Source organism: Elephas maximus, chromosome 11 (assembly GCF_024166365.1).
Source record: "Elephas maximus indicus isolate mEleMax1 chromosome 11, mEleMax1 primary haplotype, whole genome shotgun sequence".
NCBI classification, from domain to species: Eukaryota; Metazoa; Chordata; class Mammalia; order Proboscidea; family Elephantidae; genus Elephas; species Elephas maximus.
Genome location: NC_064829.1, coordinates 25,880,275 through 25,941,222, shown reverse-complemented (window position 1 = coordinate 25,941,222; position 60,948 = coordinate 25,880,275). Strand labels below are relative to the sequence as shown.

Sequence of the window (60,948 nt, the reverse complement as noted above, 5' to 3'; positions counted from 1 at the left end):
TCTTGGGAACAGCAATAGTACTTGAGAGGATGATCTTATTTAATTGTCCTAAAGAATGTAAATTAAACAGACACTTTTTTTTTTTTACTTAAATTTCAAGCTTCCTAATGCCCTAGGCATATTAGCATAAAAAAACCCAAACCCATTGCTGTGGAGTAGATCCTGACTCATAGTGACCCTATAGGACAGAGCAGAACTGTCCCACAGAGTTTCCAAGGAGCGCTTGGTGGATTCGAACTGCCAACCTTTTGATTAGCAGCCGTAACACTTAACAACTGTGCCACGAGGGTTTTAGCATAAGTTGTCTGAAGTCATAAAGAAAAATGCTTTGCAGCTCCATGTGTTTGCCATTGGTGCTGGCAGAAAATAACATAAGGGAGGGCATTTGATGAGGTTTATTTTTCCTTTGCAGAAACAGCGGGAACATGAAGTCACCACTCTGGGTGTTTATTATGTATCTGCTGTGGTTGAAAGATTGTCATTGTGCACCTACTTGGAAGGACAAAACTGCTATCGGTGGAAACCAGAAGAGTATGTTTGCTTTCTTTATCTGGGCTGTGTCCTGTTTGTATGCTCTGTTGGCATTTACAGTGATTTACGGTTGAGAGAGAAGTGTGTTCATGACAGCCCTTGAATTTCACGGCAAAATGTTCTCTAGGCACTTAAACCAAGTATACGTGACGCCAAACATCTGCGTAAAAATAGAAAATTCCAATCAAATATCTGAGAACCTTCACATATCCAGATGTTTGCTATCATGCAGATAAAACCTGCCAACTTTTTGACTGCTTTTTTTTTTTTGGTATCATCCAGATGTTTGGTTTCGTCTAAGCACTATTGTAATGAACAGTGAAATACTTTTCTAACATTTAGAAAATGTAAACAATTAAAGTAATCTGTGCAATTATTCTTAAATAGTGAAAGAATGGATTATAATTACATTAAATCTGGTTGCTCTGTGATCATTAACTGGTGACCTTTGCTTGATGACATATATACTTTGGGTACTAAACACTTAAAAATAAATGAGCTAAAATGTAGCTGGCTGTTGTTTGCCATTGAGTCGATCCCAGCTCATGACGAGACCCCATGTGTGCAGAGTAGAATGGCTGTGTAGGGCTTTCAAGACTTTTGGAAGTAGATCATCAGGCCTGTCTTCTGAGGCACCTCTAGGTGGATTCAAATTGCCAAACTTTTGGTTAGCAGCCAAGTGCTTAGCCATTTGCGCAACCCAGTGACCCCTTGTAGCTGATAGTTGTTGTTCGGTGCTGTCGAGTTGATTCCGTCTCATAGATACCCCATGTGACAGAGTAGAACTGTCCCATAGGATTTTCTTGGTTGTATTCTTTATGGAAGCAGATTGTCAGGTCTTTCTCCCATGGAGCCACTGGGTGGGTTCAAACCTCCAACCTTTCGGTTAACAGCTGAGCACTTAACTGTTTGTGCCACCAGGGCTCCTTTGCAGGTGATTGTTGTTAAGTGCCATCGAGTTGGTTCAGACTCATAGCGACCCTACAGCACAGAGCAGAAACTGCCCCGTAAGATTTCCAAGGAGCAGCTGGTGGATTCAAACTGCTGACCTTTTGGTTAGCAGCTGTAGCTCTTAACCACTGTGCCAATTTATTTATTTAACCAAATAAATAAATAAACCAAACCCATTGCCATCAAGTCGATTCCGACTCATAGTGACCGTATATGACAGAATAGAATTGCACCATACGGTTTCCAAGGAGCACCTGGTGGATTTGAACTGCCAACCTTTTGGTAAGCAGCCATAGCTCCTAACCATTATACCCCCAGGGTTTCCAGGAGCTGGTTAGGAATGTGTAATTAAATTTGGAGGCAAAAATAAGCTCCTTAGAAAGCCACATCAGCTATTGTGAGGAGAGCACGACAATGAGTTCATTCCCACTAAATGCTTATTGGAGACCGTGGGTGGTGCAAATGGCAAAGCACTGGACTACTAACAGAAAAGCTGGTGATTCAAACCCACCCAGAGGCACTGTGGAAGTAAGGCCTGGCGGTCTGCTTCCAAAAGATCACAGCCTGCATACAGGGAGTTGCCATGAGCTGGAATTGACAGCAGCTAACGACAACAGCAACAAATGCTTATTGAAATCCCTGGGTGGTGTGAACGGTTAATGCTTTCAGCTGCCAGCTGAAAGGATGAAGGTTTGAGTCCAGCCAGAAGCTCCTTGGAAAAAAGGCCTGGCAACCTACTTTCAAAAAATCAGCCATTGAAAACCCTACGAAGCACAGTTCTACTCTGAAACCCATGGGGTCGCCATGAGTTGGGGCCTACTCCGTAGTAACTGGTTTAAAGGCTTAGGAGAGGTGCATATGAGATGTCTGACAGGTTATTAAGGAATCCTGCGTTGTCTGAGGATACTTTTTGAGTTTAATGCCTCCTTGGAAGGTAACTGAAGCTAAAAGCAAGGGTAATTTTTCACCGTTTAGGGTCCCCAATTGAGCATATAATATAAATGTTTCTGAAGGAAATTCTAAATTATCTCTAATATAAACACATTTTGAGTCTTAAGTGAAAGAAAAAAAAAATAGATAAATTAAAACAGGCCCTAAGGAAAATGACAAGAATGAGGTTGAATTAACTCTGCCTTGTTCCGGGGCTCAGAACTGAGAAACAGAAGGCCCCATCCATATGACAGCTGGACCCATGTGGCAGTTAACAGGCAATTCATTATCAGAGTTTGATGCCATAAAAGAACAATTAAGCCTCTATTTAGGGGACATGAAAAATTGGTGAACTCTTTGCTTTGTAATCTGATCAGCTATCAAAGACAAAACTGCAACATGTATTTTAGGTTTTTCTGAGTCCGGGGAGATGGAGGTAGATGAAGAGGTGAAGGCTTTGATTGGTATGAAGCAGATGAAAATCATGATGGAAAGAAGAGAGGAAGAATATACGAAGCTAACGGAAACTCTGAAGAAATGCAGAGCAGAAAAACAGGTACCGCTATTGCATATTTTATCTCTTCCTAAACATATGTGGGCCAAATATTGCACTTGTTAGCGCAATCGATGAATTACTTATTTTCCCAGATAATAATTTTTCTGGACAGCAACCTTTATTGGAGGAAAAGTTTGAAGAAAATTTCAAATGTCCTCAAAGAATATATTCCTTGTAGAACCAGGTTCCGTAGGGTCTGGACTGGACCCAAAATCCAGGAAATTGGGGGTTCATCTCTGGGGAGTGCTGCTTTCTCAAAATGCTTCATTATACTTAGTCTCCTCTGAGTTAAGATATTGAGGCAAAAGTGTTTGGGGAAGATGTGGCTAGCTCAGTGATCTCCAAAGTTTTTTGATCTCACATCCCTATTACTAAAAAAATCATTAGCAATCACTCCTAAATATATGCATATTAATTTATTTATCGATTATTATATGAATTGCTATCATTATCATTAGGATAGCTATAAATTCCTATTTCAAATAATCTTCTAGATATTTTGAAATTTTTAGCCAACTTTTGCCAGATCTGATTAGATCATCATGTTTTTACTTTGTCCTGTGGCCAGTAAAGAGCTCATCAGGAAGATGTGTCAGCTGCTGTTTGCTTTCTGTCCATTTGAACTTAAATTATTTGTATTTTTTAAATCTGACAGGGTTTTTGCAAGAACTTTTTAAGCCTCCTGTCTATTTTGTGATGGTTAGCGTGGTAAAAGAGGGCTGTGGCGATTCAGTGGTAGAATCCTTATCTCCCATGCAGAAGACCCAGGTTTGATTCCCGGCCAATGTGCCTCATGCGTAGCCACCACCTGTCTGTCAGCGGAGGCTTGCGTGTTGCTCTGATGATGAACAGGTTTCAGCGGAGCTTCCAGACTAAGATGGAGTAGAAAGAAAAGCCTAACAATCTACTTCCAAAAAATCAGCCACTGAAAACCTTGTGGAGCACAGTTCTATTCTGACACAGATGGGGTTGCCATGAGTCAGGGGCCGACTTGATGGCAGCTAATGACAATAACAGTTTAGTGAAAACCGGATACTAAATTTCATCGAATCCACCTGAGTCCCCTTAGCCTGCAGTTGACTGCAATCACTGCAAGGGAACAAAGACCGCCAGTGCTTCTGGGATGTGGAGGGCCTGCTCTTCCCCAGGGTTCATGTGGACAGTTGGCCACATGCAACTGTCTGGCATAAACACCTCAAGAGAGCACCAGTATTTTAAGTAATACAGTAGCCTCATCTATTTTTTAATTTAAAAAAAACACGAGGAGAAGCTCTAATACTCCCTTCAAAAAAAAAAAATTTTTTTTATGCCCCAGGGTGTGCACCCCAGTTGAGGGTTACTGTGCTCTAAAAAGCTGCTTGAATTCTCCTCCCTTCAGAGCATCGTGGTCTTTGGGAATCCATGAAGCGTTGGGGTGGGACTGTCTGACAGGCTGACCCAAGCTGCATGCTGGCGTGTCAGCAAGCAGACTGGCTGAGGTTGCTGCCACTGTCACACCTACCACCCTGAGGTCAGGCAGGGCTCCTGGTGAGGAAAGGAGGTTGCCTGACCAGCAGTTGCAAGCCCTTCTCCTTTTCGCCTTCCCTAAAGTTACTTTAAGCCTAGAATAAAGGACAGTTTAGATAAATGATAAACTGGCAAATGTGGTGCTGGTGCCCCCAGTCTTCCAACACTGAGCAAGCCGTCTTCAGGTGACCCTGTGTCATCACCTCCTTCCGTTTAATATTTAGTGAGAGCCTCTGAAACTTACTCTTCATGAAGTGGAAACCCTAGAGCAGCTTGAAGAGTTTCATTTGGTCTTTTGATAAGCTTCCAACTATAGGGACAGAGCTCTAAGCATGAGATCTGTCAAAGCTGGGATATTTAGAGAGAAGTCGAACGACTAATTAGGACATTCCTAAACCAGAGACCTACTTCATCCATAGCAACATTTCAGGACCAAAACTTGGGACCTACATAAGTGGTTTCTGTCTTGCTCCTGGGGAGGAGTGAAAGGAAGTCTGAGAGAGAACAATGAAGTGCTAGGTGCCTGCTTGCTTACCTCACTTCACACAAAAACTGAAGGGGTAGATTCTCTTGCTATTCCTATTTGCTTAAGACTGAGGCTTAGAGATGTTAAATCATTAGCCCAACCGTACATTGTGAGTGTAATTTGGAGTTGGAAACGTTGAGATTTCTGGTTATGGTGACAATGAGCAGAGTATTTACAGTTTGACTGAGAAAATCTGGATGGTATTGGCGAAACAATCTTTCTGGAAAAGATGTAGGATTCCAAAATTGCTCTACAAAGCCCAAAAAGACAAGAAAATCCTGTCTGGGTCAAAGTGTACATGGGGCAGGCTGATGCCTTGCCAACTTTCTCACGCAGGCCACAGCGAATGCCACCTGGCTTAGCACCAGGACCCTGTGCAATGAGGTCAACTGAAAAATCTGAGCGGAGGGAGGAGAAGCGGAGGATTGTCAGTGTGGGGCGATTCTTGGGGCTTAATATGCCTGGAAAGGGTGATTTTTCTTTCTTTTTTGTTAGATGAAAATGCACAATAAATTGGTTTTAAGTACAGAGATTTTTCTTCCTAATGCGATTTTCTTATAAGGGACTCGGATTTAGCCCTGAGGCTATCTTCTTATGGGTGGGTCCATTACGCTCCTTATTCGGGGCAACTGGAGATTCTTTCAGTGCAAAAAGATTAACACATTTGGATGCTAACTAACCCAAAGGTTGGACATTGAAGTCCACCCTGAGGCTACTCTGAAGGAAGGCCTGGCGATCTACTTCCAAAAAAATCAGCCATGGAAAACCCTATGCAGCACAGTTCTACTCTGACACACATGGGGTCACCATTGGTTGGAATCGACTGGACAGCAAATGGTTTCCCCTTAACTACCCTCAGGTAGGGAGAGAGCCTGCCTCTGGACTAGCAGGGAAGCTGGGTGTCTAGGCAGAGGCAGAAAAAGGAGTCTGTTCTGCCCCCGATGGGGCCTGGTAGGGCGGAGGAGAGGGCAGGCTGTGGTTTTCAGAGGAAGGGGTTTGCTTGTGCTGGGCTCCTGACCACCCAGGGCAGCGGTTGGCAAAACAAACACGGCACCACAAGGGGGCGAGCTCGGAATACAGACAAGAAAAATAAAGATGCTAAGAACAAAGCGTCTTTGCGGTTAGAATGTAACTCAGGGTGCTGGAACCACCCAAAACCAAACCCACTGCCGTCGAGTCAATTCCAACTCCTAGAGACCCTATAGGACAGAGCAGATCTGCCCAATAGAGTTTCCAAGGAGCACAGGGCAAATTCAAACTGTCAACCTCTTGGTTAGAGCCTAGCACTTAACTACTATGCCACCAGGGCCCTCCTGCTAGAGTGGATGTGAAAGCAGACAATTAAACAAATGGCAGGCGTTCCCCCAGAGCAGGGACCACGTCTTCACTGAGGATTCACCCACATCTAGAGCAATGCCTGTCACATAGCAAGCGCGCAGTGAACTCTTGTGGAATGAAAAAATGAGCACATGAATAAGATTTGCACATCCGTCAGTGCAGCTAGTCACACAGAGAGCGTTAGAGTAGATCTGTCAGCTACTGAAGGAGAAAGATTGAAGAAAACCTTTAGAATCTGCACAATTTTAAAAAGGGAAATCAACTAAGAGACCCATAGAATCATGAAATAGAAACAGAATGTTTGTTTCTGCTTCGTAATTAGGAGGCCCTGAAACTCATGAATGAAGTTCAAGGACATCTGGAAGAGGAAGACAGGCTATGCCAGCTGTCTTTGACAGATTCATGGGATGAGTGCAAGTCTTGCCTGGGAAGTAACTGCATGAGATATTATACAACCTGCCCACCTATTTGGTCCTCGGCAAAAAATACAGTAAGAGAGAAATAGAGCTCCAAATTTCTGAGTTCTTAAGGAACCTCACTCAGTTTATGTATTTGTTGTTCGTTTATATTAATATTTGGAATAAAGATGCCTGGTTTGATATTGGCCTTTTGCAATCTAGAATTTAATATTCATACTATTACCTTTGTATACACAATGTGCAAGTTAGAACACCCATTCAGTGTTTATCCTTCCTTTTAATGACACTCCATGTATTTTTCTGAGAAATACCCTGAGTTTTTTGCCTTACATTTGTTATTTGTAAACACACTCCCACAAGATTGTAAGCTCTGAGAGCAGGGACCACATTTTATTTGTCTTTGAGCAATAAAAGTGTTCAATAAATGTTTCTTAAATTGCATTCTGTTGTTGTTAGGTACTGTTGGGTCGATTCCGACTCCTAGCAACCCTACAGGACAAAGTAGAACTACCCTATAGGGTTTTCAAGGAGTGGCTGGTGAATTTGAACTGCCTACTTTTTGGTCAGCAGTGGAGCTCTTAATCAGTATGCCACGAGGGCTGAATAATAGTACTATAGTCTCTGATTTCAACCTGCTTTAATATTTTTCCCTGGAGCGCAAACATTTGAAGGCGTTCTCTGCCTCCTTTATCTCTCCTTCAGTGCATTTGACATCTTATATGCCGTACATGTGTACGTACACACATCACCTTGAACCCTATGCATCTATGTAATATAGGACTAGCCTGGCTTCTTTTTTGCCCCCTTCTAGCTAGCTGAATAAGGAATCACAAAGGGTGGTGACCTGCACAGGCTGAGCTCTGCTCCATAAACGACTCCTATGCTATTGGCCTGGATTTCCCTTCCCCTTCAAGAAGTGAGCTGAATATGCAACTGAGTGAAATTTCACTCTCCATGTCAGAGCATGCACTGATTAGAGTATGCTCCTGGCTTACAAAGCCAAGTCCAATTACAAAGGAAGCGACCCACAGGATAATTAATATGCCAAGTTAATTTGCTTCCACTGATAATTACATCTGCTCTATTTTTATAGCCCTTTCTCACTCTCTAATACACCAGGATATGGTGGAATACCACTGGCTGGAAGTCAGGAGATTTGGGGGCCATTCCTAGCTGTGCCAAATTGTGTGACTGATTTTATGAACATTCCTTAGGATTTTAAAGTTTTGTTTTTGCGGACAAGGGCAAGTAAACAGAAGGTGGCAGAGGGAGAGGTACTCAATTCTCCCAGATCTTTTTTTGTGTGTGTGTGTGCTTTAAGTGTACGTTTACAGATCAGGTCAGTCTCTCACTCAAAAACTTATATACACCTTGCTACATGCTCCCAGTTGCTCTCCCCAGAATGATACAGCCCGCTCCCTCCCTCCACTCCCTCTTTTCGTGTCCATTCTGCCAGCTTCTAACCCCTTCTACCCTCTCATCTCCCCTCCAGGCAAGAGATGCCAACATAGTCTCAAGTGCCCACCTGATCCAAAAAGCCCACTCCTCACCAGCATCCCTCTCCAACCCACCACCCAGTACAATCTCAGTCTGAAGAGTTGGCTTTGGGAATGGTTCCTGTCCTGGGCCAACAGAAGGTCTGGGGGCCATGACCACTGGGGTCCTTTTGGTCTCAGTCAGACCATTAAGTCTGGTCTTTTTATGAGAATTTGGGGTCTGCATCCCACTGTTCTCCTGCTCCCTCAGGGGTTCTCTGTTGTGTTCCCCTTTCAGGGCAGTCATCGGTTGTGGCTGGGCACCATCTAGTTCTTCTGGTCTCAGGCTTATGTAGTCTCTAGTTTATGTGGCCCTTTCTGTCTCCTGGGCTTGTAATTACCTTGTGTCCTTGGTGTTCTTCATTCTTCTTTGGTCCAGGTGGGTCGTGACCAATTGATGCATCTTAGATGGCCACTTGCTAGCATTTAAGACCCCAGAAGCCACTCTCCGAAGTGGGATGTAGAATGTTTTCTTAATAAATTTTATTATGCCAATTGACTTAGATGTCCCCTGAAACCATGGTCCCCAAACCCCCGCCCCTGCTATGCTGGCCTTCGAAGCATTCAGTTTATTTTGGAAACTTCTTTGCTTTTGATTTAGTCCAGTTGTGCTGACCTCGCCTGTATTGTGTGTTGTCTTTCCCTTCAACTAAAGTAGTTCTTATTTACTATCTAACTCCTTTCCCACCCTCCCTCCCTCCCCCCTCTTGTAACCATCAAAGAATATTTTCTTCTCTGTTTAAACTATTTCTCAAGTTCTTATAATAGTGGTCTTATACAATATTTGTCCTTTTGCAAGTGACCGATTTCACTCAGCATAATGCCTTCCAGATTCCTCCATATTATGAAATGTTTCACAGATTCATCATGATTCTTTATTGATGCGTAGTATTCCATTCTGTGAATATACTGTAATTTATTTATCCATTCATCTGTCGATGGGAACCTTGGTTGCTTCCATCTTTTTGCTATTGTAAACACTGCTGCAATGAACAAGGGTGTTCATATATCTGTTTGTATAAAGGCTCTTATTTCTCTAGGATATATTCCAAGGAGTGGGATTGCTGGGTCGTATGGTAGTTCTATTTCTAGATTTTTAAGGAAGTGCCAAATTGATTTCCAAAGTGGTTGTACCATTTTACATTCCCACCAGCAGTGTTCCTGTCTCTCCACAGCCTCTCCAACATTTATTATTTTGTGTTTTTTGGGTTAATGCCAGCCTTGTTGGAGTGAGATGGAATCTCATTGTAGTTTTGATTTGCATTTCTCTAATGGCTAATGATTGTGAGCATTTCCTCATCTATCTGTTAGCTACCTGAATGTCTTCTTCAGTGAAGTGTCTGTTTATATCTTTCACCTATTTTTAAATTGGGTTATTTGTCTTTTTATAGTTGAGTTTTTGCAGTATCATGTAGATTTTAGAGATCAGGGCTGATTGGAAATGTCAGAGCTAAAAACTTTTTCCTCTTTTGGTGAAGTCTTTGTATGAGCATAGGTGTTTGATTTTTAGGAGCTCCCGGTTATCTAGTTTTTCTTCTGCATTGTTAGTAATGTTTTGTATATTGCTTATGCCATGTATTGGGGCTGCTAATGTTGTCCCTATTTTTTCTTCCATGATCTTTATCGTTTTAGATTTTATATTTAGGTCTTTGATCCATTTTGAGCTCATATTTGTGCATGGAGTGAGGTATGGGTCTTGTTTCATTTTTTTGCAGATGGATATCCAATTATGCCAGCACCATTTGTTAAAAAGACTCTCTTTTCCCCATTTAACTGTTTCGGGGCCTTTTTCAAGTATCAACTGCTCATATGTGGATGGATTTATGTCTGGATTCTGAATTCTGTTCCTTTGGTCTATGTATCTGTTGTTCTACAACTACCAGGCTGTTTTGACTACTGTGGCAGTATAATAGGTTCTAAAATCAGGTAGAGTAAGGCCTCCCACCTTGTTCTTCTTTTTCAGTAATGCTTTACTCATCTGGGGCTTCTTGCCCTTCCGTCTGAAGTTGGTGATGTGTTTCTCCATCTCATTAAAAAATGTCTTTGGAATTTGGATCAGAATTGCATTAAATCTATAGATAGCTTTTGGTAGAATAGACATTTTTATAATGTTAAATCTTCCTAACCATGAGCAAGGTATGTTTTTCCACTTAGGTAAGTCTCTTTTGGTTTCTTGCAGAAGTGTTTTGTAGCTTTCTTTGTATAAGTCTTTTACATCTCTGGTAAGATTTATTCCTAAGTTATTTTATCTTTTTGGGGGCTACCGTAAATGGTATTGATTTGGTGGTTTCCTCCTTGATGTTCTTTTTGTTGGTGTAGAGGAATCCAACTGATTTTTGCATGTTTATCTTACATCCCGATACTCTGCTGAACTCTTCTATTAGTTTCAGTAGTTTTCTGGAGGATTCCTTAGGGCTTTCTGTGTATAAGATCTTGTCAGCTGTGAATAGAGATACTTTTACTCCTTCCTTGCCAATCTGGATGCCCTTTATTTCTTTATCTAGCCTAACTGCTCTGGCTAGGACCTCCAGCACAATGTTGAATAAGAGCGGTGATAAAGGGCATCCTTGTCTGGTTCCTGATCTCAGGGGGAATGCTTTCAGGCTCTCTCCATTTAGGACGATGTTGGCTATCAGCTTTGTATAAATGCCCTCTATTATGTTGAGGAATTTTCCTTCTATTCTTCTTTTACTGAGAGTTTTTATCATGAATGGGTGTTGAACTTTGTCAAATGCCTTTTCTGCATCAATTGATAAAATCATGTGATTCTTGCCTTTTGTTTTATTTATATGATGGATTACATTAATTGTTTTTCTAATGCTGAACCATCCATGCATACCTGGTATGAATCCCACTTGGTCAAAGTGAATAATTTTTTTGATATGTTGTTGAATTCTACTGGCTAGAATTTTGTTGAGGACTTTTGCATCTAAATTCATGAGGGAATTTTCTTTTTTTGTGGTGTCTTTACCTGGTTTTGGTATCAGGGATATGGTGGCTTCATAGAATGAGTTTGGGAGCATTCTGTCCTTCTCTATGCTCTGAAATACCTTTAGTAGTAGTGGTGTTAACTCTTCTCTGAAAGTTTGGTAGAACTCTGGAGTGAAGCCCTCTGGGCCAAGGTTTTTTTTTTGTTGGGAGTTTTTTGATCACCTTTTCAATGTCTTCTTTTGTTATGGGTTTATTTAGTTGTTCTACCTCTGTTTCTGTTAGTTTAGGTAGGTGGTGTGTTTCTAGGAATTATCCATTTCTTCTAGGTTTTCAAATTTGTTAGAGTACAATTTTTGATAGTAATCTGATTCTTTTAAATTCAGTTGGGTCTGTTGTAATATCGCTCATTTCTTGTTCGGGTTATTTGCTTCCTCTCCTGTTTTTCTTTGTCAGTTTGGCCAATGACTTATGAATTTTGTTGATTTTTTTCAAAGAACCAGCTTTTGGTCTTATTAATTCCTTCATTGTTTTTGTGTTTTCTATTTCATTTAGTTCTGCTCTAATTTTTATTATTTCTTTTCTTCTGGTGCCTGAGGGTTTCTTTTGTTGCTCTCTTTTTATTTGTTAAAGTTGTAGGGATAATTCTTTGATTTTGGCCCATTCTTGTTTTTGGATGTGTGCATTTATTGATATAAATTGACCTCTGAGCACTGCTTTCACTGTGTCCCAAAGGTTCTGATAGGAAGTGTTTTCATTCTCATTGGATTCTCTGAATTTCTTTATTCCATCCTTAATGTCTTCTATAATCCGGTCTTTTTTGAGCAGGGTATTGTTCAGTTTCCAAGTGTTTGATTTCTTTTCCCTGCTTTTTCTGTTATTGATTTCCACTTTTATGGCCTTATGGTCAAAGAAGATAGTTTGTAATATTTCAATGTTTTGGATTCTGCTACGGCTTGCTTTATGACCTTATATGTAGTCTGTTGTAGAGAATGTTCCATGTGCACTAGAAAAGAAAGTATAGTTGGTTGGTGTTGGGTGGAGTGTTCTGTATATGTCTATGAGGTTAATTTGGTTGATTGTGGTGTTTAGATCTTCCGTGTCTTTATTGAACTTCTTTCTGGATGCCCTGTCCTTCACTGAAAGTGGTGTGTTGAAGTCTCCTACTATTATTGTGGAGCTGTCTATCTCACTTTTCAGTGCTGTTTGAGTTTGTTTTATGTATCTTGCAGCCCTGTTATTGGATGCATAAATATTCAATATCATTATATCTTCTTGGTATATTGTCCCTTTAATCATTATATAGTGCCCTTCCTTATCCTTTTTGATGGATTTAACTTTAAAGTCTATTTTGTCAGAAATTGATATTGCCACGCCTGCTCTTTTATGATTGTTGCTTGGTTGATTTATTTTTTCCCATCCTTTGAGTTTTAGTTTGTTTGTGTCTCTAAGTCTGAGGTGTGTCTCTTGTAGGCAGCATATAGACCAATCGTGTTTTTTAATCCATTCTGCCACTCTCTGTCTCTTTATTGGTGCATTCAGTCCATTTACATTCACCGTAATTATGGATAGGTATGAATTTAGTGCTATCATTTTGATGTCTTTTTTTGTGTGTTGTTGACAGTTTCTTCCCACTTAATTTTATGTGCTGAGTAGATTATCTTTATATACTGTCCTTTCCTCATATTCGTTGCTGTTGATTTTTTTTCTGCTGAGTCTCTATTTTTTTTCTTGTATTTTATTTTGATGCATAGGATAGTTTGTCTCCTTTGTGGTTACCTTATTATTTACCCCTGTTTTTCTAAATTGAAACCTAACTTTTATTTCTTTGTATTGCCTTATCTTCTTCTCCATATGGAAGATCTATGACTACATTTCTTAGTCCCTCTTTATTGTTTTAATATTGTCTTCTTTTACATAATAACATTGCTGCTAACCCTGTTTTGAGCGTTTTTTAAATCTTGATTTTTTTTTTTTTTGACTCCCCTGTCTGGGTTGACTTCTGATTGCTCTGCCCTGTGTTCTGGTCTTGGGTTGATACCTAATATTACTGATTTCCTAACCAAAGAACTCCCTTTAGCATTTCTTGTGTTTTGGGTTTGTTTTTACGAATTCCCTAAACTTCTATTTATCTGGAAATGTCCTAATTTCACCTTCATATTTGAGAGACAGTTTTGCTGGATACATGATTCTTGACTGGCAATTTTTTTCCTTCAATTTTTTATATAAGTCATCTTATTGCCTTCTTTCCTGCATGGTTTCTGCCGAGTAGTTCAAGCTTATTCTTATTGTATCTCCTTTGTAGGTGACTTTTCGTTTATCCCTAGCTGCTCTTAAAATTCTCTTTATCTTTGGTTTTGGCAAGTTTGATTATAATATGTCTTGGTGACTTTCTTATAACATCTACCTTATGTGGAGTTCGATGCACATCTTGGATAGATATCTTCTCATCTTTCATGGTATCAGGGAAGTTTTCTGCCAACAAATCATCAAAAATTCTCTATGTATTTTCTGTTATCCCTCCCTGTTCTGGTACTCCAATCACTTGTAGGTTATTTCTCGTGATAGAGTCCAACATGATTCTTAACATTTCTTCATTTTTTTTTTGTTGTTTTATCTGATTTTTCTTCAAATATATTAGTGCTAAGTGCTTTATCTTCAAGTTCAGAAATCCTGCTTTCCATTTGCTCAAATCTACTTCTCTGACTTTCTATTGAGTTGTCTAATTCTGTAATTTTATTGTTAATCTTCTGAATTTCTGATTGCTGTCTGTCTATGGATTTTTCCAGCTTATTAAATTTTTCATTGTGTTCCTGAATAATCTTTTTAATTTCTTCAATTGTTCTTTCTGTGTGTTCCTTGGCTTGTTCTGCCTATTGCCTCATTTCCTTCCTGATGTCCTGAAGGGTTCTGTATATTAATCTTTTGTATTCTGTCTCTGGTAATTCCAGGAAGGCAATTTCATCCAGAAGATCCCTTGATTCTTTGTTTTGAGAGCTTGTTGAGGTGATCAGGGTCTGCTTCTTTTTGTGACTTGATATTGACTCTTAACTGTGAGCCATCTATAATTATCGTATTAGTTTATTTTATGTTTGCTTACTGTGTCATAGCTTCTTGCTTTGTTTTGTTTTAATATGCCCAAATGGATTGCTTGAATGAGCTAGCTTGATTTTTTCATGTTTGGACCTCTGACGTTGTGTCCCCAGATGGCTAGAGTTGTTATCAGGTATATCAGTCTAGGAGTCCATTCACCTTTCTTGTATGAATTCAGCTCAGGTGCTCAGGTAGCTGATCAGTGAGTGTGTGGTACAGGCTCTGTCCTACAGTTTTAGAGGGGCAGAGGTGATTGGTGTAGGTTCCAGTATCTGGTTGTGGGGGGCGGTCACACTCTGAACAAGGCAAGGGGCTGAGAATTGTCTCCCAGATGTCTCTGAGGAAAGCACGTCCCTGTTCCTTAGAGCATACAGGTGGGTGGGTTCTGCAAACGGACCATGGGCACCCAGTGTTTTTTGTTGTAAGGACTGGAAGGTACCAGTTATTCTTGGACTCCTATCACGGGTGGCTGGGTGACCTGAGTGGAGCTCCCAGTCCTTAGGCCCCTGATATGGGTAGGTGAGGACCCTGTTTAATAGGTAAAGCAATGTCAAACATGAAACACCTACCTTTCTGCCACACAGCTGAAATGGTTGTAGTCTGCCAACAAGGGCCTATTTTCAGTAAATAGGCCTACACAGATACATGTATAGGGGAAAGTTACTCGAAGGCCAACGGACCCTTTATTCCTGGACAGGAACTGCTTCTGTCCTGAGCTCCCCTGGTTAGTGGAGCTGGCAAATTATCTTTCCCCCCAGTTGCAAATTTATTCCTTCTCCAAGGCCAGGAGGATGGCTCTAGGTGCTCAACAGGCCTATCTCAGGCCCAGGGAACTCAGCTGCTAAAGCTGGCTTGGGAGCATGGGGGCATGGTAAAATATACGCAAGTACTTAGCTTTTGATGAGAGTGCCATTCTTCTCTGGTTCCAGAGGTGTGAATAGTCTGTTTGGCTGGCTGCTTCTCCCTGAGGAAACTGCAGTGAAACACTAGTACCAGCCTGCTGCTGCCATTCCCGGGAATGGTGTCTGAGGGATCTCAGTGATTCAGGTCTGGTAACTCCTCTCCACTCCTGAACTGTCTCTTCCTCCCCCACCCCTCAGTTCATTTTCTAAGCTTGCCTTTCATGTTGAGCGCTCCAAGCTTGTCATAAATATACTCATTTCACTTCTTTTTTCAGGTCTTTGCTGTAAAGAGGGGTGCTGGGAGTGCCTGTCTATTCCGCCATCTTGGTTCCATCTCCCCAGATCGTTTTTTTGAGAACAGCACAGACCTCTAGGAATTCCTGAAGAATTCTCTGACCTGCACTGGGATGCTGTGGCACTGATGCTCTACAGTTGGATGTTGTAGAACACTCAGCATAGCCACATCACTGATGCTTGCAGGCAACTGTTCTGCCTAGACTCAGGGGGACATAGCTGAGTTAGAGCATGGTGTAACTGCCAGTCAGAGCTTCATTCTTTTGACTGCAGCTGAGGAGGGCTGTGATCACTGTTAACATGTACCATTCCTAAAATGGGTAACCTGTTAAAGCTATAGATCAGTGTAAATGTATCCATCTTTCCCTTTTCTGAGACTAATTTATGAAGAGAAAAAAGAGAGTATGAAGATGCTAATGACATTCTACTAAAGGAAAAAGAACTGACAGAGGTGAAAAACAAGAGTCTTCATCACAGTTTTGGGGTACCCTCCACAGTGTCCTGTAGGCCAAGGCATGCCAACTGCCACCAACATGTTAGGCTCTGGCTCATCAATAATCCTGAAAAACTGGCCTTTTTAGGCCATCAGTGTGCAAATGTAAACAAGGAGAAATCTCAGATCCTATTTCCATAGTCAAAATCAAAGCCAGGTATAAGTGTATTGGTAAGTGATTTTAAATTAATCACTTTTTCTTCACTGGCCCAGAATTGTTCTTAATTTAGAATGACTACTGTAAATTGGCTTTAAAATTTGTGATTAAAAAATGGCCCAGAGAGAAAATTAACTTCTTCCATTTCTGCAGATTGAGCATTTTTTCACGGCAGTATATCAGTTTTTCTTTCCTTTCCATGAGGATAACAAAAGCGATCTCCCCATCAGTAAAAACCTCGTTGAGGAAGAAGTAGAAGTGGCCCAAATAGAGGATGTGTTCAGCCAGTTGACTGTGGACGTGGGATCTCTATTTAGCAGAAGTTGTAACGTCTTCACACAGATGCAGCAAGAATTTGACCAGGCTTTTCAATCATATTTCACATCAGATACAGACTTAGTTGAGCCTGAATTTTTTCCAGCTTTATCCAAAAGACCAATGAAGAAAGCAGATCTTTTGCAGAGTTGGTACATTCCCAACTTCTTTCAGCTGTTTCGTAATTTCAGTCTCTCAGTTTATGAAACTGTCCATGAAACCATTGCTGGGGCTCTGAATGTGATGGAGGACTTACCAAAACAAAACCAAGGCAATATTAAGAGATGATTTTGACTTAGAAGTCTATACTAAACTCAAGTTTTGTTTAGCTTAGAAAACGGTAGATGTTTCTGAGTTATCGTACCTTATTTCTTAGACTGACAATTTAAGGTTAATTAAGGTTTCAGAGCCTCTTCAAAGAAGCTTTAAGTCTGCCAAACACTGCGCCTCTTCCATCATTGTTGGGAGCTCTGTAGTCTTGTTTTCTCTTCTAAGAGCAAATTTTCAAAGCTGAAAAAAGAAAATGAAAACAGCAATTGCCTCCTTTGTTTAAGCTGACGTGTAGGAGCTCAGCTGTATTCTGCTAGAACACAATGGAATTCCTTTAAAATCGGTTTAGGACCTTCACCTCCCAGGTTATGAAGAAGCCTTGTCTTATGTGTTCAGTTGCTGTGGAGTTGAGTCTGACTCATGGCAACCCCATGTGTGTCAGAGTAGAACTGAGCCCATAGGTGTTTCAACAGCAGATTATCATAAGTAGGTTGCCAGACCTTTCTTCCAAGGTGCTTCTGTGTGAACTCAAACCTCCTACCTTTATGTGAGCAGCCAAGGCTTACATATAAGTCCAGTCTTACATATAACCAGGTCAAGTTTAGTGTCCTTCACCACCTCCTCTGAATCAACACTGTAATTCCTTAAGTCATGAAAATTTATGCCCCAAATCGTAGAAGATGCTCATAGACAAACCCCAAATTACAGAAATAGGAAGGGCATAAGAATTGCCTTCTACCAATACCGATCGTGCCTTACAATATTCCATGTTAGAAAAACAGTGCTGCTTTATGTTTTAAGGCAGAAGCATGTAAGAAGTTACTTTCTTCAGGCTTCTATGGAGTGGCTAGGACACAGGGTTTCAGAAGTGAGAGCTGTTGTGTGGGCCAGCTATGGACCTGCATTTCCTTGGGCTTCTCTCTTATTGACTAGCAGCCTGATTAAAAGGCTGTTCCCCTCTGAGCTGAAAAGTAAAATGGACCCCTTCTAACTGTTTTCCAATTATATCAGCTTCACTGGCAACTTCTGAATTAAATTTGCAAAATGACCATGACATTGCATAACTGGCCTCTATAGAGGAGGGGCTGCTCTCACAAGCATCTGAAACTGCAGCCAGGAAACAATGCATTGCGTCTTTCCCGTCCCATTGTTACAGAAAACAAGTGTTGTTCCTGGAATGCTGTTGGGTTCTATTGCAGGGTCTTTCTTATAAGTCAGGTCTTTTGTCTGGTATTCAGTTCCGAGGTTCCAAATTCACCATGTATTTAAGAAACGCATCAGGGCAGTAGACACATATTATCAATGTTAAGGTAATATAGAATAATTTTTGCCTGACCTTTTAAATAGGTATCAATTGTCTTGTAATAATATTCAGAATGTGTTCATTAGAACAAAATGGTGCCCCCCTCCTTATCATTTCTCACGTTGTATAGCAATCCTACATATGGGGTATATTCAATTGTGCACAGTATTGGGAATGATTTATACACATTGAAATCTAAGTAATTTCTCAACCACTGAAGCTCTCTCCTACCCCACCCCAGTCTGCCTCAGGTTCCCCCTCATTCCCACACCTCAGGGCTAGCTCCTACTCTCAGTGGGCTCATGTACCTCCTTCCCACCCCACCACACCCCTTCCACCTCAGTTGATAACCTGGATATCCAGAGTTCCCTGTAAATGCAAAAATTAAAAAATAACAAACACTAAAGCCTACGTCAGGGAGCTGTAGGTTATTTGCATGTGGCTTCCATCACTTTTCTGAACAGGTGGCTGGTGAGAAACGAGACTATTTGCCTAGAAAATCTACCTAATGAGTAGATGTTTTCAGCTTTGCCTCTTGTTGAGACAGAATAATGGCTCCCCAAAGACATCCCGCATCCTAATCCTCAGAATCTGTGACTATGGTTGGTTACATGCCAAGGAGGAATTAAGGTTGCTAAGTAGTTGACCTTAAAATAGGAAGATTATTCTGAGTTATCTGGGTGAGCCCAAACCTGTTGCTGCTGAGTCAATTCTGACTCATAGTGACTCAGGACAGAGTAGAACTGCCCTATAGGGTTCCAAGGAGTGGCTAGTGGATTTGAACTGCCGATCTTTTTGGTTAGCAGCTGAACGCTTAACTGATGTTCCACCAGGGTACTCACAAGGTCGTTAAAAGCAGACAATGAAGGCAGAAAAGAACCAGTAGGGATGGCAGCATAAGGATTTGCCCTAATTTGCTGGCTTCAAAGATGGAGGAAGGGGGCCCTGAGCTAAGGAAAGTGGATGGCCTCTAGAAGCTGGAAAAGATTCCTGTAAAGCCTCCAGAAGGAACCAGCCCTGCCAACACTCCATTCAACCAGTGAAACCCATTTCAGGCTTCTGACCTACAGAACTATAAGATGATAACTTTGCGTTGTTTTAAGCCACTAAATCACTAAATCTGTGGTAATTTGTTACAGCAGCAATCGGAAAATAATGCATCCTTCTTGTCAAATACAATGGTCAACATTTACTGAGTGCATACTGTATGTTTGGCAAACTTATTTGTCATTGCTGTCCCAAGAGCCAAAATTAGAAAAATAGCAAAAGCTAAATAATAAAAAATAATAAGCACCGCACCATGAAAAGGAGAAAAATACTAAAAATTGAAAATATCTTGGTACTTAAATATTATTTTTATTTTATTGAATGTTGTTTCATTTTAGTCTCTATATGGAAGAATTTCGTTCCTTCTTTGGTCTTCCTAGACCTCAGTACCTGAATCTGTTGGAAGAGAATAGAATAGCTCTTGCAATCACCCTCAATTGCCTCAGAAATCCCTGGAAAGAATAGATGAGATTGTGTTTAGTAAAACTGTGTGGTGTAGTAGCTTCATACAGCTCTAGGTGCCAGGAGATCTGGGTTATAATCCTGCCTAGAGAGTGTTTATTACCTTAGTTTTCCCATGAATGGAAAACAGAGGCAGGTGGGGAGATTGGGTGACTTATATCTGCGATGGTACTGGAAGTAGCTGCCTAGAAGGGCTCTGAGGCTCTGTTATGATGTGAGGTGATAGATTACTGCCTTGGGGTAGGCTAGGGAGCTGGGATCACATGGGTCTGGAATATGCCATACCTCATCTAGGGACCAGGTACTAATCTAGGTGCTGGGAATAAAACAATGATTATGACACTGCCCCTAACTTCTAAGACGGCAGTCCAGAGAAAGGAAAATAGATCAATGGACATGACTGTTGTTGTTAGCTGTTGTTGAGTCTGTCCTATGCCATCTTCGCAATCATTGATATGTTTGAGTCCATTGTTCCAGCCATTGTATCAACCCATCTCACTGAGAGTTTTCCTTGCCTTCACTGGCCCTCCACTTTACTAAACATAATGTTGTTCTCCTGATGGTGCATCCAAAGTAAGAAAGTCAAAATCTCAGGCAATATTCTATGATCCACAGGGTTTTCAGTGTCTAATTTCGAGACATAGATCACCAGGCCTTTCTCCCCAGTCTGTCTTAGTCTGGAGGCTCTGCTGAAACCTGTCCACCATAGGTGACCCTTCTGGTATTTGAAATACTCGTGGCATAGCTTCCATCATCATAGCAACATGCAAGCCACTACAGTACAACAAATTGACAGATGGGCAGTGGTACATGACCATATGGTAAGTGAAATGACAGAGGAAGGTACAGAAAAATAACAAGACTAAAACAACAAGGCCGAATCCCTTCCCTCAAGGGCTCAGAGTGTAATGGGGATGATAAGAAAATAAACACTCCTTAACACAGGGATAAGTTCTACAGTAGACCTCCTCAAAGGGAGTTCTGCAGGGTGGAGTGAAGGATCCACTAATTCTTCAGAGGAAAGTTCAGGAAGGGAGCTGGGAGAAAATGACTTTCTATTCAGCAAAGGAGATGGTTGCCTTACACACCATAACCAAAACCAAAAACCAAACCCAGTCCCGTCGTGTCGATTCTGACTCATAGCGACCCTATAGAACAGAGTAGAGCTGCCCCATAGAGTTTCCAAGGAGCTTCTGGTGGATTTGAACTGCCAACCCTTTGGTTAGCAGCCATACCACTTAACCACTATGCCAGCAGGGTTTCCTTATACACCATGTGATCGAACAAATGCCTTCATTTTTAAAACAATTGCCTTTACAATTTATCTAAAAAAATTAAATGCTTCTTTTTGAAATGTTGAGGATTTAATATTACAGGAAATTATCACATTATGTATTAATAATAACTTTTTAATAAAGCATAACATTCTATTGGATCGACATTTTTTGTGTGAATTGTTCATTCTTCCGGGGGAAAATAAAAAAGCTTTCTCAGAAGCTGATCTGCTTTAGATGTTTTCCTAAATCTTTGACCCACTGTTCATAGCATTTTATATATATGAAAGATGAAAGACTAGTAATAACATAAATACCTACCACCCAGCTTAAGAAACAGACATTTCCAATATCTTTGGAACTTCAATGTACTTCCCAGTTATAGCTTTAAAAAAGTAATTAGAGTTTTTTTTAATAGAGAGAAGTCCAAAGAAAAAAAGTGGTTCATACTTTCCTATTTAGTTAACCCTATTGACATAAAAAAATAACAAAAATAAGACATACTTTGTTTAAAATAATTCAAATACCCAAAGAAACAAGATAAATGGAAGCCACCCCTTCCCATCCATCTATCCCTCTTCCAGAAATAATTACTATTAGTAATTTCTCATGGTTCCTTCTAGAAAATAAAATTATATGCATCAAAGTATGTGTGTACTAATAGTAAATTTCTAGTGTTGAGATTGCTGGATTAAAAGGTATATGCAATTTTTAATAGATGTCAAATTGTTGGAGCAACTGGTTGCACTGATATGCACTCCTACGTTTGAATACCAGAAAAAAAGTTTTTGCAAGCACAGGTAACACACACAAAAGTGATATTGTATCCACTTCTTTAAAGTGCAAGCCTTAATGACACCAATATGCAAATGTTGTGTTCCCTGCAGATCTCCACCTTGGAGGCTTGATGTCAAAGTTGTTACCTGTGCCCAAGAGAGGGCTGTGTGGACAACTGGGCTGGAATTTGTCGGGATGTTTTAAGTTTCATAAAAGATGCCAAAAATGTCAGGATTACCTGTGGAGAGGTTAAATATTATTTTCTTAGAGTTTTCATAGCATTCTGGCCAGAGGTCAAAAACTCACTTATATAAGCACTGTGCATTCATTTGCTTTCCTTCAAGCGCGTTTATCCATCTGGGGTGCTCCATGTAGGTTTAAAAGCTTTCATTATTCCAAAGTATGGCAACTCGCCTTTTCACTTTCTTCAGTTAATTCTCTTAGGGTTCTTCTGAATTTCTTTCTTTCTTTTATGGTTGAAGGCCAAAAAAAACCTAATATGAACAAAAGAGAAAGATAAAAAGCAAATTAGAAAAACTCATTCTCACTATGAAGAGAGAGAGAAAAAAAAAAACCCCACTAATGAAGCATAACATCCCATTGTGTAAATTAATTCTGAGCCAACTAAGATTTTTTTTCTGAAAGTGGAATTGATTCATTTGAGTTGGTGAATTAACTAATTAGTATTTAAATATGGAAAGTGGCATCTCCTTACTAGCCCCACCCTGCATTTTCCCACCATGACTAGCCTAGAGTGGCTTTTCCCATTCTTACATCAGTGGAGAAAATCTTCTCTCTCCCCCATTCCCTCCCTCCCTGTCTCAGCTCTCTTTCCATCCCCTCACTAAAGTAACTCTGCCCACCTTGCCATGGTCACATCACAAACTTTCTTACAAAAGACAAGAAGAGTTTTTGATTCCCATACTTCTACTTTTGACCTCACTCAAGGCTTGATGAAAGGACATAAATAAAACAGAGCTACCACATGTTATTTCACAAAGCTAGTCGTCAAAAATTTAGAAAAAGATTAAAATTATACAAAGTATTTTCCCTGGCCACAGTGGAACAAGCTAGAAATCAATAATGGAAAAAAAAAAAAACCTGGAAAATATACAAACATACAGAAATTAAACAACACACTATTAAACTATCAATGAGTCAAGGAAGAAATCAAAACAGAAGTTAACAAATTTCCCAAAGTCAAATGAAAATGAAAGCACACCATAGCAAAACCTAGAGGATACAGTGAAGGCAGTACTCAGAAGGAAACTTATAGCAATAAATGCCTACATGAGAAAAGAAGACCTCAAATCTACAGCCTAACTAGACAACTCCAGAAACTGGAAAAAGAAGAGAAAACTAACCCTAAACCTAACAGAAGAAAGGAAATAACAAAGATCAGAGCATAAATAAATAAAATCCAAAATAGAAAAACAATAAGGAGAATCAATAAAACCAAAAGTTGGTTTTTTGAAAGTATCAATAAAATTGACAAACCTTTAGCTTGACTGACAAAGAAAAGATGCAAATAACCGAAATAAAAAATAAAAATAAAAGACATTACAACTTATATATAGAAATAAAGAGAATTATGACAGAATATTATGAACAACTGTAAGGCAACAAATGAGATACCCTAGATGAAATGGGACACAACCTACCCAAACTAGTTCAAGAGGAAATAGAAAGTCTTAAAAGACCTGCAACGAGTGAAGAGATCAAGTCAGTGATCAAAAATTTCCTCAAAAAAAAAAAAAAAGTCCTGGTTGGGATGGCTTCACTGGGGAATTCTGCCAAACATTTAGAGAAGAATTGACAATGACACTGTTTAAATTCCTCCAAAATGTAGAGAAGGAAGGACTACTTCCTAATCAATTCTATGAAGCAAACATATCCCTGATACCAAAACCAGACAAAGACACCACGAGAAGAAAACTACAGGCCAATATCTCTTATGAATACAGGTGCAAAAATCCTCAACCAAATACTAGCAAAACAGAGTCCAACAGCATATTAGGTAAGCCGTACACCATGACCAAGTGGAATTTATTCCAGGAATGTGGGGATGGTTCAACATTAGAAAATCAATCAACTTAATACACCACATCAACAGAACAAAGGAAAATAACCACGTGATCATCTCTAGGGATGCAGAAAAAGAATTTGATAAAGTCCACCACCCTTTCTTGATGAAAACCCTAAAGAAGATTGGAATAGAACGGAAATTCCTCAATAAGATTCAGTGCAACATTACACTTAATGGAGAAATACTGAGAACTTTTCCCTTGAAATAGGGAACAAGAAAAGAGTGCCCACTCTCACCATTTCTATTCAATATCTTATTAGAAGTCCTAACCAGAGCAGTAAGAAAAGAAAAAGAAATAAAAGGTATCAAGATTGGAAAAGAAGAAGTGAAATTATCTCTATTTGAGGATGATATGATCTTATATATAGAAAACCCAAACAGTCTACAAGAAACCTTCTAGAGCTAATAGAGGAATTTAGCAAAGCAGCCAGCTACAAAGTCAACAAACAAAAATCTGTTGGGCTTCTATACGCCAGTAATAGGAAAATCTTAGAGGGAAATTAGGGAAACAATTTCATTTACAAAAGCATCTAAGAGAATAGAATACCTAGGAATAAACGTAACCAGGAATGTGAAGGATCTATACAATGAAAATTATAAAATACTGTTGAAAGAGTTTAAAGAAGACTTTTTTGGGGGGTTTAATAAATGGAAAGATGTTTCATGTTCTTGAGTTTGAAGAATTAATGTTGTTAAGATGATCTATAGATTCAATGTAATCCTGATCAAAATTCCAACAGCCTTCTTTACAGAAATGGAAAAACCAAACCTCAACTTTATGTGGAATGGCAAGAGGCCCCAAATAGCTAAAGCAATGTGGAAAAAGAAGAACTAAGTAGGAGGACTCACACTTCCTGATTTTAAAACATATTATACAGCTATAGTAATCAAACAGCCTGATACTGGTATAACAATAGATACATAGACCAATGGAATAGAATTAAGAATCCAGAAATAAACCCACACAGGGATGCTAAGTCCATTTGATGGGGAAGGAAGAGTCTCCTCAATAATTAGTGTTGGGAAAATTGGATTTCTACAAGCAGAAAAATGAAACAGTCTCCATGCCTCACACCATACATAAAAATGAATTCAAAATGGATTAAGGACCTAAATGTGTGAACTAAAACCATAAAATTCTTACAAGAAAATGCAGGGCCAATGCTATCAGGCCTAACTTTTAACAATGTATTATCTAATATAATAACAAAAGAACAAATAGCAAAAGACAAAATAAATAATTGGGACCTCATAAAAATTAAAAACATTTGTTCACCAAAAGAGTATGCCAAACAAGTGAAAATACAAGCTACCAACTGGGAGAATATCTTCAGAAACTATTTATCTGGTAAGAACCTAATAACCAAAATATATAAAACTTCAACAACCTAACAACAAAAACACAACCCAGTCATAAAATGGGCAAAGGACTTGAATAGATATTTCACCAAAGAGGACATTCAAATGGCCACCAAATACATGAAAAGATGCTCAGTGTCATTGGGCATCAGTGAGATGTAAATCAACCAAAACCACGAGATACCATTTCACTCCCACTGGTTTGGCTAGGATTTTTTTTTTAATTGTGCTTTAGGTGAAAGTTTACAGAGGAAATTAGTTTCTCATTAAACGCATAATACGCATATTTTGTGACATAGGTTGCTAACCCCATGATGGGCTGGTGTGCCCTTTTAGTCTTGTATACATGGTTGAACTGTATGTGTTATTGTTTGTTTTAAAGGCCTGCCTAATCTTTGGCTGAAGGGTAAACCTCAGGAGTGACTTCAGTACTGAGTTAAAAAGGTCTCCGGGGGTCATACTCTGGGGGTTTCTCCAGTCAGTAAGTCTGTTCTTTTTTTGTGAGTTAGAATTTTGTTCTACATTTTTCTCCAGCTCTGTCCAGGACCCTCTATTGTGATCCCTGTCAGACCAGTTGGTGGTGGTAGCTGGGCGCCATCTGGTTGTGCTGGAATCGGTCTGGTGGACGCTGTGGTACTAGTGGTCCATTAGTTCCTTGGACTAATCTTTCCCTTATGTCTTTGGTTCTCTTCATCCTCCCTTGCTCTAGACAGGGTGGGACCAGTAGGCATATCTGAGATGACCACTCACAAGCTTTTAAGATCCCAAACACTACTCACCAAAGTAGGATGTAGAACACTTTCTTTATAAACTATGTTATGCCAATTGGGCTAGATGTCCCCCAAGACCATGCTCCCCAGTCCTCAGCCCAGTAACTCAGGCCCTCAGGGAGTTTGTATGTGTCTATGAAGCTTCTATGACTTTGTCTTGGTCAAGTTGTGCTGACTTCCCCAGTATGGTGTGTTATCTTACCCTTCATCAAAGTTATCACTTATCTATTGTCTAGTTAGTGTTTTTTCCTCCCACCATTCCCCTTCCTTGTAACCATCAAAGATTGCTTCTTTCTGTGTGAACCTTTTCATGAGTTTTTATAATAGTGGTCTCATACAGTATTTGTCCTTTTGGGATTGACTTATTTCACTCAGAATAAGCCCTCCAGATTTATCCATGTTTTTAGATATTTTGCAGACTCATCATTGTTCTTTATCATTGCATTGTAAGAAATGGGGAAATTGGAACCCTTATCCATTGCTGGCGGAAATGCAAAATGGCACAGGTGTTGTGGAAAACAGCACGGTGGTTCCTCAAAACACTAAAATTAGGACTACCAAATGACCCAGCAATTCCACTTCTAGGTATATACCCAAAAGACTTGAAAGCAGAGAGTCAAACTGAGACTTGTACACCCATATTCATTGCAGCACTGTTCACAATAGCAGGGATGGATTACCCAACAAGCAAGATATGCACAGGCTTACTTGCGCTTACTTACTAATCTGTAGTGCACAATTTCACCTGTTTTTCAATTTGTGCACTACAGATTAGTAAGTAAATACAAATAAGCCCATGTGTACCTTGCTTAATGTAAGCCCATGAGTACCTTGCTTACTGGTTAATACACCCCTGCACAATTGGCAAAAGGTGGAAACAACCTAAATGCCCACCAACAGATGAATGGATAAACAAAATGTGGTACATGCACACATACAATGGAATACTACTCAGCCAGTACAAAAAAACAAAGTGTTGATACATGCTACAATATGAATAAAGCTTAAAGACATTTTGCTGAGTGAAATAAGTCAGTCACCACAGGACAAATATTGTATGACCTCACTTATATAAAAAGACATGCAAAGGCAAATGTATAGAGACCAAAGTTTATTAATGGCTAATAAACTTGTAAGGGGCGGGAGGAAGAGGGAAAGGGGAGTTAATGGTGATGGAAAATTTGCATCGATTACCAAAGAGAACCTTCAGCTGGCCAACAAATACACGAAAAGAAGCTCCCAGTCATTAGCCATTACAGAAACGCAAAGCAAAACTACCATGAGATACCATCTCACCTCTGCAAAAATGACAATGATCCAAAAAGCAGGAAAAAAAAAAATGCTGGTGAGGTATGGGGGAACTGGAACTCTTCTATATTTTTGGTGGATTATAAAGTGGTATAACCACTATGGAAAACACTGTGGCTCTTCTTCAAAAAACCAGAAATAGAAATTCCTTATGATCCAGCAATCCTACTCCTAGGTATATATTCTAGAGAAATAAGAGCAGTGACACAAATAGACATATCCACACTTATGTTCATTGCACCATCATTCATAATAGCAAAATGATGGAAACAACCTAAGTGCCCGTCAATGGATGAATGGATAAACAATCTATGGTACATATAAATAATGAATACTGTGCAACAATAAAGAACAATGATGAATCTGCAAAACATCTCCTAACATGGATGAATCTGGAGGACATTATGCTGAGTGAAATAAATCAATCACAAAAGGATAAATAAATATTGTGTGGCATCACTTTTATAAAAAATCAAGAACAGATATACGTAAAGAAAGCAACATTCTTTGGTAGTTACCAGGGATGGGGGGAGAGGGGGAACCACTTTCTAGATAGTAGATACTTGTTATTTTTGGTGATGGGAAAGGCAATACCCAGTATGGTGAAGTCTGGACAACTTGTTCAAGGTAAATGAAGTCACTAAGAAGTACGCAAGAATAAGGGACAATTTCAAAGTAAAAACTATAACAATTTTGCAACAACAATAATAACAACTAATAAAATATATGTGTGATTACATAAGTAGTCACGTATTCATATACAGGTATAGAAACACACATGTGAGTATATGAGCATGCATGTACAGGTGTATCTGCAGGCATATGTATATACATATTTATGTGTGCTGCATATATTTTCATATATATAATACAGCACATAGGAGGCACAGTTAGGAAACTTCCTAGACATATCCAAACATCTTGTGAACTGAGTTACTGGATTTGAAGGCTCAGGACCATAGTCTCAGAGGATATCTAAGACGATTGGCATAACATAGTTCCTAACGATAATGCTCTACATCCTAGGTTGGTGAGTAGCATCTGGGGTCTTTAAAGCTTGCAAGCAGCCATCTAAGATACAACTATGGGTCTCTTCCCATGTGGAGCAAAGGAGAGTGAAGGAAACCAAAGACCCAAGGAAAAAATTAGTCCACAGGACTAGTGGCCCACAAGAACCACAGCCTCTTCTAGTCTGAAACCAGAAGAACTAGATGGTGCATGGCTACCACTACCACCGTTCCGACCAGGGGCACAGTAAAAGGTCCCAGTTAGAATGGGAGAAAAAAGGTAGAAAAAAACTCAAATTCCTAAATAGAGACCAGAAGAACCCCAAGACTATCACCCTAAGATACCCTTTAAACTTGGAACTGACGCCACTCCCAGTGGTCACCTTTCATCAAAATAAAAATTGGCTTTCACTTGTGAATATTGCACTCCCTTGCATTAATCAACCATATGAGACCAAATGGTCAACATTTACCCTAAAACCAAAGATGAGAAGCTAAGGAGAAGCAGGGAAGCTAGCAGAAAAAACAAAAATTATGGAAATAATGAGAATGTTGACACATTATGAAAAAGTAACCAATGTCATGGAACAAGTTGTATAAAAATTGTTAAATGAAAACCTAACTTACCATGTAAACTTTCAACTAAAACACAGTTAAAAAAAAAAAAACCGAATCCTTAATGATGAAACAATATTGGTAGAGATAGAATGATAACAGTGTGACGCAATGTGAAATATATAGCTAATGTTATTGAATTATTCATGTAGAAATTGTGAATGGTTGTATGTTTCATTGTGTATATTGCCACCAAAAAGAAATAAAACATTATTTTTTAAAACCACATTGATTAAGAGTAGGGTTGCACAGCAGGTTATTGCAACTGGTGTTAACAAGTTGTACACCTGTAAAAAGATGAATTGGCAAAAACTGTGTGATAGATATATTTACAAACAAACAGAAAGAGTAGCTGCTGAGGCTGCTTATGTACTACACCTCATGGGATTTGCTTCCTTTGTATGGAGGCTTAGGGTCATGGTTTCATGGGACATCTCACTTAATTGGCCTAATAATGTGTTTAGTGCTTCTATTCTATGTCCTAGTCTGTTGGGTAGTGCCTGGGATGTTAAAAGCTTGCAAGCGGCCATCCAAGTTGTGACATTTGGTCTCTATTTGCCTGGAGCCATAGAGGAAGAAGGAGAGTAGGGAATAGGAGAAAGAAGTGGACTGTGTGGCTAATTGCCTCCATGAACAACTGCCTCCTTTGCCATGAGACCAGAAGAACTGGATCTTGCCTGGCAACCATTCCTGAACATTATGATCAAAGATTCTATAGAAGAATTCTGATCAAAAGGGGAAAAATGCAGAACACAATTTCAAGTTCTCATGGACTCCAGACTTTCTGGAGCCATGGAGGTTGGATGAACCCCTGAAACTATTGCCCTGAGGTAATCTTTAAACCTTAGATCTTAAACCAGAAATATCCCCTGAAGTCTTCTTAAAACCAAACAATAGTTAGCTTAACTAGTAAAGAATGTCTACCTCGAGCCTTATGCTCTTTTAAGAACTATCTATATGGGGTTGAAGGAACAACAGCAACTGGAAAGATTAGATAGGGACCTTACGGGACAGTGACTTTATGTTAATGTGGGAGGAACAACTCAGAAAAGGAGGGTGTGAATGGTCGCACGATGCAAAGAACATAACCGATGTCACTGAATTGTACATGTAGAAACTGTTTAATTAGTGTCTGTTCTGCCATGTGTATTCTCAACAACAACAACAAAATAAAATTTAAAAAGCAGGGTTAACCCCTTGGAATAGGAGCTTGAAAAATACAGTGAGAACAACACAAATTATTATCTTAATAAATTATTCTACCACATGAACTTGTGATTTGGGGACAGTCATTTATAAAACCTGATCATCTCAGTTGAGTAATTTGTAAATTATGGACTAGAGATAATCTTTGAATTCCAACTCCATTATTCCACAAAGCAAGTTTAGAAAAAGTCAGATTATCATGCATAGTTGCAAAATAACAGGACTTCTGCCCTTAACTTCCTTCAAAGCAAAGACCAATGACAGTATTTACATCTACAGAATGAGCAAAGAGAATAGCTGATGGAACCACCTTTATACTCCTGTTTGCTTATGCTCCTCAGCCCTCTAACAACAAGCAATTTGCAACACATTTAGTTGGTCAGAGAAAAGGAAGAACAGAATTTTACATATATATATATATATATATATATATATGTAGGTTATATGATCCAAATCTAATCTAGTTGAGATTCTAGGACCATGGAATCAGTTTCCGAAACAGAGCACCCAAAAGCAACATATGCTGTTAATTAGTCCATTTCATATGAGGGTATATTCATCCAGTAGGGGAGCAAATAATTAGTATTAACTATAGGACTTTTTTTATAGGACTAGTTCCAGTAACTACTCTTGTGGCAGTGGTCGTTAAACAATTGCATGACCTGCTAATTTATGTCCAATCAGCCAATTATAGAAAAGAGTGGTACTATGTCCATTCCCACCTGCCATGCGCCTGTCAAGCACTAACTACATTAGTTTATCCACACCAGGAGAAGTTGAAAATATACATATGCAGACTTACTATCATCTGTTGAGTTTTATCTACTTTTCTGTGTTATGTTTGAAAGAATGAAAACAGGTGTCACCTATATGAGGTTGTCTCTCAAAAAAACTTCTTAATAAAATATTTATATTGATGTTCCTTTTAATTATTATATAGCATTTTATGTATCTTAAAGAGTTATGAAGAACTCACCTTTTTTCCCCAAAACACCTGTGAGGAAGATAATGATTTGACATAAAAATCTTGTTTTTCAATGCTTTGGTAATGTATAGACATCAAGATATCACTGGGACTTAATTTCTGCACATTTCTGAAAAAAAGGCATAATAAAGTAGTAATTAGGAATTTCTCCATACAGTTTCTCATTACATATAACTATGTTTGAATGCAATCAAATTTTAGTCTGATTTACCTCTATTTTAAGGTGAAATTTCTCCCTTGTGATGAAGATTTAAAAGCACATGCATCTGACTTCCTCTGGATTCCACATCTCTAGTCTAGCGCCAGTTGTTTGGTAATAATTGACCCAAAATACATATTTGATTTCATCCTGAAAACCATAGAACTCTAAAATTGGAGTTGTTGTCAAAGAACATTTTCTTTCTACAAAGGTTTTCTTCCCATTCTCTCACCTGTTTTGCAATGCCTTAAAAGAATGTGGCTTTGATGTGGCTCTCAACATTTGTATTAGCTTTCTATTGCTGCTGTAGCTTGTTAGTAGCTTGAAACAACACAAATTTATTGTCGTACAGTTCCATAGGTCCTAAGTCTAACACTGGTCTCACTTGCTAAAACTAAGATGTCAGCAGAATTAAGTTCACTTCTGGAAGCTCTAGGGGAGAATTTGTTTCCTTGCCTCTTCCAGTTTTTAGAGGCTGCTCACGTTCCTTGGCTTGTCATCTCCATCTTCCATCTTCAAAGCCAGCCAAGTTGAGCTGAGTCTTTCTCAAATCGAATTACTCTGACCCCCTCTTCTGCCTCCCTCAACCACTTTAAAGACAATCGTGATTGCATTGGGTTCACCAGATAAACGAGGATAATCTTCGTATTTTATGAGCAGATGATTAGCAACCTCAGCTCTGCCTGCAACTCCCTTTGCCATGTAAAATAACATATTCGAAGTTTCCAGGGATTAGTACATTAGCATTTTGTGGGAGCCTACCACAACATCCGCCACTCATCTGTCAGTTTGTTTTACTGTGGTGGCTTACATGTTGCTGTGATTTTGGAAGCTATGCCACCAGTATTTCAAATGCCAGCAGAGTGTCCCTTGGCGGACAGATTTCAGTGGAACTTCCAGACTAAGACAGATTAGGAAGAAGGAACTGGCCATCTACTTCTAAAAAATTGGCCAGTAAAAACCTTATAAACAGCAGCAGAACACTGTCTGATATACTGCTGGAAGATGAGCCCCTCAGGTTGGAAGACGCTCAAAATATGACTGAGAAGAGCTGCCTCCTCAAAGTAGAGTTGACCTTAATGACGTGTATGGAGTGTAGCTTTCAGGGCACAGCTGAAAATGAACAAAAAAAATAGCTACAAACATTCATTAGAGATCAGAATGTAAAATGTACAAAGAATCTAGAAAAATTGCAAGTTGTCAAAAGTGAAATGGAATGTTTAAAGATAGATACATTAGATATTAGAGAGCTGAAATGGACTGGTATTGGCCATTTTAAATCAGGCAATTATATAGTCTACTATGCCAGGAATGACAAATTGAAGAGGAACAGCAACACATTCATTGTCGAAAAGAACAATTCAAGATCTATCTTGAAGTACAAGGATGTCAGTGATAGGATAATATCCATATACCTAAAAGGAAGAACAGTTAATACAACTATTATTCAAATTTATACACTAACCACTAATGCCAAAGATGAGGAAATTGAAGGTTTTTACCAACTTCTGCAGTCTGAAATTGATCAAACATGCAATCAAGATTCACTGATAGGGGACATCTAGGTCAATTGGCATAACAAAATGAGGTAAGAAAACATTCTGCGTCCCACTTTGGTGAGTGGCATCTGGGGTCTTAAACACAAGCAAGTAGCCATCTAAGATTCATCAGTTGGTCTCAACCCACCTGGAGCAAAGGAGAATGAAGAACACCAAACACATAAGGTAAAGATGAACCCCAGAGACAGAAAGGGCCACATAAACCAGAGACTACATCAGCCTGAGTCAGGAAGAACTAGATGGTGCCTGGCTACCACCGATCACTGCCCTGACAGGAAACACAGCAGAGAATCCCTGATGGAGTGGGAGAACAGTGGGATGCAGATCTCAAATTCTAGTAAAAAGATCAGACTTAGTGGCCTGACTGAGACTGGAGGGACCCAGGAGGTCATGGTCCCTGGACCCTTTGTTAGCCCAAGACTAGAACCATTCCCAAAGTCAACTCTTCAAACAGGGATTGGACTGGACTATAAGACAGAAAATGATACTGGTGATGTGTGAGCTTCTTGGCTCAAGTGGACACATGAGACTATGTGGGCAAGTCCTTTCTGGAGGAAAGATGAGAAGGCAGATGGGGACAGGAGCTGGCTGAATGGACACGGAGAATACACGGTGGAGAGGAGGAGTGTGCTGTCTCATTAGGAGAAGAGCAGCTAGGAGTATAAAACATGGTGTGTATAAGTTTTTGTATGAGAGACTGACTTAATTTGTAAACTTTCACTTAAACCACACACACACAAAAAAAGATGCACTGGTAATTACTGATGATTGGAATGTGAAAGTTGGAAAGAAAAAAGAAGAATCAGTAGTTGGAAAATATGGTCTTAGTGGTAGAAATGATAGTGGAGATTGCGTGATAGAATATTGCAATACCAATAACCTATTCATTGGGAATACTTTTTTCAACAATATGAACAGTGACTATACACATGGACCACATCAGACGGAATATACAGGAATCAAATAGACTACATCTGTGGAAAGAGCTGATGGAGAAGTTCAATATCATCAGTCAGAACAAGGCCAGGCAGCGACAACTGTAGAAAAGACCATCAATTGCTCATACACAAGTTCATGTTGAAGCTGAGGAAATTAAAACAAGTCCACGAAAGCTAACGTACCACTTTAAGCATATCCCACCTGAATTTAGAGACCACATCAAGAATAGATTTGACTCACTGAACGTGAATGACCGAACACCAGACAAGTTGTGGGACGACACCAAGGACATCATAAATGAAGAAAGCAAAAGATCATTAAAAAGACAGGAAAGAAAGACAAGATCAAAATGACGTCAGAAGTGACTCCAAAATTTGCTCTTGAACTTAGGGTAGCTAAAGTGAAAGGACAAAATGATGAAGTCAAAGAGCCGAACAGAAGATTTCAAAGGGCTGTTCAATAAGAAAAAAAAGTATTATAATGAAATGTGCAAAGACCTGGAATTAGAAAGCTAAAAGGGAAGAGCACACTCAGCATTCTGCAAGCTGAAAGAACTGAAGAAAATATTGAAGCCTTGAATTGCAATAATGAAGAACTCTTTGGGCAAAATATTGATCAATGCAGAAAGCATCAAAAGAAGATGGAAGGGATATGCACAGTCACTGTACCAAAAAGAATTGGCCAGTGTTCAACCCTTTCAGAAGGTAGCATATGATCAAGAACCAATGGTATTGAAGGAAGAAGTCCAAGTTGCAGTGAAGGCATTGGTGAAAAACAAGGCTTCCGGAATTGATGGAATATCAATTGAGATGTTTCAACAGAGGAAGCAACACTAGAAGTGCTCACTTGACTATGTCAAGAAATTTGGAAGACAGCTACCTGATTGGAAGAGATCTGTATTTTTGACCATTCCAAAGAAAGGTGATCCAACAGAATGTAGAAATTATTGAACAATATCATTAACATCACACGCAAGTAAATTTTTGCTGAAGGTAATTAAAAAATAATTGCAGAACATCGACAGAGAACTGCCGGAAATTCAAGCCAGATTCAGAAGAAGATGTGGGACTAGGAATATCATTTCTGAAGTCAGATGGATCTTGGCTAAAAGCAGAGGATACCAGAAAGATGTTAACCTGTGTTTATTGTCTGTGCAAAGGCATTCTTCTCTGTGGATCATGACAAATTATGGATAACATTGCAAAGAATGGGAATTCCAGAACGCTTACTTGTGCTCATGAGGAACCTGTACATATACCAAGAGGCAGTTGTTCAAAGAGAACAAGGGGATGCTGTGTGGTTTAAAATCATGAACGATGAGTTTCAGGGTTGTATCCTTTCACCATACTTATTCAATCTGTATGCTAAGCAAATAATTCGAGAAACTGAACTATACGAAGAAGAATGCAGCATCAGGATTAGTTGACGACTCATTAACAACCTGCCACTAGTAGATGACACAACCTGCCTTGTTGAAAGTGAAGAGGACTTGAAGCACTTACTGATGAAGATCAAAGACTATAGCCTTCAGTATGAATTACGCTTCAACATAAAGAAAACAAAAAGCCTCACAAATGACTCAATAAGCAACGCCACGATGAATGGAAAAAAGATTGACCTTATCAAGGATTTCATTTTTCCTTGGATCACAACCAACACCCATGGAAACAGCAGTCAGGAAATCAAAGGAGGTCTGCTGCAAAAGACCTCTTTAAAGTGTTTAAAAAGTAACAATGCCACTTTGAGGACTAAGGTTCACCTGACCCAAGCCATGGTATTTTCAATTGCCTCATATGCATGCAAAAGCTGGACAATGAATATGGAAGACCAAAGAAGAATTGATGCCTTTGGATTATAGTGTTGGTGAAGAATAATGAATATACCATGGACTACCAGAAGAACTAACAAGTCTGTCTTGGAAGAAATACAGCCAGAATTCTCCTTAGAAGTGATATGTCGGGACTTCGTCTTATGAACTTTGGGCATGCTCTCAAGAGGGACCAGTCCCTGGATAAGGACATCAAGTTTGGCAAAGTAGAGGGTAAGCAAAAAAGAGGAAGACCCTCAATGAGATAGACCGACGCAGTGGCTGCAACAACAGTCTCAAACTTAGCAAGCATTGCGAAGATGGTGCAGGAACAGGCAGTGTTTCGCTCTGTTGTACGTAGGGTCACTATAAGTCAGAACCAATTCGACAGCACCTGACAACAACAAACAAAACATCATCGGTTATTAATGAAATAAAAATTTAAACCACATTGAAATAGCACCACGTTCCTTTTTGAATGGTTAAAATTTAAATGGCTGACATGGATTTAGAGGAACTGGAATTCTCATACACTGATGATAGGAAGAAAAACAGTTTGGCACTTTTCTAAAAAGGATAACATGCACCTACCATAAGTTCCAGTTATTCCATCTTTAGCTATTTACACAAAAGAAATGAAAACATGTGTCCACATAAAAACTAGCTCACAAATGTTCCAGCAGTTTTATTTGTAATAACCAAACACCAGAAACAACAAGTGTACATTAACAGGTGACTTAATAAAGAAAATGGGATATATTCATGTAAAGAAATACTACTCCGCTATACAAAGGAAGGATCCCTGGTGGTGCGGTAGTTAAGAGCTTGGCTACTAACCAAAAGGTCAGCCCTTTGAAACCACCGGCCGCTCCTTGGAAGCCCTATGGGGCAGTTCTACTCTGTCCTATAGAGTCATGATGAGTCGGAATCAACTTGAAGGCAATGGGTTTGGTTTTCTGTGGTATACAAAAGGATGGACTACTAATGCATGCCAAAACATGGAAACAGCTGAAAATAATTGTGCCAAACAAAATAATCCAGTCAAAAAAGAAAATATACTATATGTTTCCACTTATAGAAAACTGCAGAAAAGACATACTTATATATAGTAACAGAAAGCGGATGAGAGATTGCCCTAAAATGTGCAAGGGAGGGATTCAAAGAAGGAAGAAGAAACTTTTTGGGGTGATAGATAAGTTCATTTTGATTGTGGTAATGATTTCACAGGCCCATACATAAGCAGCAACTTATCAATGTATACTTTAAATATGTGCAGTTAATACTGTGTCAATCATAAATCCATCAAAGCATTTAAAAAAATACAATTCGGTTCTGATCATTTAAAAATGATAAATGAGGAGGCAGAGCCAAGATGGCAGAATAGACAGATGCTTCCGTCGAGCCCTCTTACAAAAAAGACCCTAAAAAAAAGTGAAATGAGTATATTTATGACAAGCTAGGAGCCCTGAACATCACAGGCTTGCTTAGAAAATGAACTGAGGGGGTAGGGGAAGAAGAGATGGTTCAGAAGCAGAGAGGAGTTACTGGACCTGAATTGCGGGGAGCCCTCAGGCACCATTCCCTGGACCTGTGGCGGTGGGCTGGTACTAGCATTCAGCCGCAGTTTCCTCAGGGAGAAGCAGCCAGCCACACAGACTACTCACACCTCCGGAACCAGAGAAGAACGGCACTCTTGGCAAAAGCTAAGTACTTGCGTATGTTTTATCCGTGCCCCGCTACTCCCAAACCAGCTTCAGCGGCTGATTTCCCCGGGCCAGAGATAGGTCCTGTTGAGCACCTGGAGCCATCCTCCCGGCCTTGGAAAAGGAATAAATTTGCAATTGGGGGAAAAGATAATTTGCCAGCTCCACTAATCAGGGGAGCTCAGGACAGAAGTGGCTCCTCTCTGGGCATAAACAGTCCATGGACTTTGAGAACCTTTCCCCTCTGCATGAGCCTGTGTGGGCCTATTTCAGGAGAATAGGCTCTTGTTGGCAGACTACAACCGTTTCAGCGGTGTGGCAGAGAGGTGCATGCTTGATGTTTGACTTTGCTTTACATGTTAAACAGGGTCCTCACCTACCCACATGAGAAGCCTAAGGACTGGTGGCTCCACTTAGGTCACCCAGCCACCCGTGACAGGGGTCCAAGAATAACTAGTACCTCCCAGTCCGTACAACCAAAAACATTGGGTGCCCACGGTCCACTTGCAGAACCCACCCACCTGTCTGCTCTAAGGAACTGGGACACACTTTCCACAGAGACATGTGGGAGATGATTCTCAGTCCCCTGCCTTATTCAGAGTATGATCTCCTGCTGCAACCAGATACCAGTATCTATACCAATCATCCCTGCACCTCTAAAACTATAGGACAGAGCCTATACCATACACTTGAAGATCAGCTACCTGGACCCCTGAGTTGAATTCATACAAGAAAAGTGAATGGACTTCTAGACTGATATACCTGATAACAACTCTAGCCATCTGGGGAAAGGACGTCAGAGCGCCAAAGGCAAAAATGATCAAGCTAGCTCACCCAAGCAACCCATTTGGGCATATCAAAAAAAAGCAAGAAGCTACGACACAGTAAGCAAACATAAAATAAACTAATACAATAACTTATGGATGGCTCAGAGACACTAGTCAATATCAAGTCACATAAAGAAACAGGCCATGATCACCTCAACATGCTCTCAAAAAAAGGAATCAAGGGATCTTCTAGATGAAAGTGCCTTCCTGGAATTACCAGAGTCAGAATACAAAAGATTAATATACAGGAACCTTCAAGACATGAAGAAGGAAATGAGGCAATACGCAGAACAAGCCAAGGAACACACAGATAAAGCAATTAAAGAAATTAAAAAGATTATTCAGCACAGACGGGCAGCAATCAGAAACTCAGAAGATTAACAATAAAATTACAAAAGTAGACAACTCAATAGAAAGTCAGAGGAGCAGAATGGAGCAAGAGGAAGGCAGAATTTCTGAACTTGAAGATAAAGCACTTGGCACTAATATATTTGAGGAAAAATGAGATAAAAGAATTAAAAAAAATGAAGAAACCTTAAGAGTCATGTGGGACTCTATCAAGAGAAATAACCTACGAGTGATTGGAGTACCAGAACAGGGAGGGGTAACAGAAAATACAGAGAGAATTGTTGAAGATTTGTTGGCAGAAAACTTCCCTGATATCCTGAAAGATGAGAAGATATCTATCGAAGATGCTCATTGAACTCCACATAAGGTCGATGTTATAAGAAAGACACTAAGATATTATAACCAAACTTGCCGAAACCAAAGATAAACAGAGAATTTTAAGAGCAGCTAGGGATAAACGAAAAGTCACCTGCAAAGGAGAGCCAATAAGAATAAGCTCGGACTACTTGGCAAAAACCATGCAGGCAAGAAGACGGTGGGATGACTTATACAAAAAATTGAAGGAAAAAAAATTGCCAGCCAAGAATCATATATCCAGCAAAACTATCTCTTAAATATGAAGGTGAAATTAGGACATTTCCAGATAAACAGAAGTTTAGGGAATTCATAAAAACCAAACCAAAAATACAAGAAATGCTAAAAGGAGTTCTTTGGTTAGAATATCAATAATATTAGGTATTCATCTAAGATTAGGACACTGGGCAGAGCAATCAGAAGTCAACCCAGACAGGAAAATCAAAAAAACAAAGCAAGATAAAAAAAATACTCAAAACAGGGTAACATCAATGTTATTATGTAAAAGAAGACAACATTAAAACAATACAGAGGGACTAAGAAATGTGGTCATAGATCTTCCATATGGAGAGGAAAATAAGGCAATACAAAGATTAAAAGTTAAGTTTCAATTTAGAAAAATAGGGGTAAATAAGGAAACCACAAAGGAGACAAACTGTCCTACACATCAAAATAAAATACAAGAAAAAAATAGAGACTCAGCAGAAACAAAATCAACAACAATGAATATGAGGAAAGGATAATATATAATCTACTCAGTACATAAAATTAAGTGGGAAGAAACTGTCAACAACACACAAAAAAAGACATCAAAATAATAGCACTAAATTCATACCTGTCCATAATTATGCTGAATGTAAATGGGCTAAATGCACCAATAAAGAGACAGAGAGTGGCAGAATGGATTAAAAAACACGATCTGTGTATATGCTGCCTACAAGAGACACACCTCAGACTTAGAGACACAAACAAATTAAAACTCAAAGGATGGAAAAAAAAATATATCAAACAACAATCAAAAAAGAGCAGGAGTGGCAGTATTAATTTCTGACAAAATAGACTTTAAAGTTAAATCCGTCATAAAGGATAAGGAAGGACAATATACCAAGAAGATATAATCATATTATATATTTATGCACCCAATGACAGGGCTGCAAGATACATAAAACAAACTCTATCAGCATTGAAAAGTGAGATAGGCAGCTCCACAATAACAGTAGGAGACTTCAACACACCACTTTTGGTGAAGGACAGGACATCTAGAAAGAAGCTCAATAAAGACACGTAAGAGCTAAATGCAACAATAAGCCAACTTGACCTCATAGATAAATACAGAACACTCTACCCAACAGCAACTACGTATATTTTCTTTTCTAGTGCACATGGAACATTCTCTAGAATAGACCACATATTATGTCATAAGCAAGCCTTAGCAGAATCCAAAACATTGAAACATTACAAAGCATCTTCTCTGACCATAGGGCCATAAAAGTGGAAATCAATAACAGAAAAAGCAGGGAAAAGAAATCAAACACTTGGAAACTGAACAATACCCTGCTCAAAAAACGACTGGGCTGTAGAAGACATTAAGGATGGAATAAAGAAATTCGTAGAATCCAATGAGAATGGAAACATTTCCTATCAGAACCTTTGGGACACAGCGAAAGCGGTGCTCAGAGGTCAATTATAACAATAAACGCACACATCCAAAAAGAAGAAAGGTCCTAAATCCAAGAATTATCCCTACAATTTTAACAAATATAAAGTGAGCAACGAAAGAAACCCTTAGGCACCAGAAGAAAACAAATAATAAAAATTAGAGGTGAGCTAAATGAAATAGAAAAACAATTGAAAGAATTAAGACCAAAAGCTGGTTCTTGGAAAAAGTCAACAAAATTGATAAACCATCGGCCAAACTGATGAAACAAAAACAGGAGAGGAAGCAAATAACCCAAATAAGAAATGAGATGGGCGATATTACAACAGACGCAACTGAAATTAAAAGAATCGTATCAGGCTACTATGAAAAATTGTAATCTAACAAATTTGAAAACCTAGAAGAAATGGTTGAGTTTCTAGAAATACACTGCCTACCTAAACTAACACAAACAGAGGTAGAACAACTAAATAGACCCATAACAAAAGAAGACATTGAAAAGGTAACCAAAAAACCCCCAACAAAAAAAAAGCCCTGGTCTGGACGGCTTCACTGCAGAGTTCTACGAAACTTTCAGAGAAGAGTTAACACCGCTACTACTAAAGGTATTTCAGAGCATAGAAAAGGACAGAATACTACCAAACTCATTCTATGAAGCCACCATGTCCCTCATACCAAAACCAGGTAAAGACACCACTGAAAAAGAAAATTACAGACCTATTTTTTTTTTTTTTATCCCTCGTGAACTTAGATGCAAAAATCCTCAACAAAATTCTAGTCAATAGACTTCAACAACATATGAAAAAAACAATTCACCATGACCAAGTGGGATTCATACCAGGCATGCAGGGATGGTTCAGCATTAGAAAAACAATTAAAGTAATTTTTTTTTATCATGTAAACAAAACAAAAGACAAGAATCACATGATTTTATCAATTGATGCAGAAAAGGCATTTGACAAAGTTCAACACCCATTTCTGATAAAAGCTCTCAGCAGAACAGGAATAGAAGGAAAATTCCTCAACATAATAAAGTGAATTTTACAAAGCCAACAGCCAACGTCACCCTAAATGGAGAGAGCCTGAAAGCATTCCCATTGAGATCGGGAACCAGAAAAGGACGCCCTTTATCACTGCTCTTATTCAACATTGTGTTGGAGGTCCTAGCCGGAGCAATTAGGCAAGATAAAGAAATAAAGGGCATCCAGATTAGCAAGAAAAAAATAAAAGTATCTCTATTTGCAAATGACATGATCTTATACACAGAAAACCCTAAGGAATCTTCAAGAGAACTACTGAAACTAATAGAAGAGTTCAGCAGAGTATTGGGATACAAGATAAACATGCAAAAATCAGTTGGATTCCTCTACACCAACAAAAAGACCAATGAAGAGGAAATCACCAAATCGATACCATTTACAGTAGCCCCCAAGAAGATAAAATACTTAGGAATAAATCTTACCAGATACATAAAAGACTTATACAAAAAAACTACAAAACACTTCTGCAAGACACCAGAGAGACCTACATAAGTGGAAAATCATACCCTGCTCATGGATAGGAAGATTTAACATTATAAAAACGTCTATTCTACCAAAAGGAATCTATAGATTTAGTGCAATTCTGATCCAAATTCCAACGAGATTCTTTAATGAAATGGAGAAACAAATCACCAACTTCATATGGAGGGAAAAGAGGCCCTGGATAAGTAAAGCATTGTTGAAAAAGAAGAACAGAGTGGGAGGCCTCACTCTACCTGATTTTAGAACCTATTATACTGCCACAGTCGTCAAAACAGCCTGGTACAGGTACAACAATAGATACATAGACCAATGAAACAGAATTGAGAATCCAGACATCAATGTATCCATATATGAGCAGTTGATATTTGACAAAGGCCCCAAAACAGTTAAATGGGGAAAAGAGAGTCTTTTTAACAAATGGTGCTGGCATAACTGGATGTCCATCAGCAAAAAAATGAAACAAGACCCATACCTCACTCCATGTACAAAAACAAGCTCAAAATGGGTCAAAGACTGAAATATAAAATCTAAAAGACCATGAAAGAAAAAATAGGGATAGCATTAGGAGCCCTAATACATGGCATAAACAGTATACAAAACATTACTAACAATGCAGAAGAAAAACTAGATAACTGGGAACTCCTCAAAATCAAACACCCATGCTCATCCAAAGACTTCACCAAAAGAGTAAAAAGATTACCTACAGACTGGGAAAAAGTTTTTAGCTATAACATTTCCAATCAGCGTCTGAGCTCTAAAATCTACATGATACTGCAAAAACTCAACTACAAAAAGACAAATAACCCAATTAAAAAATGGGCAAAAGATATGAACAGACACTTCACTAAAGAAGACGTTCAGGTAGCTAACAGATACATGAGGAAATGCTCGTGATCATTAATCATTAGAGAAATGCAAATCAAAACTGCAATGAGATTTCATCTCACTCCAACAAGGCTGGCTTTAATCCAAAAAACACAGAACAATAATTGTTGGAGAAGCTGTGGAGAGACTGGAACTATTATACACTGTTGGTGTGAATGTAAAATGGTACAACCACTTTGGAAATCTGTTTGGAGCTTCCTTGAAAAGTGAGACGTAGAACTACCGTACGATCCAGCAATCCCACTCCTTGGAATATATCCTAGAGAAATAAGAGCCTTTACACAGATATATGCACACCCACGTTCATTGCAGTACTGTTTACAATAGCAAAAAGTGGAAGCAACCAAGGTGCCCATCAACGGATAAATGGATAAATAAATTATAGTATATTCACACAATGGAATACTACACGTCGATAAAGAACAGTGATGAATCTGTGAAACATATAACATGGAGGAATCTGGAAGGCATTATGCTGAGTGAGATTAGTCAGTTGCAAAAGGAAAAATAGTGCATAAGACCACTATTATAAGAACACGAGAAATAGTTGAAAAGGAGAAGAAAATTTTCTTTGATGGTTATGAGAGGGGGGAGGGAGGTAGGGTAGGAGAGGGGTATTCACTAATTAGATAGTAAATAAGAACTACTTTAGGTGACGGGGAAGACAACACACAATACAGGCGAAGTCAGCACAACTGGACTAAACCAAAAGCAAAGAAGTTTCCAGAATAAACTGAATGCTTCGAAGGCCAGCGTAGCAGGGGCAGGCGTCTGGGGACCATGGTTTCAGGGGACATCTAAGTCAATTGGCATAATAAAATCTATTAAGAAAACATTCTGTATCCCACTTTGGAGATTGGCGTCTGGGGTCTTAAATGCTAGCAAGCGGTGGTTTAAGATGCATCAATTGGTCTCAACCCATGTGGATCAAAGGGGAATGAAGAACATCAAGCACACTAGGTAATTATGAGCCCAAGAAGCAGAAAGGGCCACATAAAGCAGAGACTACATTAGCCTGAGACCAGAAGAACTAGATAGTGCCTGGCTACAACCGATGACTGCCCTGATAGGTAACACAACAGAGAACCCCTGAGGCAGCAGGAGAGCAGTGGGAGGCAGAACCCAAATTCTCATAAAAAGACCAGACTTAATGGTCTGACTGAGACTAGAAGGTCCCCGGTGGTCATGGCCCCCAGACCTTCTGCTGGCCCAGGACAGGAACCATTCCAAAAGCCAGCTCGTCAGACGGGGATTGGACTGGACAATGGGTTGGAGGGGGATGCTGGTGGGGAGTGAGCTTCTTGGATCAGGTGGACACTTGAGTCTATGTTGGCATCTCCTCTCTGAAGGGGAGATGAGAGGGTAGAGGGGTTAGAAGCTGGCAGAATGGACAGGAAAAGAGAGTGGAGGGCGGGAGTGGGCTGTGTCATTAGGGGGAGAGCAATCGGGAGTGTGTAAAAAAAAAAGATGTATATAAGTTTTTGCATGAGAGACTGACTTGATTTGTAAACTTTCACTTAAAGCACAATATATATATAAAAAAAAAAGGAAGCTGGCTGTTTTTTAGTAGAAACTGTTTCAGAAGCCCATCGGCAGTCTCCCCTCCTATTTTATGGACTAGAATTAGCCAGAGGAATTAGGTCCACTCTGGAACTGAGTGTAAAGGGAGAGAGTCAGCTTCCTCTGTGGCCTTTGGTGGCCTGCGCGTGGGGGGCAGATCCCTGAATACAATCCAGAATGTGTACGGGAAGGGGCAGCCCTCAAAATACTCTCCGAGGGCAAACTGAGATGTTGCTGTGGAAGATCTCTATGCCAAAGCTGGCAGAATCAGTGGATTTGATCCTTATCCTGTCCTCACTGCCTTTATGAATATCACTGAAAAGACTGGTCAAGACAATTCAGTGAAGAATCAAGATCCCCTGGCATCAAATATTCAGAAGTGTTCAAACAGTTCCTGAACATCACTTTGAGTAGAATCTGCTCTTCACATTCTTTAATCTGCAAGGAGATACCAAGTATTTGGTTTGTGGAGTTGGAGCAGGGATTATTCAATCTGAACCAACATATGCTTTTGCTCTGCTGATGCTATTAGCAAGAACCCAGGGACCTGACTGTACATCATTCCTAACAGGAGTTGGCCTTTATTTTTGGAGACATGCAGCAATGCATCATTTCCTACAGAGAAGTTTTCTTGGGTCTCTGTGAATGGTTATACGTGTTCATCCAAGAGGTTTATTGGAGAAGCATCAGTACTTTATGTTTTTGACAGTTGTTGGCACAGGCTGAAGTACCTGCAACAGAGCATGTTCCTGCAACATGTTCTCACCAAGGCACTGATTCCATTTTTGAAATTTAACTCAGAAAACGTATGGGACTACTGAAAACTGCACCTTCAATACTCCCAGAATTTCCAAGTATGCAAGTCTTAGGTGAAGCTGTGACTAGTAATAGTTTTATTTTGGCAAATTAGACTCCAAAATTGCTAGAAGTGCAGTGTCTTCTAATGTGTATAAAACGTTCTCAGCATGTGAATTCTAGCACCACCCTCCCTAACTGCCAGATTCTAACATTGTAAAGAGCCCTGGTGGCACAATGCTTAATTGGTTCAAACCCACTGGCTGCTCTGTGGAAGAAAAGACTTGGTGATCTGCTCTCATAAAGATTACAGCCTAGTAAACCCTATGAAACAGTTCTACTCTGTCATATAGGGTCCCTATAAGTCAGAATCTACTCAATGGCACCCAGCAACAAGTTTTGTTTGAATATTGGGAGTTGGTAGATTTCCTGGAGCAGCTGGGGTGGTTCCACTTGCTATCAGGAGAGGGCAGCAAAGAGCCACCTGAGGCAGGGCTCTGTGTCGGGTAAAATCAAGAATCAGCTGAGGAGATAAAAGAGCCCAGGAGGAAATCCTTAGGGTCGCTATCAGTCGGAATTGATTCCATGGCAACGGGTTTGGTTTTTTGGTTTAGGAGAAAATCCCAGCCCCAGCTGATATCAGCTGAAAATGGGAAAGATCTAGAGTTGAAGCAGAGAGTCAAATGCGTGTGCTTTGCAACAAAATAGGGGTTAAATGGTGATAGAATTCAGGGGGAATCATCACGTCACCAGAGACTTGTATTTCCAGAACCAAATAGGATGAATAAAGCAAAAGTCAGAAAATTTGAGTAGAACAGGAGTCAGTCATGAGGAATTAGGGCAGATCAGAAGTTAATTATATTGAGGGTCTCCTGAGAGATACGGGTTTTTTATTTTAAAAATAGAATTTATAGTTTATTTACAATTATAAATATAAAACGTATTCATTGTAGAAAATCTGGAAAACAGAAAAACACGCAGAAGAAAATAAAGCTCACTGAAATTGTACTACCCAGAGATAATAATTTTGGCATCTATCCTAACAGTCATATCTCTTTCTCTGTCTACCTATCTATCAATCGCCTATCACTTATCCGGAAACCCTGGTGGCGTAGTGGTTAAGTGGTACCGCTGCTAACCAAAGGGTCAGCAGTTTGAATCCGCCAGGCGCTCCTTGGAAACTCTATGGGGCAGTTCTACTCTGTCCTATAGGGTCGCTAGGAGTCGGAATCAACTCGACGGCACTAGGTATCACTTATCTATCAATCAACCATCCATCTACCTAAACAAAGTGGGTAATATATTTAACCACATGCCACCAAGTGTTTCTCCCTACCATTATACATATTTTTCTAAAACACTTAAAAACCTGTCTGTGTCGACTCATTATATGAATGTACCATTAAGTATTTAGGGTTCATGGCCTAGTCTTAGAGGTCCTGGTGGCTCAGTGGTTAAGCGCTTGGCTGCTAACGGAAAGGTCGGCAGTTCAAATCCACCAGCCACTCCTTGGAAACTGTATGGGGTAGTTCTCTGTCTTACAGGGTCATTATGAGTTGGAATCGACTTGATGGCAATGGGTTTGGCTTGTTTTTTGCCCAGTCTGAAGAAGCCTTGGTGATGCAGTGGTTAAAGCACTCGGCTGCTAACTGAAGGGTAGGTGCTTCGAGCTCACCAGCTACTCCAGTCTGCTTCCCTAAATATTTAAGGCCTTGGAAACCCTATGGGGCTGTTCTACTCTGTCCTATAGGGTTGCTATGAGTCAGAATACACTCCACTGCATTGGGTTTTTTTTTTTTTTTTGACCCAGTCTTAAAAGGTCCAGTGTTCTGGGACTTGATACTGAATGATGTCAGATTTTGTGAGGCTCCAGATCAGGTATTGCAAAATCAATTTTGGAAAAACAAGAAAAAATGAATCATCCCTAAGCCTCGTACCCTAATTTGTTTTTATTTTTGTTTATTCCCTGTTAGTCTTTGTCCAAATACATAAATATTTTAATATGATTATGATCATAATATACATTTGTATCTTACTACTTTCTAAATATCTTTATGTTGCTCAATGATTTTCAATGACTGGGTAATATTCCTCTCAGTGAACATACCGTTATTCATTATTATATTGTCTTTTTTTCCTGTTATGAATAATCCTACAATAAACGTCTTTATGATAATAGTTTGATTCTTCCTTTGAGCTATTTTCTTAAGTAAAGTCTCGTAAGAGTGTAAGAGGGCCTAATTAAACTCTAGCACTGACATAAGTATCAATTGCTTGCCTTGGAGTTTCAGGGTTGATTTGCATTGATTCTGTTGTTCAGTTTTCCTTTTCAATTGAAGCCTGTTCTTAGTAATAGAAAACATGTTGAATTAGATGATAGCACAATTTAGACAAGAAATCAGCAGGTTTTAAATGAGACAGTACTTGGTTTTTGTAGAGGTAGTTTGAATAAAGATTTCTTTCATATCTCAGCAGTGTGCAGCTATAGGAATATAGGGGGGCTTAGTTTTTTTAAGAAGCTTTTTTTTTAAGAAGCAGTCACAAAAAACAGCCAAACCACACACCTGCCAAAGCCTCTTCAAATTACACAACTGTGTAAGTTTTTGAAGACCAGTAACTGTTTTATGTCCATATGTGTTTTTTCTCCTTTTTCACAGATCAGATTATGTGTGACAATGAGGAACTTCAAGAAGTAAATAGAAAGGTGATGAAAATCCTTCTTTAGTTTTTCATACTTCTCTGCTTAGACTAGTCAGAGGCCAATGGTGCAATGAGGCATGATGTAGGGATCTAAAGCTAAGATCCTGTTTTTTTTCCCAGTGAAGATTTGAACAAAAATGGAAGGTGTGATCCTGGAATGCACTAGCAATTTTTTAGCATCTTGCCGTTAGTCAGTATTTTTCACAATAGCAATTATAAAATAGCTCATGGTGGAAACTTTTCAAATTAATAATACAGAGTTTCTAATAAAATATAATAAATAAAAGGAAGCACCAACAAGTAAAACCTTAATGTCAATAATGGCCTTTCTGTGGGTTCTCTGAATCACCCCACACAGTTATATCTCAAGTTTATTAGCAGATATCTAATAAATACTTACTGTGATTGTCAGAGCATTTTAGAGTTTCACTCCCCCCACTGTGGGCATTTATAAGAAATATGTCCTGATAGAATGATTTGTTTTCTTTCTCATCATTTGCCTCCTCTCCATACCTAAAGAAGCTGTTCTGGGAAGGAAGAAAACTGGATGTTAAATCTAACTTAGTATGTCTTATACAGGTAGTCCCCAGCTTACGCCATGTTCGAGTTATGATGAACTGCACTTAGGACCTCTGTTTTTTTTTTGTACATCTTATCACTAGTAATACGTACTACATAAAATGCTGCAATGAGTAATTTGCTGATGTTATCATTCTCAGATGTTCACTCATAGATGTTCAATGTCATGATTTATAAAGATACTGATAATACAAGGCAATAGTAAAAAAAAAATTAAAAATGAGATATTTGACTTATGTCAGAGCTGACTTACATTGGAGTCCTTGGAATGCAACCTCATGTAAGTTGGGGACTACCTGTATTTATTCCTTAAATCATTGATTTTTTAAAATAAAACATATTTAAAAAAATTGTAATTCTTTTGATTGCTCTCTTAAATCTCTTCTTGAAATGAAATGGTTACAATCGGAGTAATATTTATTCTGGTCACATGTGTTTGTTGCACTCAGCTGGACCAGCAGAAGTGGCTCAGAGGGACACAGGTCAGTTTCTGAAAAAACAGGCAGAAAAAGCCAGATTGATCAGATCTAGCTTTTATTTGGGAATTTACAGACAAAGGTCAGTGCCGAGATTCCCATGATTGACAGAGATGTGTTGAGTCACCTGGATAGAGGTCCATGCAGGACAGTGTTGGGGCTGAGTATGTATACCTAGTGCTAGGAAACATGCAGGAGGACCAGGAAAAGAGATGATGGATGCTGTCGCTTTTGTGTTAGTTAATGGGTTCCAACTGACGTTATCATGAAGTCACGTGTTTAGTGTGTTTTTTCTTGGCCCTGGTCACTGGTCAGTCAGACAGTCTGCAGTCTGGTTCTTTCCCAGAGTCTTTTGTCAGCAGGACTCATCTTGTATTGTTCATGGCCCTCACGATCCACCCCTTCCTGCCCAGCTCTTAAAACCTCACAGGCCTGCCTCTTCCTCGGTCTTCCCTGAGCCCAAATGGAAGGGGAATAATGTCAGGTACTTATGTCCCAATTTTGTAAAACATTGTAAGCAACACTCACATTAACAATAAAGGCAAGAACAACAAAATATTCCTAAAAAGTAATTTTTTTTCCATCAGAAAATCACCCCTTGATTTCTGTCATGCAAGTATCATCTCCAAGATGTTCAATTCTATCTAATTGTGTCTGTAAATGTATGAGGAAGTGATTCACTAAGGCCTCATTTTCAGAAATATATAAATATTCAATTTTTATTAAAGCACCAGTGCCTCCTTGCCCCACAGTGATTATGTCCAAAGCCATCCGATTTCTTAACACCACCTTCTCCATTTCTTCATTTAAGGCAACCAGTCTGTGCTCAGTGTCATTCAAGGCTGAATAGACAAATTTCTGCAAAATCTCAATCTAAGACATAAAATAACATTTCCAGTACTATGGGTGAATATCTTTTAGTGGAAAGAAAGAAATTTATTAGGAACAAAATCAGGGCACTCATCCTTTTCTATTAAAATGTGACTAGTATTATTTCCACCTTCTACTACTACTTCTGCAGCTTGTGGGGATCTCCTTGGCTGAGTGCACCCAAGGGGGTCCTGTTTGTCAGTGTTACTTGTCAAGAAGGAGGGTGAGATCCATTGCATTGTTGCAGACAGGTTTTCCTCGTGTAGTAGGTTGACGTCCATCTCATTGCCACCTACTTTCTTCCTGGTGTCCCATTGTCCCATTGAGAAACACAGAGCTAAAGGTAGGGGAGGGTAATCCTCTTGCCTTATTAGCAGTAGGAGTCCTACCCATTCCCTGTCATTGGGTGCCCCAGTGGATTTTCCTCTCTTCAGGGGTGTCATCATTGAATTGCATCCCCCCAAAATATCTGTTGACTTGGCTATGCCATGATTCCCAGTATTGTGTGATTGCCCACCATTTTGTCATCTGATGTGATTTTCCTATGTGTTGTAAATTCTATCACTATGATGTTAATGAGACGGATTAGCGGCAGTTATGTTGATGAGATCTACAAGATTAGATTGTGTCTTGAGCCAATCTCTTTTGAGATATAAAAGAGAAAGGCAAGTAGAGAGACACGGGGGTCTCATACCACCAAGAGAGTAGTGCTGGGAGCAGAGTACACCCTTTGGACCTGGGGTTCCTGCCTGGTGAAGCTTCTAGTCCAGGGAAAGTTTGACGACAAGGATCTTCCTCCAAAGCTGACAGAGAAAGCCTTCCCCTGGAGCTGATGCCCTGAATTTGGGCTTCTAACCTACTAGACTGTGAGAAAAAGAAATTTCTCTTTGTTAAAGCTGTCTACTTGTAGTACTTCTGTTATAGCAGCACTAGATGACTAAAACAGAATTTGATACTGGGAGCGGGGTGCTGCTTTAAGAGATAACTTAAAATGTGGAAGTGGTTTTGAAACTGTGAATGGATAGAGGACTCAGAAGAAAGTGAGGAGAACTACTAACACAGGAGATGACACAGATGGTGACAAGCAGGAGCAGAGAAATGGCAGTGGCAGAGAACTGGCAGCAGCAGAACCAGGAGACCAGCACCAGACAGTGCTGAAGCCAACCCATGGAGCAAGAGAGCTGAGTGCATTTGTGCAGGAGGCTTCCTGATGGAGTGGGGTGCCTCTGGGCACTTATCAGTGGAGCAAGGCCTGCTGACCCAAAGAGCAAGACAGCTGATTGCCTTTCTGCTGAAGTTTACTGGTGGAGTGGGGTGGCTCCAGGCACTTATCAGTGGAGCTACAGAACTTTGGGACACTTGCCCCAGCAGGGCAGATGTGGGCTTGGGGCCAAGGGGCCAATATGCTAAGGAACCAGGAAGCAGAAGCTGAAGAAACCAGGAACACAGAAGCTGAGCTGCCTCAGTATCAAAAGGTATGACCACGACCTCTGGAGTTTCAAAGGTGGAACCATAGCCTCTGGTGTTTCTAAGGGTGGTGGCCACACATATGGACCAGGAGAATGGTGCCCCTAAAGCTGAAGGAATGGAGTTCCTGTTCCAGTGAGCCTGGAAGGCAGAGCTGAAGCCCAGAACTAAGGGGCCTCCATGCAGAATCCAGAGAGTGCAGTCAATACCTAGAGTCTGGAGCGCAGGGCCATTGTGTAAATGGTCTCAGAGAACAAAGGATTATTTTCAAGCCTTGAGGGCTAATGTAATGTGTTCTGCTGACTTGCTTGGTGCCTGTTATGCCTTCTTTCCCTGCAATTTCTTCCATTTGTAATGGAAATGTCTAGCTTATGCCTGTTCCACCATTGTACTCTGAAAGCAGATAACTCATATTCTTGATTTCACAGATGAGGAAGAATTTTTGGATTTTGGACTTGGAGTTGATTTAAGACTTTTGCTATGATATGGTGGGATGAATGTGTTTTACATGTGACAAGGACATGAATTTTGGGGGGCCAAATGGTGGAATGTCATGAATTGAATTGTGTCCCCCCAAAATATCTGTCAAATTTGCTATGCCATGATTCCCAGTATTGCGTAACTGTCCACCATATTGTCATCTGATATGATTTTCCTATATCTTGTGAATCCTATCACTATGAAGTTAATAGATGGATTAACCAGAGTTATGTTGAAGAGATCTACAAGATTAGATTGTGTCTTGAGCCAACCTCTTTTGAGTTATAAAACAGAGAAGTGGAAGTGAGCAGAGAGACATGGGGGGCCTAATACCACCAAGAAAGCAGCACTTGGAGCAGAGCGCATCCTTTAGACCCATGGTTTCTGCATGGAGAAGCTTCTAGTCCAGGGGAAGGTTGATGACAAGGGCCTTCCTCCAGAGCTGACAGAGCCTTCCCCTGGAAATGACTCCCTGAATTTGGACTTGTAGCCTACTAGACTATGAGAAAATAAATTTCCTTTTGTTAAAGCCACCCACTTGTGATATTTCTATTATAGCAGCACTGGATGACTAAGACAAAGTGTGATGCTCACTGGCATCCTGTGTTAGTACATGTCGGGTGGTGACAGGGACGGATTACCCAATAAACAAGGTATGCAAAGATGTGGTTAAATCCATGTGAAATTGTTCACTACAGATTAGTAGGTAAACACAATTATGTCTGTTTGTATTGCTTTCTATAAGTCTAGGAGTACCTTGCTTACTGGTTAATCTGCCCCTGGGTGGCATCCAACTCTGGCATGAATGCTTCCAGTGCTGTCTTCCATATCCTCATAGCTTGACCTGGGGTGGCTCACTACCTAACTGCTGAAATGACAATCACTTTCCTATAGTGGGAACTTTATTTAATGCTTTTAGAGCCTCAGGAAAAATAACAGCACAGTGGCACAAGGTAAGGCAAGACAGTCAATGTTCTTATTTTTTCCCCCAAGGAGGTCATTTTTCCTTTGAATTAATCCTGCAACCTGAGAATTAGAAGGTAGGTGAAAGTGCCAGTCTATGCTTTCTTTCTTGGCCCATGCAGCACAAAAAACAAACAAAAAAACCAAACCTGTTGCCATCGAGTTGATTCTGATTCACAGCGACCCTATAGGGCAGAGTAGAACTGCCCCATAGGGTTTACAAAGAGTGGCTGGTGGATTTGAACTGCCAGCCTTCTGGTTAGCAGCCAAGCTCTTAACAACTGCAGCACAAGGAACTCTGTAAAGCAAGACTCCTGATCACCTTAAGAGTAACATACATGGAGATTAGTTATTCCAAACCTAAAGTGGTGGCAGTCTGATTGGCTCTTGTAGTAGGGAAAGCTTGGAGTAATCCACTGTAGGTGTCCACATGTGTGCCAGTAAATCAATATCCCTTACTTTTAGGGAGGGGGCTGATAAAATCAATTGCCAAATCTTACCTCACCTATTTTAATATGCTGTGTCTTATCCTTGGAGCCCTACTGGCATAGTTGTTAAGAGCTTGGCTGCTAACCAAAAGGCAGGCAATTTGAATCCACCAGCCACTCCTTGGAAACTTTATGAGTTTGAGGGTTTTTTTGGTTTAGTCTTATCCTTAAGTGGGGCGGGGAACTTGGGGCAACATACAGGACACTCCTCAATAGCCCATTCTGCTTCTTTGCTGGTAATGGAGAGTGTGCTCCTTGGGCTAGTTTCCATGTGATTTGAATACCTCAGCACTCCCTTATGCATCTACATGGCTATATATAAATGATCACTGAGGACAATGGTCCTCATTGCAGCTAGGGCATCTGCTTCTATATTGCCCATTGGGAATTCACTGTGTGTGCTGCAACATGGTACAGTCACTTTGGAAAGTTGATAGGTCTCAAATATTTCTGTAACTCTTCGAAGAGCGGGCTAGGGGACCACTTACCATGTTGTTCCAAATAGGCATGCCACCTTACCAACTCTGTGCCACAGCTGACTTCTTGGAAAAGAGGCCCTCTACCCACCCCTTGATAGGGTATGCTGTTTTCACTTCGACTTGTGTTTCTCTAATGTAGGCTTCCATTTGCAATAATGCATTGTACATGGCCAAGAACTGTTTTTCTACCAAAGTGTAGGGTGTCTCCTCATCCTTGCATAACTGTGACCAGAATCCCATAGGCTACTTATGCTTATTCTTTTCTCTATCACAAGGCCCATCCCATGCCATCTTCAGTAACATCTAGTTCAAAAGGCACCCCTCCTTCTATAGCCTCTTGTGTTTGGGCATGTACCGGGGTCTTGTCTTAGGTGAAACAATTTTCTTGTGACTTTCCCCCAGTCCCAGGTAATCCCCTTTTCATTAGTCTATATAGTGATTGAAGGCATTGTATCCAGCGCAGGATAAAGGCTCTTAAATATCGTAATAACCCCACAAAAGCTTGTATTTCTTTAACCATCTGGAGACAGTAAAAGACAGTGATTTTATCTATAACTACTGCAGGCCAATTCAGGTCTTACTTGACCAGATGACTCCAGTGCCTGTATTATTAGTGGATTTATAGCCTATTCTCACTGTTGGAGGTGTTCCACTACTAAGTTAGCTGCCATCTTTGCAAGACTCCAATCACTGGAGAATAACATGATATCATCTACATACTATTTCATATGTACTGCCTAGAAGGTGGATGATACCTAGATTTTGAGCTACCATGCCATGACAAATTGTAGGACTATCCAAATTTCTTTGGGGGTAACACTTGGAAAATCCGTTGTCTCCCTTCCCATATGAAAGCAAACATCTTGAGCAACCTGGCTGAGGAGAACACTGAAAAAAAGCATTGACAAATCTAAAACAGTATGATATTTGTCATGGATTGAATTGTGTCACCCCAAAATATGTGTCAACTTGGTTAGGCCGTGATTCCCAGTACTGTGTGGTTATCCTCCATTTTGTGATTGTAAATTTATGTTAAACAGGACTAAGGTGAGATTGTAACACCCTTACTAAAGTCACTTCCCTGACTCAATATAAAAGTGTGTGGCCTGTACCACCTTTTATCATACAAGAGATAAAGGAAAGGGAAAGGCACTACCTCAAGAAACCAAAAGAGACCTACATAAGTGGAAAAACATACCTTGTTCATGGATAGGAAGACTTTACATTGTAAAAATGTCTATTCTACCAAAAGCCATCTATAGACGCAATGCAATTCCAATCCAAATTCCAATGACATTTTTTAATGAGATGGAGAAACAAATCACCAACTTCATATGGAAGGGGAAGAGGCCTTGGATAAGTAAAGCATTACTGAAAAAGAAGAACAAAGTGGGAGCCCTTGCTCTACCTGATTTTAGAACCTATCATACTGCCACAGTAGTCAAAACAGCCTGGTACTAGTACGACAGCAGATACATAGACCAATGGAACAGAATTCAGAATCCAGACAGAAATCCATCCACATATGAGCAGCTGATATTTGACAAAGGCCCAAAGTCAGTTAAATGGGGAAAAGAGAGTCTTTTTAACAAATGGTGCTAGCATAACTGGATATCCATCTGCAAAAAAACGAAACAAGACCCATACCTCACACTATGCACAAAAACTAACTCAAAATGAATCAAAGACCTAAATATAAAATCTAAAACGATAAAGATCACAGAAGAAAAAATAGGGGCAACACTAGGAGCCCTCATACATGGCATACATGGTATACAAAACATTACTAACAATGCAAAAGAGAAACTAGATACCTGGGAGCACCTAAAAATCAAACACCTATGCTCATCCAAAGATTTCAGTGAAAGAGTAAAAAGATTAACTTCAGACTGGGAAAAAGTTTTTAGCTACGACATTTCCGATCAGCATCTGATCTCTAAAATCTACATGATACTGCAATAACTCAACTACAAAAAGACAACCAAATTAAAAAATGGGCAAAGGATATGAACAAACTCTTCACTAAAGAAGACATTCAGGTAGCTAATAGATACATGAGGAAATGCTCAAGATCATTAGCCATTAGAGAAATGCAAATCAAAACTACAATGAGATTTCATCTCACTCCAAAAAGGCTGGCATTAACCCAAAAAACACAAAATAATAAATGTTGGAGGGGCTGTGGAGAGATTGGAACACTTATACACTACCGGTGGGAATGTAAAATGGTACAACCACTTTGGAAATTGATTTGGCACATCCTTAAAAAGCTAGAAATGGAACTACCAGACGATCCAGCAATCCCACTCTTTGGAATATATGCTAGAGAAATAAGAGGCTTTACATGAACAGATATATGCACACCCATGTTCATTGCAGCAGTGTTTACAATAGAAAAAGGTGGAAGCAACCAAGGTGCCCATCAATGGATAAATGGGTAAACAAATTATGGTATGTGCACACAATGGAATACTACGCATCGATAAAGAACAATGATGAAACTGTGAAACATTTCATAACATGGAGGAATCTGAAAGGCATTTTGCTGAGTGAAATTAGTCAGTTGCAAAAGGACAAATATTGTATGAGACCACTATTATCAGAACTTGAAAAATAGTATAAACAGAGAAGAAAATATTCTTTGATGGTTATGAGAGGAGGGAGGGAGGGAGGGACAAGGGTTTTCACTAATTAGATAGTAGATAAGAACTATTTCAGGTGAAGGGAAAGACAACACACAATACAGGAGAGGTCAGCACAACTGGACTAAACCAAAAGCAAAAAAGTTTCCTGAATAAAATGAATGCTTTGAAGGCCAGCATAACAGGGGCAGGGGCTTGGTGACAATGGTTTTAGGGGACATCTAAGTCAATTGGCATAAAATATATTAAGAAAACATTCTGCACCCCACTTTGGAAAGTGGGGTCTGGGGTCTTAAATGCTAGCAAGTGGCCATCTAAGATGCATCAATTGGTCTCAACCAATATGGAGCAAAGGAGAATGAAGAACACCAAAGACACAAGGTAATTATGAGCCCAAGAGACAGAAAGAGCCACATAAACCAGAGACTACATCAGCCTGAGACCCGAAGAACTAGATGGTGCCTGGCTACAACCAATGACTGCTCTGATGGGGAACACAACAGAGAACCCCTGAGGGGGCACGAGAACAGTGGGATGCAGACATCAAATTCTTGTAAAAAGACCAGACTTAATGGTCCGACTGAGACTAGAAGGACACCAGAGGCCATGGACCCCAGGCCTTCTGTTACCCCAAAACAAGAACCATTCCCAAAGCCAACTCTGCAGGCAGGGATTGGACTGGATTATGGGATAGAAAATGATACTGGCGGAGAGTGAGCTTCTTGGATCAAGTAGACACATGAGACTATGTGGGCAGCTCCTGTCTGGAGAGGAGATGAGAGGGCAGAGGCAGTCAGAAGTTGTCCAAACGGACATGAAAATAGAGAGTGGAGGAAGGGAGTGTGCTGTCTCATTAGAGGGAGAGCAACTAGGAGTTTATAGCAAGTTTTAGTACGAGAGACTGACCTGGTTTGTAAACTTTCACTTAAAGCACAATAAAAATTAAAAAGGAAAAAAAAAAAAGGAAAAGGAAGCAGGTAAAGGGTTGCGACTTAGTACCACCAAGGAAGGGGCACAAGGAGAAGAGTGTGTCCTTTGGACCCGGGGTCCCTGCGCTGAGAAGCTCCTCAACCAGGGGAAGACTGATGACCAGGACCTTCCTCCAGAGCCAATAGAGAGAGAAAGACTTCCCCTGGAGCTGATGCCCTGAGTTTGGACTTGTAGCCTACTAGACTGTGAGAGAATAAATTTCTCTTTGTTAAAGCCATTCACTTGTGGTATTTCTGTTACAGCAACACTAGATGACTGAGACAATATTCCCCAAAATGTAGTCAGCTGCTCCAGAATAGTGGCTATGTTAAGTATAGCCTCATATATGGGTGGGGTACCTTGTTTAATTCTTGGTAATCTACTATCATTTTCCATCTGGTTTAAGAAGAGGCAACACTGGGCTTTGAGCCCATCTAGTAATCCACGTATTTTCCAATTCCTTTATAGTTTGGGGGATTTTTGCTCTTTAGTCCAAACCCAAAGAACTGGTTTTACATTCATAACCTGCAAGTCAAGTTGAACTCCCTGTTGTTTTTAGGGAGGCTCCCAGCAGGATACCAATGTCCAGTATGTTAACCTCCAAATTCATGTGAATTACCATGAATCAAGGATCCCTGGTTGCACAGTGGTTAAGAGCTCAGCTAATAACTGAAACGTTGGTAATTCAAACCCATCAGCTGTTCTGCAGGAGGAAGATGTGGCAGTCTGCTTCCATGAATATTACAGTCTTGGAAACCCTGTGGAACAGTTCTACTCTGTCATATAGGGTCGCTATGAGTTGGAATCAACTTGACAGCAATTTTTTAAAAATAATATTTTATTGTGTTTTGGTGAAAGTTTATACAGCAAGTTAGGTTCCCCTTTGACAGTTTCCACACAAATTGATCAATGATGTTAGTTACATTTTTCACTTTGTGTCAACATTCTCTTTAATTGTGTTCTCTGCCAAGAAATTTGGAAGAGAGCTACCTGGCCAACCAACTGGAAGAGATCCATATTTGTGCCCATTCTAAAGATAGGTGATCCAACAGAATCGAGCAATATTGAACAATATCATCAATATCACATGTGTCTTACTTAGGCTTGGTTCTTTAGAGAAGCAAAACCAGTAAAGCATATATATATGTATATATATATATATATATATATACAGAGAGAGAGAGGGAGGAGACACAGAGAGAGTTATATCAAGGAAATGGTTCACATGGTTGTAAAGATTGTAATGTCCCAAGTCCCTGGGCCAGGACACGGGATTCCTCTGGTTTACATAGCTGCAGGGGCTGGTGAACCCAAGATGGGAAGGTTGGGGAGCAGGACTCTTACTCACAGGCTGTGAAGATCCAGGAATCTTAAGATTGGCAGACAAGAGTGCGGGTAAGCTGCTAGCTCAAGTCCCAAGAACTGAAGGTCTGAAGAACAGGAGCCAGCTGCAGGGTCTAGAATGGGCAAAAGCCCCTGAGCCCAGCCAGAATGTCCACCTACACTCGATGAAGGCCACAGGTACAAAGAAGCTCCCCATCTGCTACTCATAGCAGATTCCATCATGGGGGTGATCACATATCAAATCTCAGTAGGGAAGTAACTACAACATAACACGGCTGCCAAAGTACTGAGAATCATGGCTCAGCCAAGTAGACAAGCAATCTTAACCATTATAACATGCAAGTAAAATTTTGCTGAAGAGAATTAAAAAATGGTTGCAGCAGGGAACTGCCAGAAATTCTAGCTGGATTCAGAAGAAGACATGGAATAAAGGATATCATTCCTGATATCAGATGCATCTTGACTGAAGGCAGAGAATACCAGAAATATATTTACCTGTGTTTTATTGACTATGCAAAGGCATTCGACTGTGTGATTTTAACATTGTGGATAACATTGCAAAGACTAGGAATTCCAGAACACTTAATTGTGCTCATGAGGAACCTGTACATAGATTATGAGTCTGTCATTCGAACAGCATAAGAGGACACTGTGTGGTTTAAAATCAGGAAAGGTGTGTGTCAGAGTTGTATCCTTTCACCATACTTATTCAGTCTGTTTCCTGAGCAAATAATCTGAGAAGCTGGACTATATGCAGAAGAACAGGGCATCAGGATTGGAGGAAGGCTCATTAACAACCTGCGTTATGCAGATGACACAACCTTGCATGTTGCAAAAAAGAGGACCTGAAGCACTTACTGATGAAGATCAAAGACTTCAGTGTGGATTACACCTCAACATAAAGAAAGCAAAACTCCTCACAGTTGGACTGATAAACAACATCATGATAAATAGAGAAAATATTTAAGTTGTCAAGGATTTCATTTTACTTGGATTCACAATCAATGCCAATGGAAGCAGCAGTCAAGAAATCTAAAGACCTATTGCAAAGGGCAAATCTGCTACAAAAGACCTCTTTAATGTGTTGAAAAGCAAACATGTCACTTCGAGGACTGGCCTCACTTGCACACAAAATCTGGACAAGAATAAAGAAGACCTAAGAAAAACTGATGCCTTTGAATTATGGTGTTGGTAAAGAATATTGAATATACCATGGAACGAAGAATGAACAAGTCTGTCTTGGGATACAGCCAGAGTGCTCCTTGGAAATGAGTATGAGACTTCATCCGAGGTACTTTAGACATGGTGTCAGGAGGACACCATGCTTCGTAAAGTAGAGGGTTATCAAAAAAGAGGAAGACCCTGGGTTGACACAGAGGCTGCAACAATGAGCTCAAGTGTAATAATGATTGTGACGATGGTGCAGGATGGGGCAGTGTTTCATTCTGTTGTACATAAGGTCAGTATGATTCAGAACCAACTTGACAGCATCTAACAACAGCCAGCAATGGATAAGTGTTCAAATCTCCCCACATCCTCACCGACATTTGTTGGTATCACTTTTTTTTTTTTAATCAGTGCCATTTTAGTCTGGGTTTTTTAAGACAGTGCCTCATTGTTGTTTTGATTTGTATCTGGCTATTTTAATGGCTAATGATCATGAGGTCTTGGGCATCTTTTCGTATATTTGTTGGCTGGTTGAATGTCTTCTTTGGTGAAGAGTTTTGTTCATGTCCTTTGCCCATTTTATAACTGGGTTGTTATTATGTTGAACTTTTCTGTAAATTTTGGAGATTAAATCCTTGTCTGACATATCTTTTCCAAAGATCTTTTTCCCCAGTTTGTAAGTTCTCATTTTACTCTTTTGATAGTGTCTTTTGATGAGCATAAGTTTTAAATTTTCAGGGGGTCCCATTTAACTATTTTTTCTTCTATTCATGCATTTGTTGTTATGATTTTTATTCTATTTTTACAAAAGATTAGATTCCATAATTTTCTCCCTATTTTATCATCCAGGAATTTCATAGTTTTAGATTTAACATTTAGGTCTTTAATCTATTTTGAGTTCATTTTTGTGTATGGTATGAGGTATAGGTCCAGTTTAATGTTTCTTCAAGTAAATATCCAGTCTTTCTAGCACAATTTATTAAAGAGATTGTTTTTTCTTCACTGAGTAGATTTTGAACTCTTGTCAAAACTCAGTTGTCCATAGATGGCTAGATTTATTTCTGCGTTTTCAATCCTATTCCACCGGTCTGTGAGTCTCTTGTTGAACCAAAACCAGGCTATTTTGATTACAGTGGCTGGATAGTGTGTGCATCGGGGAGTGTGAGGCATCCTGCTCTGTTCTTTTTCTTCAATACTTCTTTGGCTATTTAGGGTTTCTTTCCTT

At 39.7% G+C, this 60,948-nt stretch overlaps 1 protein-coding gene across 1 annotated transcript; it reads left to right on the top strand.

The window, feature by feature from the left end:
* The first annotated feature begins 419 nt into the window (after positions 1-419).
* Positions 420-21,860, top strand: CLUL1 (clusterin like 1). Its single transcript, XM_049901300.1, has 5 exons — positions 420-531; positions 2,823-2,968; positions 6,661-6,828; positions 16,313-16,745; positions 21,718-21,860. Exons 1-5 carry the CDS (start codon positions 426-428, stop codon positions 21,858-21,860), a joined length of 996 nt encoding a protein of 331 aa, XP_049757257.1. The 5' UTR covers positions 420-425.
* Positions 21,861-60,948: the final 39,088 nt, after the last annotated feature.

Bases quoted from the DNA above. Each gene is read 5' to 3' on its own strand.
- CLUL1 (XM_049901300.1), top strand. From the start codon at position 426: ATGAAGTCACCACTCTGGGTGTTTATTATGTATCTGCTGTGGTTGAAA. The intron at 6,829-16,312 runs GTAAGAGAGAAA...CCATTTCTGCAG, and splicing joins GGTCCTCGGCAAAAAATACA to ATTGAGCATTTTTTCACGGC. The intron at 16,746-21,717 runs GCAATATTAAGA...TGTTCCCTGCAG, and splicing joins CTTACCAAAACAAAACCAAG to ATCTCCACCTTGGAGGCTTG.